Below are 72,089 nucleotides of genomic sequence, written 5' to 3'. Positions count from 1 at the left end.
GGGACGGTAGGCCATGTGTTGTTGGGGGCGTGTTTCGATGGGTGAGTCCAGCGAAATGTGCGGAAAAAGCGTTTTTTCCCCCACATTTCGGACTTTGCAGGGGTGTCTGGGTAAAAAAACCTGGGGCGATGTGCGCAAATCACACCTCTGCGGATTCCCATGGGTGTCCTCTTTTCGGAAATGCATGGGGCTCCCTGTTTTGCTCGGTGGCTTGGACACCCGAGGCCCATATCTGTATGTTGTGCCGGTCGGCAGAATGGCTGAGATTCCCCTCTGCAAACAGACTGGGGGTTGCTTGCGTTTTCGGCTTGCCCCTTGCCGGCCAGGTAGGTGCACCCACGCATGTGAGGTACCGTTTTCATCGGGACACCTGTGGGAACGCGGGACGGTAGGCCATGTGTTATTGGGGGCGTGTTTCGATGGGTGCGTCGAGCGAAATGTGCGGAAAAAGCATTTTTTCCCCCACATTTCGGAGTTTGCAGGGGTGTCTGGGTAAAAAAACCTGGGGCGATTTGCGCAAATCACACCTCTGCGGATTCCCACGGGTGTCCTCTTTTCGGAAATGCATGGGGCTCCCTGTTTTCCTCGGTGGCTTGGACACCCGAGGCCCATATCTGTATGTTGTGCCGGTCGGCAGAATGGCTGAGATTCCCCTCTGCAAACAGACTGGGGGTTGCTTGCGTTTTCGGCTTCCCCCTTGCCGGCCAGGTAGGTGCACCCACGCATGTGAGGTACCGTTTTCATCGGGATACCTGTGGGAACGCGGGACGGTAGGCCATGTGTTGTTGGGGGCGTGTTTCGATGGGTGCGTCGAGCGAAATGTGCGGAAAAAGCATTTTTCCCCCCACATTTCGGACTTTGCAGGGGTGTCTGGGTAAAAAAACCTGGGGCGATGTGCGCAAATCACACCTCTGCGGATTCCCACGGGTGTCCTCTTTTCGGAAATGCATGGGGCTCCCTGTTTTCCTCGGTGGCTTGGACACCCGAGGCCCATATCTGTATGTTGTGCCGGTCGGCAGAATGGCTGAGATTCCCCTCTGCAAACAGACTGGGGGTTGCTTGCGTTTTCGGCTTGCCCCTTGCCGGCCAGGTAGGTGCACCCACGCATGTGAGGTACCGTTTTCATCGGGACACCTGTGGGAACGCGGGACGGTAGGCCATGTGTTGTTGGGGGCGTGTTTCGATGGGTGCGTCGAGCGAAATGTGCGGAAAAAGCATTTTTTCCCCCACATTTCGGACTTTGCAGGGGTGTCTGGGTAAAAAAACCTGGGGCGATGTGCGCAAATCACACCTCTGCGGATTCCCACGGGTGTCCTCTTTTCGGAAATGCATGGGGCTCCCTGTTTTCCTCGGTGGCTTGGACACCCGAGGCCCATATCTGTATGTTGTGCCGGTCGGCAGAATGGCTGAGATTCCCCTCTGCAAACAGACCGGGGGTTGCTTGCGTTTTCGGCTTGCCCCTTGCCGGCTAGGTAGGTGCACCCACGCATGTGAGGTACCGTTTTCATCGGGACACCTGTGGGAACGCGGGACGGTAGGCCATGTGTTGTTGGGGGCGTGTTTCGATGGGTGCGTCGAGCGAAATGTGCGGACAAAGCGTTTTTTCCCCCACATTTCGGACTTTGCAGGGGTGTCTGGGTAAAAAAACCTGGGGCGATGTGCGCAAATCACACCTCTGCGGATTCCCACGGGTGTCCTCTTTTCGGAAATGCATGGGGCTCCCTGTTTTCCTCGGTGGCTTGGACACCCGAGGCCCATATCTGTATGCTGTGCCGGTCGGCAGAATGGCTGAGATTCCCCTCTGCAAACAGACTGGGGGTTGCTTGCGTTTTCGGCTTGCCCCTTGCCGGCCAGGTAGGTGCACCCACGCATGTGAGGTACCGTTTTCATCGGGACACCTTTGGGAACGCGGGACGGTAGGCCATGTGTTGTTGGGGGCGTGTTTCGATGGGTGCGTCGAGCGAAATGTGCGGAAAAAGTGTTTTTTCCCCCACATTTCGGACTTTGCAGGGGTGTCTGGGTAAAAAAACCTGGGGCGATGTGCGCAAATCACAAATCTGCGGATTCCCACGGGTGTCCTCTTTTCGGAAATGCATGGGGCTCCCTGTTTTCCTCGGTGGCTTGGACACCCGAGGCCCATATCTGTATGTTGTGCCGGTCGGCAGAATGGCTGAGATTCCCCTCTGCAAAAAGACTGGGGGTTGCTTGCGTTTTCGGCTTGCGCCTTGCCGGCCAGGTAGGTGCACCCACGCATGTGAGGTACCGTTTTCATCGGGACACATGTGGGAACGCGGGACGGTAGGCCATGTGTTGTTGGGGGCGTGTTTCGATGGGTGCGTCAAGCGAAATGTGCGGAAAAAGCGTTTTTTCCCCCACATTTCGGATTTTTGCAGGGGTGTCTGGGTAAAAAAACCTGGGGCGATGTGCGCAAATCACACCTCTGCGGATTCCCACGGGTGTCCTCTTTTCGGAAATGCATGGGTCTCCCTGTTTTCCTCGGTTGCTTGGACACCCGAGGCTGATATCTGTATGTTGTGCCGGTCGGCAGAATGGCTGAGATTCCCCTTTGCAAACAGACTGGGGGTTGCTTGCGTTTTCGCTTGCCCCTTGCCGGCCAGGTAGGTGCACCCACGCATGGGAGGTACCGTTTTCATCGGGACACCTGTGGGAACGCGGGACGGTAGGCCATGTGTTGTTGGGGGCGTGTTTCGATGTGTGCGTCGAGCGAAATGTGCGGAAAAAGCGTTTTTTCCCCCACATTTCGGACTTTGCAGGGGTGTCTGGGTAAAAAAACCTGGGGCGATGTGCGCAAATCACACCTCTGCGGATTCCCACGGGTGTCCTCTTTTCGGAAATGCATGGGGCTCCCTGTTTTCCTCGGTGGCTTGGACACCCGAGGCCCATATCTGTATGTTGTGCCGGTCGGCAGAATGGCTGAGATTCCCCTCTGCAAACAGACTGGGGGTTGCTTGCGTTTTCGGCTTGCCCCTTGCCGGCCAGGTAGGTGCACCCACGCATGTGAGGTACCGTTTTCATCGGGACACCTGTGGGAACGCGGGACGGTAGGCCATGTGTTGTTGGGGGCGTGTTTCGATGGGTGCGTCGAGCGAAATGTGCGGAAAAAGCGTTTTTTCCCCCACATTTCGGACTTTGCAGGGGTGTCTGGGTAAAAAAACCTGGGGCGATGTGCGCAAATCACACCTCTGCGGATTCCCACGGATGTCCTCTTTTCGGAAATGCATGGGGCTCCCTGTTTTCCTTGGTGGCTTGGACACCCGAGGCCCATATCTGTATGTTGTGCCGGTCGGCAGAATGGCTGAGATTCCCCTCTGCAAACAGACTGGGGGTTGCTTGCGTTTTCGGCTTGCCCCTTGCCGGCCAGGTAGGTGCACCCACGCATGTGAGGTACCGTTTTCATTGGGATACCTGTGGGAACGCGGGACGGTAGGCCATGTGTTGTTGGGGGCGTGTTTCGATGGGTGCGTCGAGCGAAATGTGCGGAAAAAGCGTTTTTTCCCCCACATTTCGGATTTTGCAGGGGTGTCTGGGTAAAAAAACCTGGGGCGATGTGCGCAAATCACACCTCTGCGGATTCCCACGGGTGTCCTCTTTTCGGAAATGCATGGGGCTCCCTGTTTTCCTCGGTGGCTTGGACACCCGAGGCCAATATCTGTATGTTGTGCCGGTCGGCAGAATGGCTGAGATTCCCCTCTGCAAACAGACTGGGGGTTGCTTGCGTTTTCGGCTTGCCCCTTGCCGGCCAGGTAGGTGCACCCACGCGTGTGAGGTACCGTTTTCATCGGGACACCTGTGGGAACGCGGGACGGTAGGCCATGTGTTGTTGGGGGCGTGTTTCGATGGGTGCGTCGAGCGAAATGTGCGGAAAAAGCACATTTTTCCCCCACATTTCGGACTTTGCAGGGGTGTCTGGGTAAAAAAACCTGGGGCGATGTGCGCAAATCACACCTCTGCGGATTCCCACGGGTGTCCTCTTTTCGGAAATGCATGGGGCTCCCTGTTTTCCTCGGTGGCTTGGACACCCGAGGCCCATATCTGTATGTTGTGCCGGTCGGCAGAATGGCTGAGATTCCCCTCTGCAAACAGACTGGGGGTTGCTTGCGTTTTTGGCTTGCCCCTTGCCGGCCAGGTAGGTGCACCCACGCATGTGAGGTACCGTTTTCATCGGGACACCTGTGGGAACGCGGGACGGTAGGCCATGTGTTGTTGGGGGCGTGTTTCATTGGGTGCGTCGAGCGAAATGTGCGGAAAAAGTGTTTTTTCCCCCACATTTCGGACTTTGCAGGGGTGTCTGGGTAAAAAAACCTGGGGCGATGTGCGCAAATCACACCTCTGCGGATTCCCACGGGTGTCCTCTTTTCGGAAATGCATGGGGCTCCCTGTTTTCCTCGGTGGCTTGGACACCCGAGGCCCATATCTGTATGTTGTGCCGGTCGGCAGAATGGCTGAGATTCCCCTCTGCAAACAGACTGGGGGTTGCTTGCGTTTTCGGCTTGCCCCTTGCCGGCCAGGTAGGTGCACCCACGCATGTGAGGTACCGTTTTCATCGGGACACCTGTGGGAACGCGGGACGGTAGGCCATGTGTTGTTGGGGGCATGTTTCGATGGGTGCGTCGAGCGAAATGTGCGGAAAAAGCGTTTTTTCCCCCACATTTCGGACTTTGCAGGGGTGTCTGGGTAAAAAAACCTGGGGCGATGTGCGCAAATCACACCTCTGTGGATTCCCACGGGTGTCCTCTTTTCGGAAATGCATGGGTCTCCCTGTTTTCCTCGGTGGCTTGGACACCCGAGGCCCATATCTGTATATTGTGCCGGTCGGCAGAATGGCTGAGATTCCCCACTGCAAACAGACTGGGGGTTGCTTGCGTTTTCGGCTTGCCCCTTGCGGGCCAGGTAGGTGCACCCACGCATGTGAGGTACCGTTTTCATTGGGACACCTGTGGGAACGCGGGACGGTAGGCCATGTGTTGTTGGGGGCGTGTTTCGATGGGTGCGTCGAGCGAAATATGCGGAAAAAGTGTTTTTTCCCCCACATTTCGGACTTTGCAGGGGTGTCTGGGTAATAAATTCTGGGGCGATTTGGGCATATCATACCTCTGCGGATTCCCACGGGTGTCCTCTTTTCGGAAATGCATGGGGTTCCCTGTTTTCCTCGGTGGCTTGGACACCCGAGGCCCATATCTGTATGATGTGAGAGTGTGACATTTCCGGTGTGAAAACAGAGTTGGGGTTACTTGTGTTTTAGGCTTTCCCCTTGGCGGCCAGGTAGGTGCAGCCACACATGTGAGGTACCGTTTTCATTGGGACACCTGTGGGAACGCGGGACGGTAGGCCATGTGTTGTTGGGGGCGTGTTTCGATGGGTGAGTCGAGCGAAATGTGAGGAAAATGCATATTTTTTCCCACATTTCGGACTTTGCGGGGGTGTCTGGGTAATAAATTCTGGGGAGATTTGGGCATATCATACCTCTGCGGATTCCCACGGGTGTCCTCTTTTCGGAAATGCATGGGGCTCCCTGTTTTCCTCGGTGGCTTGGACACCCGAGGCCCATATCTGTATGATGTGAGAGTGTGACATTTCCGGTGTGAAAACAGACTTGGGGTTACTTGTGTTTTAGGCTTTCCCCTTGGCGGCCAGGTAGGTGCACCCACACATGTGAGGTACCGTTTTCTTCGGGACACCTGTGGGAACGCGTGACGTAGGCCATGTGTTGTTGGGGGCGTGTTTCGATGGGTGAGCCGAGCGAAATGTGTGGAAATTGCGTATTTTTTCCCACATTTCGGACTTTGCGGGGGTGTCTGGGTAATAAAATCTGGGGCGATTTGGGCATATCATACCTTTGCAGATTCCCACGGGTGTCCTCTTTTCGGAAATGCATGGGGTTCCCTGTTTTCCTCGGTAGCTTGGACACCCGAGGCCCATATCTGTATGTTGTGCCGGTCGGCAGAATGGCTGAGATTCCCCTCTGCAAACAGACTGGGGGTTGCTTGTGAGAGTGTGACATTTCCGGTGTGAAAACAGACTTGGGGTTACTTGTGTTTTAGGCTTTCCCCTTGGCGGCCAGGTAGGTGCACCCACACATGTGAGGTACCGTTTTCATTGGGACACCTGTGGGAACGCGGGACGGTAGGCCATGTGTTGTGATTGTGTGGTTTTCATAACGTTTTCACCCATTTGCTGGAGCCCTTTGTCTCACAACCCTTTCTTTTCCCAAATGTGACCTACATTTAGTCGCTGCTTTAGCCACCATACACTTTTGTAACCTGCACAAGTCACCTACCCTTGAAAAGGTCTGCCTGTGCTCTTTCAAAAAATGTATGGCTGCCGTTCCTCACCACATTGGTTTTCCCAATTTACACATGCTAAGTGCGTCTGGTCAGGCCGTGAGCGTAAAACTCCTGTGTACCATGGCTCAGTGTTTGGCTTGTGGTATTGCTTGTTTTGTACAAACACTACAAAAATGGTATGCTCTCGTAACTGCAAGAGTCGGGGGAATGTAGCGGAGCATTGCTTTTCTCAAAATTCATAGAAGCCATTGCCGTACCAAGCCAACCATGTCCAACACATACCTTTTTTTTCAGTCATTTTCCCGCTTTTCCCCCATTCGATGGCAGTTTCCCCTACCTAGTTGTTGCCTGACCTATACAAATCACCCCTTCCTAAACTTGGAATTTTGTCTACTTTTCAGAAATATATGCCTTTCTGTCCTCCAATTTGGCTTTCCTGCCCTTTTCTTCCATTCCGTCCATGCATGTCCAATTGGCAAAAATGGCAAAAATCGCCTACCTCTCACAAAACGGTTGATATCCCCATCAACATAATTTTTTTCCATTTCCACTCAACCTGTTCCTGAAAGCCAACACATTGGGGAACTCAGCACAGCAAACCATTTGTTCCTAGCTCTTACAAGGAAAAAACCACAGGCTTCTTTGTACATCATTTTATTGGCATTTTTTGAAAAACCCCAAAATGTACGCACATTTTCCTTATTTTCTCTCACCCCCCTAAAGCAACATGGGATTCCTGGGTGGCGTTACGACCGCCTACATGTGGGAAAAAAAGGAGCCAAATTTGGCCGAGATATCTCATGTAACGAAAAAGTTACAAGCCATTGAATGGCCACATACCAAAATCACCAAAAAAGGCTCTGGCACTGGGGAGAAATACCCATGGCACTTAAAGGGTTAATAACGTTATATTAGATGGAGTGTTTGAAATTCTGCGATTGTGGAGAAATGTTTTTGACAGGGAGCAAGGTTTTTCTCTTTGGAAAAGGAATATTAATTCATCATCTGAAGAAAGAGCACAGACAAGTTTTTCAAAATGTTTTGAATCATCATAGAGGTGAAGAATTATTTCTTTGATTGAACATTGTGGTGATGTGTTGGTAGAAGAACCCAAAGGCTCTTTTAAGAGCCACCCAGATAACTTTTAAGTATATTGGAAAAGAAAAATGTCCATTTTTGAAATAGCCGAAACTACGGTAGCAGCCAATGAAATGTTGTGCCCTGTCAGGCATATTGCAGCCACGGTTACCAACCACAGGACGGGCTGCAGCCGCGAGTATGAGCAGGCAAATGGCACATTGTGTATTTTTGGCGGGTGCAGCCGAGGCTATAACTGTTGTGGCCTCGCCGTGGGTATGAACGCACCAATCGCATGTTGCAATCTTTGATAGCTGTGGATATGAGGGGCAAATGGCATGTTGTTTTTTTGGCGGGTGGAGCCTAAGCTATAACTATCGGGTCATAGCCACGGGTATGAACGCACCGATCGCATGTTGCAGTATTTGCTAGCCGTGGGTACGAGTGGGCAAATGGCATGTTGTGTATTTTTGGTGGGTGCAGCCAAGTCTATGGGCCTCATTACGACCTTGGTGGTAAGTACTGGTCATTACCGGCATGGCGCAATTACAGTGTCCGTGCTGGCAATAGACCGCTAAAAGTGGCCCATTACGAGTTCGCGGGCATGAGATTTGCGCAATGCCGGTAATGACCTCAGTGCCATGCCGTAAAACCCCCTAAAAAAAACCTTAGCGGCATCGACTGAAGTGGAAATATCTCCCCCGGCATCCAAGCCTTCGGCATTAGCGGTTACGGCTAATAGCGGTGACCGCTAATAAGTGGAACCAGAAGTAGCGTCATCTCACAGGAAAGGGAAAGAGCATGGCGGCCATCTTTAAAAACACAATCCATTGCCATCCACCACAACCAGAAGTCATCTGACCCCCGGAATTCTTACACACCTCCACCACTACATTTTGCATTTAACCATGCCAAAAGTTGTGAAGAAAATGGGAGATCGCCAGCGCAAGGAGCGCTTCTCCAGAGAGGAGCTGACAATGCTAGCTGAGACACTGCAGGAGCATGCAGATGAAGTCTTTGCAAAAGAGATGTCCCGTCCAGCACTGCAGCGGAAAAAGCAGATTTGGGCAGAGGTCAGCCAGAAAGTCAGCGCCGTTGGCACCACACCCTGCACACCAAAAGAATGCCGTAAGCGCTTGGATGACCTGCGTTTATGCGTGCGCAGCATACTCTCTGCAAACCGCAGCATGGGGATAGCGACAGGTGGAGGTGCGGAGTCCCCCAACAAATTACAACTGTGGGAGGAGCTATGTGCCACCACCATAGGGGCAGAGTCAATTCACAGAGTCGGGGACATGGAGCGAGGAGCACCGTCATCGGCCGATGCAGGTAGGTGTCCCAAATGATACAATGCTAATACCACCACGATGATGTCCACCTGGAACTGACAGTGCAATGATGTAGAGCAGGGTCCACCAGACACATGAGTACAAGATTGCCTACAGGCAGTGTAGAGCATCACCTTGTCCACATGCTGAAGGCACCCCATATGTGTAAGGCCACACTCCTCTATGCATCACCCAACCAAAAGGCCGGCAACCCGTATGTCACTCCCTCAATGTCAATCATCTGCCATTCCACATGGATGCAGCCACCCCAATGCATGTCCGATGCCTTTAGACCCATCATTAACCCTCTCCAACTATTGGTCCCCCACAGGCACGCAATCAGACAGTGGTGATGAGGACAGCATGGAGGAAGATGGAACACCACGTAAGAAGGCCAGGGCCGAGGAGGGACAACCCTGCCCTTAAACTTCAAGGGGCATAGGCCAACCGGCACCACATAGGAAGGCCAAGACAACACCACATGCCACAGCACCAATGTGCTCTACGGCCCCCACTGCAGCACCCACAACAGCCACCAGCACCCAAGTGGCAGCGGCAGAAGGGAGGGCATCGGCGGCAAGCAGCACACTGGGCGAGACAGCTGCCACAGCAGCAGTCTCTGATGATGAGGAAGAGGATCAGTTGCATGTTGCAACTCCCACCACAGGCCCCCTGCATTCCCCACAACTGTCACCATGCAGCATGGGCGACACCAGCATGCACGGGCAGTCTCCGGATCAATCATGGCCTGCAAGTCCCAGCACCACAACAACTGTGCCCGAGGAACATAGTGTATTTGAAACCCCTCAAAGATCCACCGCAGCCCCAACCACCCAAGAGGGGATCCAGGACATTCAGAGGCGCCAGCAGGAGCTCACTGGCCTGTTGACGCAGCACATAACTGAATGTGGGGTGTAAGGGATGACATCCGGGAATGTGCTGCATCTTTGAAATCAGCCATTGAGTCGTACTCTAAGGACATTTGTGCTGAATTGGCAGCGGTGCGGCACGTCCTCAGTGAGAAGGGGGCAGCGATGCAGGCCATGCGTCCAACACAGTCATCTGAACAACCGGGTACATCATCAACTGCTAGTTCAACCAGGACTAGCCCCGTGCGGAGGTCTGGCAGGAACCTGCAGAGATCGGACAGGGGGCACCTGGTGCTGGAAGAGGGGGAGGCCAGTAGGCACAGCCATGCGACCACTGGTGCAGCCTACTGCACACCATGGGGGGGGTTGAGGGGGAAGGGGGGAGAGGGTGTGTGAGGGAGTTGAGGGGGAGGGGGGAGATGGTGCGTGGGGGAGTTGAGGGGGGAGGGGGGAGAGGGTGTGTGGGGTGGAGGGCTTGTTCACTTTGTCATAAATCTTCAATACACATTTTGGTAACTCATAATTCACATGTGTGGGCATTGCTTATTGCGTATGTGTGCTTTATTGCTGAACAGTCTACAGTGTCCATGTCCCTGACATACTCAGTGCCCCGAGTGCCATCTCCATGTCACACTCCCCGTCCATGAGTGGTAGAAACATTGCCCGACGCATGTCACGTCCCTCCTGTGCATCGCTGCCTCCCTGAGGTGCTGCCCCATCCCCACCCTCCTCATCCTCATCATCAGGTGGTTGCAGTTCAGCGTCAGGGGGAAGGGGCACATTCCGTCTGATGCACATGTTGTGTAGCATGACACATGCCATGACGATCTTTGCCACCTTCTAATGGCGGTACAGGAGTGCCCCACCAGACCTGCTGAGGCAGCGAAACCGTGCCTTCAATAGGCCAAATGTCTGCTCAATCACCACACAGGTAGTGTATGTGCACAATTATAGTCCTCCCAGTGCCTATTCTGTGGGTTCCGGACTGGGGTAAGGAACCACCTCTTCAAGGGATAGCCTGCATCACCTGCATGTGGGCAACAATGTATATGTGTAAGTCATCACATCATATGGGACCTCATTAAGTGACACCATAGCATGCATTAATTTGTTAATTTTGACCCCATTTCCATGCATGAATGGAGACACACGATGTGACTGCCATGTGTGTATTCCTCTAATGGACTGGTGTACGTGCCATCAACTAGTGGGCACAGGGGGGGTCCAGTTCCTTGTGAGTGCTCATGCACTGTGTTAGTCCACTGTGGTTGTTTCTGTGATCTGGCAGATGTCCAGTAATTTGTATGCTTTCATCCTGGCACCGTTGATGTCAGCCTCATGATGGTCTCACTACGCACAACAAATGGTGTCATGCAATTCAGTTGGGCCTCTGTGTCAGTGTAGTGGGGTATTGATGTATTTGAACCTCATGTGACTCCTTTGTACACAGTAATGGGGGACTGTCCTTTCAGTTGATGGTGTTTGGTGCTATGTATTGGCTATAGTCATTGCTTGTAGCTGCATTGTGTTGAGGGGGATGCAATCTGATTTGGTACAGTGCACATGCAGATGGCTGTGGAATGGTTGTGACACTGCTTCATTTACATGGTAGGGCTGCTTACATCTTGCATTATGTGGTCAGGTGTCAGGTCCAGTCTGGGCTGCTTTGTGGTATGAGCATGGTCCATTCCCTCTGGCACTCGCAGCCAGTTGAAGTATGCATCTGCCCCCCCATCTCAGCCAGGTGAAGTATGCATCTCTCCCCCCCATGTCAGCCAGGTGAAGTATGCATCTATACCCCAATCACCTACCCACATCACATTTCCATGGGTCTCACATGCGACTCACCGAGAAGCCAGGATCTCTGCCCTGCATGTCGCTCCATGTAGCGTGGTATCGTGGAGTTCCGCAGGACCATTGAATCATGGGTTGATCCGGGGAATCGGGCACAACAATGTGTGATGCTCCTGTTTGAGTCACATACCATTTGCACGTTGATTGAGTGGTATAGCTTATGGTTGTAGTACGCTACCTCCATGGCATGTGGGACCACCAATTCCACATGTGTGCAGTCGATGGTGCCAATGCAACCAGGGATGCCGGCCAGTGAATGGAAACCTACTTTGGTATTTGAGATCCCCTTGGCAGACCATGGGTAGGAAATATGGTCGTCTGTGTGCTTGAGGAGGGCATGAAGCACTTGGTTCAGCGTACGTGAGAATAATGGTCGTGAAATGCCATGCATGTGCCCCACTGTGTGCTGGTAGGTGCTGTGGCCAGGAAGTGGAGCACAGACACTACCTTCAGTAGGGTTGGGATGGCGGTGCGTGTTTCAATCAGGCTGACAATGTCGTCATGTATAATGTCCACAATGGTGGTGATGGTGTCCCGGTCCAGATGGTACAGGGTGTGGATCTGCTCAGGGGTTAGGTTGAATGGACTGGCTCTGATGTGTGGGATTGGGGGCTGCCTGTGTGGTGCTACTGGCTGCACTGGTGGGGCATGCTGCCCTTGCCTTGCCCTCCTTCTCCTCCTGCATATCCTCTGTGCTGCCTGTTGTTGTTGTTGTTGTAGCACTTCCACTGCAATCAAGTCCTCCAGCCCCTGCATTGCTAGTAGTATTGGAATCATTGTGGAGTGTGACTGGGTGTGGGAAGGGGTGGGGTGTGCTCCTTTTGTGCTGGCCCAGTCTGTATTGCCTCCACCTGTGCTGATTGTGTGCACCTGTGGCAGTTGGGAACACTGTACATGGCCGTTTACAGGTGGTCCGCGATGCCAGCATTTGCACCATGGCGGTAAGGTACTTTACGGCCTTCACTAGGGCGTTAATTGCAAGTCCGCTTGGGTGGTCGTGTGCCCGCGCACTTGGCGCTTTTAGCGGCACCGTTAATTACGGTGCCGCTAATAGCGGTTTATCAGGTCATAATCGGCCAGAGCGTTAAGCGATGCCGGTAATCCTTTACCGGCATCGTTATTCACTTACCGCCCGGGTCGTAATGAGGCCCTATAACTGTTGCGCGTTAGCTGCGGGTATGACCAAACCAATCACATGTTGCGTTCTTTGATAGCTGTGGGTATCAACCACAGGATAGCCATGGGTGTGGCCAGGCCTTGGGTATGGCCAGGCAAATGGCATGCCGTGTATTTGTGGCGGGTGCAGCGGCAACTATCACTATCGCTTCGCTATGTCCGCGACTACAGTCGTTGTATTTTGGTGCAGTGATCATATTATATTATGGATGTTTTAGCTCAGGGTTATATATGTGTTTCTATTTGGATGTTGTCACCTGAAGGTTAATGTGAATTGATTTTTAAATGTTTCTGACATGTGTTTTTGAGTGTATTTGAAAAGTGTTTGATTTTCGTCGTGTAACCAGGGTTATAGCAGCAGTATGTTATAGGGAAACATTAGGAAGAAAATTAAAAACATGTTATGTAGTGTGCAAATATTGCATAAAGTATTCTTTGAAGAATTGTGTTAAGGTTTATTGATTGATATAGCTTGGAATAGAAATGTGTTCGCCATTTTACTTGTTGCTTTCTACAGTCCTCTTTTTGTGCTATTGAATTTTGAAAGCTATGAAAGTGACATTTGTGTGAACTTTTGACAGTATGATTTCAGAAATCAGAGTGTGCACATGTTCTGTGTTTGGCTCTGGTGAAGATCTATTCATTATTTGGAGCAGGTGAAGGTGAATGATAGTATGTTTTATATACTTTATGTACAGTTTGAATTATTGTATTTGTAAGATAGCTGAAATATTGTTGACAAAGTAGGGTTTTCTATATTTTACTTCAGTGCTTTTAGGAGAGTGATGCAGCAGTATGACATGGTATGCTATGCTTATGTCTGCAAGATAATATATTTCAAATAAAGGTTGTTTCTCAGTGACATTGGAAAATGTGATATGAATGAGGGTGCATAGGAAATCCTAGTGTGAACCAGGCAGTATAACTATACCCTTGAAAACTATTGTGGCTGTGTCTATGCTTTGTAGTTGGATATTAAGCTGTTTTTTGTGACCCTATATTGGTGATTTTCTACTGTGTTAGAATTGTGGAAGTGTAAAATTATGAAATGAAGAATGTGAAGTTATAGTGGCAAACTGGCTAGGGTTTCAAAGTATATGGTAATTTTTTTATACTGCAGAATTTTCACTGTCATGTAATTGTTGGTAGTAATTTAGAATAATGAACACTCATATTTGGCATTTTTCCAATTTGCGTGCAAACAGTGTGCTTTTGAAGTACAAGAATCTATTTGGGTTCCATGTTATGTAATGCAATATGTTGTTATGCAATGCACTGACATAGAGAGATGTGAAATGAATGGGGGTCCATTCTGGGTTGGGCTGGAAATAGTAGTACAGATGAGGTTTGCTAACATCGTTTTCTGGGTCTGCTTAGGTGACACAGCCATTGCAGTTTAGTGCAGTGGGGATGGGCAGTAAAGGGAGGACATACATGTTGATATGTTTTGTTGAGTAGTAGTATTAGTGATTAGTGTGTAGGTGAAATGTAGGATAGTTGGTCTGGCTATTGGCCCAATGATAGTTGAATAGATAGAAACAGGTGAGACATTTGACTTTACATGTTACTGGATGAGGATGACTAAGAAGGACTGATTACATGGGTGTTAGGAGGATGAAGGTTGTGATAGAGCACAGGTATGTGAGTAGCAGTACAGTGAATGCTGTCTACCTGCAATTGGCCTACAGTCTTTAAGTAGAGTGTTGTTAGGTGTGAAAAATGGAGCTGGGTGGAGTAACTCAGTGCTAGTGCATTATTTTGAAGCTTTTTTCTCTTGATATCTTTGTCATGAATGATTTATGAATATATTGCTTCTATTATGAATATGCTTTATTAAGAATTTCTATGTTATGTAGGAAATGGGTAGTATGGTGTATAAGATAAGCTCACTTTTTATTTAGATTTATCATTGAAAAGCACAGGTATATTAGAAGTTGGGAAAGTTAATGGCCAGATGCACCTCTGTTTCCATTCAGAGCATGGGGTAGTTGAAGGTCACTGCCCAATATGCACGTAATATCCAATAGGCCAAAATAAAGGCCACACCTTGCTAGGGAATGAGACCAGGAGAATAATTGCAAGTAGAGCAAATGTATACAAGATATGAAATGCAAGCAGAGAACTCTGCTGCCCGAGAGCGCTTTGCCAAACAATGACACGGGCAACACATAAAGAGGACACACATCATCAGTCGTGAGGTTTCAAAATAGGGTACAATTGTGGCACTGGATTGGGGGAAGGCCTATGATATATTGGATACCATAGGGGAGGTTGGATGCTAATTGAACGTTGCTCCCCTTCGCTCCGGCCACATATGAGTCTGCAGGGCTCATCTTCCGCGCTGTGAAGGTCAAGCATAGTTCAAGAAGAGTTACATTTATTGCTAATCTAAGCTAAACAATAAATATTGGCATAGAGAGAATACTGGTGGACATAAACCATTATATGGATGGGGGCCTTTGTAAAATATAGACAGATATATTGGCATTCTGACCCTTGCATTTATGATGCTATGGTGGCACTGGGCCCTCTCCCAGGTGCCTTATCTGTGGGGTTTGATCTGTAAAGTATGCTCCCTGGTGCCTCACGATTCAAACAAATATATGGACAGATGTTAGTTTTAGGGGAGAATATACTGCTACACAGGATTCAATATATGGTGGGTACTCTGGGGTGATTGTTGGGAGGGGTCCTGCAGGCAGTTACCTTCAAATAGAATGGAGGGCAGGGGGCCAGTGGACCTTGGCCTGGCAGGGAGGGGGTAGAGAGTAGTAGGTCAGCGGACATGGGTGGGCACAGGGTGTGGAGTTTGCCCTGGTCTCACACTCTGCAGTGAGCTCATTCTGTCAGCATTCAATACTAGCTAATTGCAATAATAAATGTCTGGACTTCTGTGAGAATGAGGCTCGCGCAGAGCTGAGAAGGGGTGGAGGCATCGTGGGTTGTCTGTGCACGGTACTGGGGAAGGGAGAGCCGACATCTCAGTGGAGTGACTTGGGCCTAGTGGAAGATTGCGGTTGCAGGACACAAAATGGAGTTTCTAAACACATGCACACATTAGGTTATTGGGCTACTGATCAATGTTATATTGTGTGAATATGTACAAAGGGGTGGAGGTGTCTCCCCCCTTTGCTTACACATGGTCTACATGCTGCGGGAATGCTAAAGGGGGGTGGGATGATGCCACCTTTCCTCCAACACAGTCATGCCCACATTCTTAGTGGTTGAGGTTATTTTGGTGGTTTAATGTTTTATATTTGGAATTGCAGGTAAACCAAATGGTTGATATTTCACCACCTGTTGTGTCAGGTTATCTGCATCCTGTTTTTTTCTAAATCCTTTTTTCTCTGTTATGACATGTATTGGGTTTGACATATCAGACCCTTTTTTCTGCATGTAGTGTGGCTGTCGAATTGTTATGGTATGTAAGAAATGGGTAATGTGGTGTATAATATGTCAAATTAATGGGGCTGCATAGTGGGTTGGGGGAAACAGTATTATTGATGAGGTTTCTTGAGAAGGTTTTCTGGGCTGGCTTGGGCATATCACCATTGAAACATTAGAATGTTGAGGATGGACAGTGCAGGGTGGACATACATGCTGATATCTTTTTGTTGATTAGCAGTAGTAGTTATTGGTTTGTAGGGGAAAGGCAGGGTAGTGCATTAGGCTATTGTGTTATTATGCTGAAATGGGTGGAATAAGGAGATATAGTTAATTGTGCATGTTTTTTATTGAGAATGGCTAAGGAGGAGAAATGAAATCGGTGCGGGGAGAAGCAACGGTGTGGTAGGGTTGGGTGCTGGGAGAAGCAACGGTGTGGTAGGATTTAGTTATGTGAACACTAATATACTTAATGCTGTGTAAATGAAGTTGTCGTTTAGCTGTTAACTAGAGGTTTGTGAGGCGTTTTATGGTGCTACTAGGGGACTTAGGCATTGAAACTGTAGTGATAATGGGGATGAGTAGTGGATGGGTAGTGGAGGGAGGGTGGACATGCTGATATGTTTTTTAGAGTAGTAGTAGTTATTTTATTTCAAAAGTTACTTTTTTAAATTATGGTGGTCAATTTGGAACAGTTTTTTTAAAATGTTTGTTGTCATCTGAAAAGGGAAAAAGTGTCTTTTTGATTTCAATCATGGTGGTATATATTTTTCTGGTGGGTGGTGTACACTTTAGTATATCTCTTTTCAGGAATTAAAAAAAAAGAACATTATCTGCATGCAGGAAAATTCCCACAGTGCGAATAACTATTATAATTGTGCTGATGGGCAGAAACAGACTTTTCTGTCCTGCAGCTTTGAGTGAGTGTCTTGTTTCGCTTGCCCTTACAAATCCTGGCTTTGGCGGGCCCTTAAAGTCCATCTCCACATGTTAGCCTGGGCTTGAAACTTACATTTTATATTAAAAATATTTAAAAAAACAATGGGCCTCGTTATAAGTTTGCCTGTCCGGGAACAAGGGTGCCGGTAAGATCACCAGCACCCTTGTTTCCGGACTGGCAAACTACAAGTCTGCCTGCCAGGGCTGCTGTGCCCGACAGGCCTGACCTTGCCGTGTGTAGCAGTCATGGTAGGCAGACGTTTCACGGGAGCACTACCATTGTTAGCAAGGGTGCCGGTGCTCCCGTGTCCCACAGGACTCTAAGGGAATGGGGATTAACAAATATCCTGGCACCTGACTTCCCGCCGCCGGAACCAGAATGAGCCAGTGGCACCGGGAGGTCAGGCACCGGGAAATTAGTCCAGCAGCAAAGTATTTATTTCAATTTCTTTTTATACAGCTTTTTTTGGAAGATGCCATTAAGAAAACAACAACGAGCTATAAGAAAGTGTTGTCTGCAGGGATGTAGAGTTAAACAGTATCATTTTTTTTAAAGCAGTGTTTTTAAATCTGTAGATACAAATCCTGTAGATGATGCAACCATTTCTAGTGATGAGGATAGTTTTAGAAAAGTTATGATTAAAATAAAAGATATGCCATCAGGAAGTTGTGCTGGAACCGATAATGATTCAAATGTGTTACGAGCTAGTAAAAAAAGAAAGATTTTCAGAAAAAAAGGTAGCAAATGTGTTATCAATTTAAAACAGAGGATTAGGATATATATAGGAGAATGTATCACTCCCGAGATTTTATCAATCTTTGGAGAAGCAAGAAATCAAAATCTAGATATGAGGTAAAAATAAAATTCCAAAAGAAAAAAGTAAAGTAATCATTAAGAAAGCTTTTGATATGAAAAGAAAATTGTTAATTCTTGTATTAAATAAACTGATTAAGGTGATTACACCATTTTATACAAATATACAAACAGTTCATGTGCTTACACTTGACAACTTTTGTGACATCTTTGGTGGAGAGTGGAAACACACTTCTCATACTGAAAGATGTTTTAATGAGGAGAGTTACATTCAAGGAAAGAATGTTCCACTAGCCATTGATGCGAGTGGTTGTAGAATTGAAGTCTGAAATGGTGTGATTTCTAAAAAAGAAGAAATCATACAGTGTAATAATATGAAAATGGATCCTCTAGGTCAGTCAAAAATTAAATGAAAGAGGGATTGTGAGGTATGGATTTGCAATTTATTGTGCAATATTGATAGGTTTTCTGTAAAGTTTTAAAGAGATTTTTGCAAGTATTGCACAAAAATGATAATGTTCAAAGACAAATCAAGATGCTACAAAGAATAGATGACTGTGAAGTTCGTTAAAAAACAGGACTTTTGGGTCACTCTCTAGCTTGTCTTGATAAAAGTAGATCTAAGAGTCACTTTCATCATATTGGTGCTGGCTGCACATCATGCTAAAATGAGATACCTTCTAATTAAACTGTAGGAGTGCAAAACACCAGGTATATCTCTTGCAGTTTTAAATCAATTACTTTTGACTGGAACTGTGGAAAGTTTAGTTTCTACAATGTAAATGATAAATATGATGCATTTAAAAGAGTATGTGTACGTAGATGAAAAACATACAGGAAGTGGAAAAAATGATCTCATGCTTTCAAAGAATCAGATTTTTCAAAAGTATAAACAAGGTATTGCAATGTTTGAGTTGCTGTCTACTGAAAGACCTGACATTGTTTATCTTGTCGACGCACTTTTTATAAGTCTCAAGTGCAAATAGTGTATGTTGAGAACAAAATTAAACACACTGTAGAAGATGTTTGGAAATAACTTTATCTGTATTTGTTTATAGAAGAAAGATTTGACACAAGTGAGGCACTTTATGTTTGTAGACACTGGGCCTAATTATAGGTTTGCCGGTCCGGAAACAACGGTACTGGTAAGCTTGCTGTGAGCGGGTGCCTTTCAGCACACCAAGTCTGGCCTGGTGGGCGGAACACACCCGCTCACAGACCTTGACGGATGCACCAGCACCATTTATGAATGGTGCCGGTGCATTCGTCCTCCCCATTGAGGGAATGAGGAGTAATATTTTCCAGCACCCGGGAATGGGAAATTACCGGGTCCGCCGGGGCTGTAATGCCCCATTGATTGCCCATTCCCGGGTCAGTTCGGCAATGTAAATCCAAAATGTAGTAGCTGTTGCAAGTGGAAATGAACAATTTTCTCAAAATACACAGGATAGTTAAGAATTTTTAATGAATGTCTTTGAGAAATTAATGAAAGAAACTGTTAATGTAGAGAAGTATGTTGGAATTAGTCACGAGTGGAAGCATATGTGTTCAAAATGTAAGAAAGGGTATTCTACTCCAGATCTTTGCGAAAGATTTGTGTATCTGCATGCGTCTGATTAGAAAAGTGTAAAATGTTCTGACATTGTAACTAAAGCATTCCATGACATGCAATGCAGTGACTGTAGTTGTAATTTACAATCAACACTGCAAAATCTAGTTTTTAATAAGTATGTATTGATTATGTTTCAAAGATACAATGTAGATGGTAGGAAAATTAACATGTCAATAATGAATTTTGTGAATAGTAAAGTTTCTGTCAGTAAGAAACCTTTTAAAAATTGTGCAATTATTTTTCATGAGAGGGCATCCATTGACTCTGGACATTTCATGACATGGGTGCATACAAATGTAGATTGGCTTGTTTGTAATGACTCTATAGTCACATACCAAGCTAGATTGCCAAAGGGGTTAAATAATTGTTACTTAATGTTGTTAGAAGCAAATATATGTGTAATATTCTTTGTGAATATAAACATGCAAAATAAACATTTGAAATAAAAAAATAGGCTAATACGTGGTTTATGTAAAGTAGGACATGGTTTGCTACTAGGAGTTTTTTTTAAAATAGCACTAAATACATGTAGAGGTAGCATTGTGAAGATGTTATAATTTAGAAGAGAAAATTACATTCTGCATTCTTCTACTTCTGTTTTATTATGTAAAACACTGTGGGCCTCATTACACGGACGGCGGTAAGGGTTTACCGCAACCGGTAAGGGCACCGGTACCGGTAAACCCTTACCGCCTTACTACAAGGTCCCTTTGCGTGTAGGTACTTTAACGCCTGCTGTTTAGCAGGCGTTAAAAACCAACCCGCAAAGGGACCAGGGTGCTAATTACGGTACCGCAATTTGCGGCACCGTAATTAGCGCCTTCCCCATTCCCATAGAGCCCTATGGGGAAAAAATGGGAATGGGGAAGTGCAATGGGGGAAGGGGGAATTACTGCCCCGCCAACCTTGGAATAGGGCGGTAATTTCCCTTTCCACCAAGGCGGTGCCGGTATTTTACCGGCATGGACCAAGGTGCTAATAGCACCTTGGTCCTCCGACTACCGTGTAATGAGGCCCTGTATATTTTAATATATACAAGTATTCCCTATAAGTGCTAGGTTACATAACTGGTTCCATGTACATTATTTTGGGTGTGAGGGAGTGTAGAAGACGAAGACTGTTTACATATGAAACAAGTTAACAATGGGCCTCATTCCGAGTATGGCGTTAAGGGATAGCGGCCACCGGTAACGAGACCGGTGGCTGTGATCCCTTACCGCCATACTCCGAGTTCCCTTTGCGCCCTCGCCCTTAACGCCTGCTTTAAGCAGGTGTTAAAGTCGAGGGCGCAAAGGGGCCTCCAAGCCAATAACGGTGACCGTAATGAACGGTCACCGTTATTTGCATCTTCCCCATTCCCATTGAGCCCTATGGGGGCTCATTTGGGAATGGGGAAGAGCCTTGGTGAATGGGGAATTACCGCCCTGCCAACCTTGGAATGGGGCGGTAATTCCGCCATCCACCAAGGCACTGCCGGTCCGGGTACGGCGTCAACCAAGGCGTTAATAGCGCCATTGGTTAGCGCCGTACTCGGAATGAGGCCCAATATGTTGTAGATACAAAAATATATAGTGCAATTGAAATACAAAATCAAAAAAACTGACTGAAAAGGTAGCTTTGTTAATTGTATAAATACGTTTTATGTACAGTGTGGAGCTTTTAGAAAAGTCAGACAATCTATTCAGTCATTAAACTGTCATTTTCTTTCATTTTGTATGGCAAGTTTAAGATAATTTTGATTAGCTTCTAAGGTATGCAGGTGGCCAGAAAAAGGAGGTACACAAAATTATGAAAGACGTTCTGAAGTTACAATGTAGATATCATTTTTATAATTTAGAATGCATTTGATATAGAAAAAATAGGTATTTCACACTGTGTAGCAGTATCAGTGTTAAGAGAAGTTTAGGTAACAATTAGTAGTTTTAAGTTTTAAAAATATATGATGTGTATGATATGAAATATCATTATGAACTTCTCATGTGTATAGGTGGGCAACCAAAGGACACACACAAGTATGGACATGACATTTGTTATGTTATTAGTGTAGTCTTTGATAAGTGTTAATATGTTTATTCACAACATTTTTATTCATTATATATGTATGGCTATAATTTAAAAAAGATCAATAGTTATGTTATATGTCTTGGTTTCCTGGTGAAGTTTGCATAAAGTAATCTGTAAACTAGTCATCATGTAGCATAAAGTAATCTTTGTAGAGTATTGTGACATCTGTGCATTGTAGTGAAATGCATTTATTGGTGTACGAACTATGGATGTTGTAGGCAATTCTTTTTCGAATTTGCTGATGCAAAAAGTAGTTTGCAAGTTTTTTTTTAAATAACAGAAGAGAGGGTTGTTTTCTCTATTGAGAGGTTTTTTTCCTCTATAGCATGATTAATTAACACAACTTGGCAATGGTTGTATATTTGGAATACAATCAGTATTGTTTTAATAATTTTGTATTTATTTTGTTATGATGAACACCACAGAACCAATGCAGTGGTGATAGTGCATGGCATAAATGGCCTTTACTATTAATATTTCGTAAAAACATTTTTTTTGAGTTCATATATGGATGCAAGAAGCAAGACCATAGGTATTTGGAAAGACTTTTGATAACTATATACATGTAATGTATACATGCAAATACAAAGAATTGTTTATTTTTTTATAATATTCTTTTTAGCCGCTGTTATAGTACAAAGCAATGAATAGCAGGATAGTTTTTGTGTGGCTAAGGTGAGCAACGGCTGGGGAGCTTTTACTTGTGGTTCTGATAGTTGCAACTACAGGCAATAATTGGCAATTTTCAGTACTGAAACTGCATAAAATAAATTACAATAGATATTGTAATCTATTTTTGCAGTCTGTTTTAATTTTATCTATTTTTGTAACACAAAAGGTGGCCTTTAAAAGGGCTGTTTTGGAGGTTCAAAAGAGGTGGGTGGAATAGGGGAGGAAAATGCATAAGGATGAAACATTTAACAAAGGGAATACAAATAAAATGCAACATATAATTATTTATTATTTAGAAAAAAGGGGGGAATCACCCTTGACTAACAATTTGCAGCATCCTTTGCACATGACTTGCATCCTTGAACGGTTGGTTGTTGGCTACAGATGAGTCAGTGTAGTGGATACCACTGCTGATGTAGACTCTTCATTTGCACTTGGCGTTGTTGCTGTACTGGTGGATGGAAGTTCTACAGGTGGTGCTGATCTTCATCTATTCAAAGGACCACTGTCCTTGACTGAAGGCCATGCCTAGTACCCATTCATGTGTTAAAATATATTTGGCCATACACTCTGACCATGGCTGAAGGTCATGCTTAAGACCAGTTATTGTTGTAATTTAATTAGTGTTGTCACCAGTGATGTGATTTCTAATGCCATCAGTGTTTTCATGCAACATGTAATTAGTGATGTCATCAGTTCTGTGATGTGTGATGTCATCATTGTGGTCATAGGCTGCGCAACAGGAGGCACAAAGTTAAGGTGGCTTGAGCTGAATTTCATGGGTTTTGTTGCATTACATTGTCACCTTAATGTCCCTGCAACTAGTTATTTTCCTTGTATATGAATTATATGAATATATATATATATATATATATATATATATATATATATATATATATATATATATATATATATAGTAAACTCTAAGTAATACTGGGCACTCTAATTACACTGCTATCATATGTCGATCTACATCTCTTACAATGCTTAACTTCACAAAAGCCTCTCCACATAAGGTATAAAAGCATATTTTCTAAATGTACCAAAATACAGTTGTTATTTTCCGTTCCACAATGACACCCATATTTTACAGAATCAAAACACTGTTTGAAAATGCACAGCTTCTGAAATAAATGTGCTGCATGAACTTCCAAACATATGTATGCAATTTACACCACGCTTAAAATAATTTTCATCTGCAGATTTTGTATCAGTAAGTAACTCTACACAATTAAAGTTCCCTGTATCGGACCTGGGAGAGTGTTCAGATTACTTCATATAGATCGATGCACCCCTGCCCTTTCACTTCACAAATTAATCTACATATGCATTTTATAATAATGGGGTTCCACAGGATTCACATTAGGCACTATGAACTGTGAATAGAATGAATTCTCTAAACTACCTTTCATCCATAAACCATTTTATGAATACATCTCCCACTGGCAGCAATTATAAATAATATTCTGTCAGGTGATGGAGCTTCATGACTGCCCCGTGGCCTAAAACATCCATTATGCCAAAAGAAACACACAGATTCTATTTTAAATGGGCTCTATTTTACAAAAACAAAACTATGTTCAAGTAGCAGGAAATTGCTGTCAATTTTACATTGCACTCTAAATACAAAATGCAATAGGTGTTATAGAAAGCAAATTCCCAACTTACACCTAACTTTAAAGGAAAAACATAGTACCTTTTTATTTTACACTGCACCAGTGTCCCTTCAAAATGAGCATCCCTTTGTGATCCTACACCTCCCTTACACCATAGACAGTACTATAAAACAATATGAATTTGTTTTGTTATTCAGTACTTACATTGAAATGTTGGAAATCACCCTTATTTTGATTTGATCTGATTTTGAATGTATGTTGTGCAGATCAATATGGAGTCAAGCAGAAACCTGCATCTAGCAGATGTTCTGTTCACAGAGCACAACCCAAAACTATGAAGAACAGAAACTATGGAAACAATTGAGTTTTCAGCTTTTTGCAGATGCAAATTAAAACAGTTTTTTTGAATTCATATATGGATGCAAAAAGCAAGAACATAGGTATTTGGAAAGACTTTTGATAACTATATACATGTAATGTATACATGCAAATACAAAGAATTGTTTATTTTTTTATAATATTCTTTTTAGCCGCTGTTATAGTACAAAGCAATGAATAGCAGGATAGTTTTTGTGTGGCTAAGGTGAGCAACGGCTGGGGAGCTTTATCTTGTGGTTCTGATAGTTGCAACTACAGGCAATAATTGGCAATTATCAGTACTAAAACTGCATGAAATAAATTACAATAGATATTGTGATCTATTTTTGCAGTCTGTTTTAATTTTATCTATTTTTGTAACACAAAAGGTGGCTTTTAAAAGGGCTGTTTTGGGGGTTCAAAAGAGGTGGGTGGAATAGGGGAGGAAAATGCATAAGGATGAAACATTTAACAAAGGGAATACAAATAAAATGCAACATATATTTATTTATTATTTAGAAAAAAGGGGGGAATCACCCTTGACTAACAATTTGCAGCATCCTTTGCACATGACTTGCATCCTTGAACGGTTGGGTGTTGGCTACAGATGAGTCAGTGTAGTGGATACCACTGCTGATGTAGACTCTTCATTTGCACTTGGCGTTGTTGCTGTACTGGTGGATGGAAGTTCTACAGGTGGTGCTGATCTTCATCTATTCAAAGGACCACTGTCCTTAACTGAAGGCCATGCCTAGTACCCATTCATGTGTTAAAATATATTGGGCCATACACTCTGACCATGGCTGAAGGTCATGCTTAAGACCAGTTATTGTTGTAATGTAATTAGTGTTGTCACCAGTGATGTGATTTCTAATGCCATCAGTGTTTTCATGCAACATGTAATTAGTGATGTCATCAGTTCTGTGATGTGTGATGTCATCATTGTGGTCATAGGCTGCGCAACAGGAGGCACAAAGTTAAGGTGGCTTGAGCTGAATTTCATGGGTTTTGTTGCATTACATTGTCACCTTAATGTCCCTGCAACTAACGTTTTTGCCTTGAATTTCAAGGGTTTTGTTACAATGTATTGCTCACCTTAACTTCCCTGCAACTAATTATTTTCCTTGTATATGTATATATATATGTATATATGTATATATTTATATATATAGTAAACTCTAAGTAATACTGGGCACTCTAATTACACTGCTATCATATGTCGATCTACATCTCTTACAATGCTTAACTTCACAAAAGCCTCTCCACATAAGGTATAAAAGCATATTTTCTAAATGAAGCAAAATACAGTTGTTATTTTCCGTTCCACAATGACACCCATATTTTACAGAATCAAAACACTGTTTGAAAATGCACAGCTTCTGAAATAAATGTGCTGCATGAACTTCCAAACATATGTATGCAATTTACACCACGCTTAAAATAATTTTCATCTGCAGATTTTGTATCAGTAAGTAACTCTACACAATTAAAGTTCCCTGTATCCAACCTGGGAGAGTGTTCAGATTACTTCATATAGATCGATGCACCCCTGCCCTTTCACTTCACAAATTAATCTACATATGCATTTTATAATAATGGGGTTCCACAGGATTCACATTAGGCACTATGAACTGTGAATAGAATGAATTCTCTAAACTACCTTTCATCCATAAACCATTTCATGAATACATCTCCCACTGGCAGCAATTATAAATAATATTCTGTCAGGTGATGGAGCTTCATGACTGCCCCGTGGCCTAAAACATCTATTATGCCAAAAGAAACACACAGATTCTATTTTAAATGGGCTCTATTTTACAAAAACAAAACTATGTTCAAGTAGCAGGAAATTGCTGTCAATTTTACATTGCACTCTAAATACAAAATGCAATAGGTGTTATAGAAAGCAAATTCCCAACTTACACCTAACTTTAAAGGAAAAACATAGTACCTTTTTATTTTACACTGCACCAGTGTCCCTTCAAAATGAGCATCCCTTTGTGATCCTACACCTCCCTTACACCATAGACAGTACTATAAAACAATATGGATTTGTTTTGTTGTTCAGTACTACTTACATTGAAATGTTGGAAATCACCCTTATTTTGATTTGATCTGATTTTGAATGTATGTTGTGCAGATCAATATGGAGTCAAGCAGAAAACTGCATCTAGCAGATGTTCTGTTCGCAGAGCACCACCCAAAACTATGAAGAACAGAAACTATGGAAACAATTGAGTTTTCAGCTTTTTGCAGAAGCAAATTAAAGAAGTTATCTTCTGCAATTCAGCAGGCAGTGCGTTCCAGACGCAAGGACCTCTGATTGAAAAATATTGGTCTCCCCAAAACACAAAATGCGAGGACAGAATAGTCAACATATTTTTAGCATTCAATAGGAGAGAGCATGAAGGGTGATAGAGGCTGATTATAGAGGCCAGATAACTGGGCGCTGTGACATTAATGCATTTAAATGCCAGGCATAATGTCCTGAACTCGATTCGCTTTTGGACCAGCAGCCAGTGTTGTTTCCTGAAATTCAGGGAAATAGATATGGTTCTAGGAAGTCAATGTATATGTCTAATTGCTACATTCTGGGCCACTTCTACCTGATTAACTGGAGCACCTAAGAGAAGAGTGCCACAGTAGTCAAGTCTAGAATTGACCATTGTCTCCACAACTACAGAACAATCTGATTCAGCAATAACTGACAAGACAGGGTTCAACAAACTTAGTTGATAATAAATAGATCAGACAAGTTCAGTAACATGAGCATTACAACTGAAGGATGGATGCCATATACAACCTATGTTTTTTACCATAAGAGAAAAGGAGGTTGGAAAGCCAAAAATGTCAGGGCACGAGGTTGTAGAATGGAAGCCTGTTAACAGGTTTTTTGGACCAAAAAATAATAACATTGGTTTTTGAGGGATTAAGTTAAGCTTATTTTCAAGCATCCAACTTTTTATTGCCTTAGCACAAACCAGTATCTGTTTAGACTATTAGAGTCTTACATACATTTCTGTATCATCAGCATAGGAATGCTAATTCAGATCAAACCTAGTGAAGATATCCATCAAGTGGCTGTTAAGATGGATTTCTGAACTCTGTCCTGGAGGGGCAGAGATTCAGAAGGCCAGCCTAGTTTCTTGGAACAGGGTAACCTCTGGACAAGCCAGACTAAACAGGGTAGCGATGGCGGTGGTCAAGACTAGGTCTCAAGAGGGGTGAGGGTGACTGAAAGCCTGCAATGAGCACACAAAGCAAGGATGCTTACAAATTACTCCAGACAGGTGTTATATTAAGAATATAGACACATTTATTACAAGGTCTTTGTAACATCGACCATAGTAAAGAATCACGGTAAAACTCCAGTAAACCAACACATCACAATCAATACAATTATATATACAAGACCGAGGGGTCTAATGAGTTAGAAGCACGAAATATGCAGACCACCTAGATAGGAAGGAAAACAGGCAGTGCAAGTAATCGTTAGACCCAGTTCGACATCAGAGGCCACCTAACTAGAAGGAAGTCCGAGCCCTACGAACAGTGGAGCCTTGTGCTCAAAGGTACCTGCACACGCGGGTGCCAACGGGCAAAGGAGAGTCTCTTCAGGGTAATCAGGCAGTTCAGAAAGGTGGACGAAAAGATGGTGAACAAATCCCTGTGACTCGGGCAAGGACTCCACTTGGGGGCAGAAGGAGGGCGTCAGTGCGGGAAAGGTTTTGCTGTTTACAATAGCGATGGAAAGCCACAGGCTCCTGCGGGAGGGCGACCGGTTAGGGTATTGACTACTCACCGGTCCCCGATGCAGGCAGACCCAGGCTTCTCTGGTTCAGTTTCGGTACTGGCAGGTTCAGATGCGATCAGCAGGATGTCTCGACACCGTGTAGATTCCGCGACAACAGGAGTCAAGGTCGAGGGTGTCCCAAATGCAGCGAACATCCACAGAACATCCACAGATTGTTACCACAGCAGGGAAACTCGGCAACCGCGTGTATTCCGGTCCCAAAGCACATGTCCAACTTCAGAATTGGGAAAGCCAAGTGTACGAATCGTGTGAGAGTGCCGAGGACGCAGCAGCCAGATGGCAAAAAGGGGTTCAAAACACAAAGAAACGATAGCTGCCACCAGTCCCGTCCGTGACACACTTGCACATTTCATGATAAATCCAGCGAGAGTTTCTAGGGCCTTTGGAATGACTAGAGACCCAAGAGTGTGGTAATGTAAGTTACGGTGCACTCTTGTTTCATGTTGCTCAAAAGCTGCAACATGAGGAAAGGACTAAGGGAAACAAAGTCTCCAATTACTGACTGTCTTAAGGGCATGTCAGTTTCCCCGTAAGAATTTAGCGAAAGCCCAGAGGAGTGCGGTGGAAGGCTGCGCTTCTCTGGCAAAGTCTAGATCAGGGTGTAAAACAACAGCAAAAAGTTTGGGGGTTGCCACATGAAAGGAAAATTACCTACAATTATGAAATCTTTCCTAACAGGGGCGAATGTAAATGTTAAACAACATAGGGGAAATGGACAACCCTTGAGCCACCCTGCATAAAACGGGAAGGTTGTCACTATAATAGGTTCCCATTTTAACAACTTGACCCAATCTGATAGAAAGGATGAAAACCACCTCATTGAATCCTCTGAGACACATGCTACCTTCAGTGATTCTAGAAAGAACTGTTTGAAATCGACTGTATCAAATGCTGATGACAGGTTGAGCATGACTAACATGCTCATGTCTCCCTCGTCAGTGGCCCTAAGAGCATAATCCCAAACAGCCACAAAAGCTTTCTCGGTACTATGTCCAAGTCTGAACACAAATTGAAAAATATCAAGAATGTGATTCTCCCAATAAAGGTTCTGCAACTGTGTAGTTACAACTTTTTCCAGATCTTTGATGACCAAACCATGCCAGCAATGGGGCCATAATTAGAAAGAACTTGATGGTCTAGAGAGGATTTATTTAGTAAAGCAGTCAAAAAGGATGTATTAATATCTTGAGACACACTTGCCTGGGTCAGTAAAGCATTCACAAAGGCAGCAAGAAAGTCTTTAAGTTGTGAAGGTTGCTGTCTTGCAAGATAGGCTGGTATCAAATCATAATCATGATTTCTGGGTTTACAATTCTTAATCAGTACTTTAATGTGTTCCCTTTTCACTGCAATAAATGTAAAATTAGGAAGTGCTAAAGGAGGCAAGGTCAGAGATTCCGAATTTTGTACAGGGGTTTTGAAATTTAGCAATTGAGCTTGTACCCTCTCAGTCTGGATTTCTCAAACAGCAAGATCTGCAAGCTAGTCTGTCCCCATGTTTCAATATGCACTGCTCATCTCCTTTAGGCTAGGTACCATTGTTTAAGCAGGCTTTACAGATTCCCAGGTCTTCTGTTGGTATCACTACTCCTGCCAGCCATATACTTTGGTTAATATTAATAACAATAATTATAAAAATAAACTTCTCTCTCCAAGTGCATTCTCGTTTATATAAAAAACCTGCCTGTGGCATATTTCCCCATCCTTGTGACCTAATAGGTGGGGGTCATCCACTCCTATTCTTGTGACTTGAGAGATGAGAGGTGGGAGCTATCCACTCCTAGCCTTGTAGGTCACAGTTCGATTCTGTCCCCATAACTTTTGACATGAATGTGGTAATTTAATAAAACAACATCCAATTGCATCCATGCAGTGACCTGCACACAGCGACATATTACACACCTCTGTGGCATATTTCTTTGAGTTGATATTTATTTTACATAATTCCACATACCTTTTAAAACTAAAAAAAACTGAATTATATATCTTCTAAAACAAATATTGGTATTTCCAAATCACAATGGATTTCAAGGTCCTAGCATTTAAACTATAAAGTTATTGATTTGTAATTGTATAAATAATGTGGTTACTGGGTAAGACATGAAGATGTTTGCTCATGTTGACTTGAATGCATTTAAATAAAATACCATTTCCGAGAACAAGATGTCCTCTGAGTTTCATTACAAACAAGCCATTTTCCTTCAGTTGAAAGCAGGTAAGATATTATTTTAGAATTTGCAGGTCACAACTCTATGAAAACATTTCAACTTGTATCGAATCACACTATGATTTATTCAAGTCTTTTCAATTTTCCAGTTCATTTGTTGAAGCACAGGCTGTGTTACTTCATTCTCTAAATATCTTCCTCTTCTAAGTGGGCCTTGGTTCATTTTAATGCAAAATGGGCTTTCTTTTCCGTTGTTCGAATTAAAATTGATTACAAATCCCATTCTTTTTGGGCTTTCTACATGAAGGTTCCTGTTGAATGTGAATCTCCAACAGTTTGTGGGGTGTCTCCCATTTCTCTTCAGGAACTTTTCATTACTTAAGGCAAAACCCTTTTTTGTATTCAAAGTACTTTCCTTTTAGTTTCCAATATGCTCCACATTAAAAAAGCACCGTTTTTTCAGCATCAGAAATGTTGCTTTAGTGAGATAGTCTTAATGTACCATTTATTTCCAAAAGAGATGGAGGACCCTAATTTACAAAATGATAAAAGATTGGATAAAACTGTTCACAGTTAACAATTTCTAGAGCGTATATTCAACCTGCCCTCCTTTTCAAGGACCTTATAGTTTTAATAATTCTCATATTGAATCACTATAGCTGAAGAATGTGTGCGCTGATTCTGGTAGTATCTACTGATAAAGGAGGCAATCCGATTCCCTCTCTGAATATTCCCAATATAGCACACATGTAACATGTATAAGTCACATGTTTAATGGTAAATGATTCTGATTATTGGTTGGAACACTGAACTGAATGACGTCTACTCAATCTAAGTTTGAAAATATGATGCAATAAGGAACAATGATTGGCTCTTGAGCACACCATTTGTTCAAGTAGAAAACCATGATTTGTGAACAGATGCCCTTGTTTCCAGGTCTCCAATTTACCAAGTAGACCGCATTGTCTGCTTTTCTAGCTTTGCATTAACTAACTAATATTTCTGGGCTGTTTTCTTTCATTAGAAGAATCAGTAGCTTGTGCTTATTAAAGTATATGTGTAAAGCTCCAAACCACATGCTAAACCAAAGTGAAAAGAAAGAAAGAAATGATTAAAAAGTGTTGGATAAAAGAAGCATGATGTATTCTTTCCGTACAATGTTTGCTAACAATCTTTTCATTTATTAGCAGTGAAATTAACAAATATTAATAGTATCGAAATAATAGTACACGATTTATCAACACTGTAAAAAAGTGAGTCGGCTCTTTGAATTGAAACCTATGACAGTCTGCAAATTCAACACTTTTGCAAGCAACAAGTGCTTAACTCCCAGAGTTGTCTCCATCTCTTTCTACATAGTGAATGAAAAGAGGGTAATTTTAAGTGTATAAAAATAAAGCTGCATAAGAGATCTCGTGGGGTGCTAGTTTTCACTGAACAAGCAGTTCTAATTTTGAAAAATATATATGAGATTGTGCACATTACAACTGTCTAAACCAAAGTTTTTTTTTCAAACAGTGTTTTTTCACTGAGTGATTTATCACTCAGTAGGTGTCCAATTGTGAAGGGTAATGGGCCTTGGGTTGCAAGAGCGATGCCAGACGGACCAACAGGAATGCCAGGGGTAGCAGCTGCTTCGACTGACTAACCCAAATGACATCCATGCCTACCACGAGAAGTCCTTGCAAAACGATGTAGGCATGTGACCTTTATTGGACAGATCTTAATTTGATAGTTCCCTACAATATATTTTGTTTAATTGAAAGGTATGTAAATGTCATAAGTATGTGGGAAACATATATTTACATATCGCAAAGACTGTCATCCCTCCGTATACTTGTGAATCTTTTTAATAAAGTGCCAGTGATTCATGAAGCAAAGCACACATTTCTTTTTCCATATATTCTTCTTTTTATAGTACATTCTATTTATTTATCAACTTATTTATAGAACTTTTGTTCTCAGACTTTTCATTCCCATTCACATGCCAGTATCTGTTCTTCCGGTGTGTGAGGAGGGTGTAATGTCTCTGAAAGTGAAAAGAAATGAAACATAAAAAGTCTGTCACAACATCAATTGTAACATCCTGTGACCCTGGCTTTGGGCCACTACAGTACAGGCACTACATCTGGCCACCAAGAAAAGAGGAATTTCACCTACTGCGTAAAACAGTAGACAAACACTGGAGGAGTTTAAATCTACTCTTCATTAAAAATATTGACAGTGTGACCAAACAGAGGGACAACCTCCCACTGAAAAACAACAAAAGAAAGGTGAAACCTGCTACATTTAAACAACCATACATAAGAGTCTGTGCCATGTAAATTGTTTATCTCCATGTCTCAAAACAGGCTAAAATGCTATCTCTAAACATAAAGGGATCTAACATTCCTTTAAAAAGAAGGAAGATATTGGGTCACCTCAAATCTTTTACAAATGACATAGCCCTATCACAGAAAATAAACAACAGAGGAAGAGGCACACTGGTATTACACAGAATGCCAAAACTGATATTAAGCTTAATCAAGAAAACTTATCAACACATTGAGCAGAAAGATCACTTCACAAATAATTGCTGAACACAAAGAGCTGTATGCAGATAGCAACATGTCAAATTTTAGGTCTACAAACATCTGTTCAGATTTATTATAGTGCAGTAGTTGCCGAACTACAGGTAGGGTACGTAGCTAGTTCCATATAAAAGAAGGAAAAATTGAGCTGCTAATAACTTTTGGCATACAGGATGGATTTAGCCGATATTTTGCAAACAAAATGTTTCTGATGCCCATCACCCAGACTCGAAAATTTCGGGAAAGATTTGTTAAAAAATTAAAAGGTTATTACAAAAGCAAAAAAAAAAACACTGTTTTTGGCTTATTATAGCAATCCTCTTCTCCCTGTTCTCTTGCCCTTGCACTGTTAGTAGTATGAATGCTCAAAGAACTGTAAATGACCTTACCTGTGTTCCCTCTGCCTTGTCTTTTTTATATTTCTTCATAAATTAAATTAGTACACGGCGAGGGCGCAATCAGAATGAAAGAGCCATTCTGATTGGCCCTCGCCGAGTCAATACCAAGCCGGGAATCCCTCCATCGGGATTCCACAGCCTTTGTCCCTGGCGGGGGGCGTGGCACCCCCTCAGCCAATGAGGAGGCTCAAAGCAGGGCCATCCCCGCTCCGAGACTCCCCGCAGCTGAGAGGCTGCCTTCGCCCCCCGCTGGGGACTCGGGTAAGTCTTTTTTTTTTGTATTCCCTTCTCTACCTTCCACCTGCACCCCCAACTTACCTTCTTGTTCCTGCATTACCGGCAGGGGACGAGGGAAGCCTGCAGCCATGTGGAGACTCGGAGCAGGGCCATCCCAGCTCCGCGCCTCCACACAGCTGGAGGCTTCCATCGTCCCTCGCCAGGGAGGCATGTACTTTTTTTTTTTCTTCTCCCATCCCACTCCTGCCCTCCCAACCCCACTTACCCCACTTGTGTTCCCAGCGCGTCCGCTCCCGATGGCCGCCATGGAAAGGGAAAACGGATTCCGTTTTCTCTTTCCATGGCGGCAGCCATTTTCTTTGTCATCTTTTTTGAGAGACAAAAAAAAAGCTTTTAGTGTCCCGGTCATTCAGTTTTTGCGCCCCGGGGTTCTAATAGCTATATGCCTCTCGCTTCACTCTGAGCCTATAACTATGGCCCCAGGGCATTACCTGAGTCGGTAATTCACCCACCGCTCGGGGCATATTGCTTAAATAATAGATATTAACACATTAAATAATTATGTTTGCGTATTTGCTAGTATATCCCAACATTACCATATATTTACAACATTCAATAAATATGTTGCCAGAATATTATCATTCCAATAATTAACAAAATGTATTTTCTAGCTAGACATGGCTTCCAAAAGTAATCCGTTTTCAGTGTATCCAAATCTATACAAATGTATTAAAATACTTCTGTTGTAGGTGCTCCAATTTAGTACAATATAAAGATAAATGTTTTAGGAGTTCAATCTCCCCTGTTTTTGAGCATATCCTACATATTCTCTGGTCTCTAGCTGCCCCCTTTCTGGGTCCTAAAACTTCCAATGTAGGTAACTAATTAAGTCAACACAACATAACTAATCTTCAGATATTTCTGTCAGAGAACTTAAGGATATAAATCTGAGGATTCAAAAATATTAATGTATTAGTGATACAAACTTGTAAAATCTTTTTACTCTTTAAATATTACAGATTATAAAACCAATTCCTTTCACAGGTCTTCAATTTGAAGTGTTTTACCTGCATCTCTATTTCCAAAGAATCATCCACCATCCAATAAAGAGTATCATAATATTGCTCTATGTTCCCTGATAATTTTCTCAATATTTTATTATTGTTCTTTATGATACTCTTCTTTATAAAATGGATCATTGTATCATTCATTGATTTATTCATGCACAAATATAAAGTCCCACAGCATGACATAGCTTGTGAAAACAATGAAACAAGCCATAGTTCCACTGTTATGCTCTTGGAAGTTATCCCTCGGGGAAGGCCTAGAGTGCTTCTTCATAAGCAACCTTTCACTTGATTTAACCAGTTGCGATCTACTATTGGTTTGGAACCATATTATAGGATTAGAGTAAATTTCTATATATACATCATGATCAATCCTTAAAGGCTAAAGCCTCCAAAATTATTAACAAAGCCATGAATTGATACGATTAATGGTTTTGCTTTTAAAATGTTACTTTTAACTATCAATGCCTCTCCTACTGAGTTTGTAAACGATGTACCTAAGTAATTAAATCTAGAGATATCATTTCATGGTACTATTATATGGTTTGGGAAAAACATAACTTTTGTCTTTGCAATATTAATTTTTAAATAATTGCGTGTAGATTAACCATTAATGGCCATTAATGGCATTAATAGCCCTGACTTGTGCCACCGACTAAATAGTCTGCATAGTCCAACTACTGTATATGTATAGTACCTTAAGAGGAGTAGTCATCATGTTACTTTGTGAAGAATATGTTAAATAGGAGCGGGGAAAGCACATAGTCTTTTTTTTAAATTCATAGGTAGTAGTGCATGTTCTTGGAAATCTCTGCTATCAAATCTAACAAAGAATGTTGTGCAACTGTGGATCTGTGCTATTAAATAGACCTCAATCGATTCCCCAGTTGAACAATTTATCCAGATTAATTTCCTATCCTCGCAATCATACTCAGCTTTTTAATCTAAAAATACCCACATACAATGAGGAATTATCCAATGCCTTAGATGACCATGGAAGAGTTTTTATCAATAAATATATTATAAATGGTCTAAAGTCCCTGGGGGAATAAACACGTTTGCCCATTTTATAATTTGCACAGTAACATTTATATAAAAATCTTACTACATAGATCAGGCATTGCTAACAATACATAATTTAGGGTATTTTCTTTCTACCCCTTTTTATCAAGGATTGTCCATATGAAATCCTTCAAGAATCAGGAATTGTATTTCTTCATAATATTGTAATTTACAATTTATGCATTACCTTTGACTAAAATGAAGGATGTTTCATCAGCATCACATTGGCAACGGCATAAGGTCTGAGAGCTCTTGAATTTTCTATTTGTTTAACATAATTATACATATAGTTCTAACTAAATCAATTTAAAATGAGTTATTTTTAACTAACTCATTTGAAAAACCCTCCTGATTGGGCACTGAATGAATTACCTCACTATATGTTCCCCCGATTTATTGGGTTAATCTGATCATTCCTAAAATGAGTTCTAAAATTATTTAACATATTTAAAAATGTTTGTGTATTATTACTCATCAATACACGAAGCATGAATTGTCATTTAGATGTACTCATTGAATATTTATTTTTGATCAATAAGTCTTGGAATTTCTTATCCCATGATCCAATATCCCTATTCAATCTTCATTTCTGTATCTGCCTCCAGAAATCATGTATTTCTTTACAATAAGAGAGTCATACTAAAGGCACATTTGTTATCTCCATATGTGCGACACTAGTGTTAGAATCCAAGTTTCATATAGTTCATCCTATATGAGTCTCAAAGCGGGTCATCTCCGACTCCACTCCTTCTTGTATGACATTGCAGACATCTCTAAAAAAATCCCGCTACCAACTGCACAATCTCAGTGGTATTTTCCTTTTCTCACCTTCCCCCCGAGGCTCACCCTCTCCAGAGCCCTGGTCCTCTTTAGTCTGGACTATTGCAACAGCCTCTTTCTCAACCTGCCCCCTTCTACTCTCCTCCCTCTTCAACTCATCCAGAACAGAACCGCAAGATGTATCCTTGGCTCAAGCTCAGGGACCGCATCTCTCCAGCGCTGAAATCCCTTCACTGTCCCCCCGTGGCTCAAAGGATTAAGTTTAAGACCCTTTGCATTGTCCACAAGACTTTCTGGGGCCTGGGCCCACTCTATCTGTAATGCACTCTTCCTAAATACTCACCTTCCTGAGCCCTGCGCTCATCTTCCTCCAACTCTCTGTGGGTGAGTTGCTTCTCCAAGCAGAGACTTAGAGGGAGATCTCTATCCACTCCAGGTGCCTCCTTCTGGAACAGCCTCCCTGTCTCACTTCATCTAGAGCCGGATCTCCTTAAGTTTCAGAAACTCCTCAAGACTTTGCTCTGTCACCTCTAATTCTGCTCAATTTCGCTGACTGGCTGCAAGGTGTACCTTCAGAGCATCACAGGTCCCAAGCTCTCCTTGCTGGTCTCCTGCACTTGCCCAAGGGCCCTGCACTTGCTACTGCACTACTGCACTTTTGTTTCGACCCATGAGAGTAGTATCTCTCAGCCATTATGTGGCGTGAGACTAAAAGCCGTGAACACCCTGGCCTAATATTGAGTTATGTTGTTTAAACACCTGGTCATTGAAACCCCTCCAAGGAAAGACACGTCTAAGATGAAATATATTTCTTGTAATCCAGTCACGGCAACCATATACTCCAGCCCCCCTTTTCAATATTAAACAAGAAGCCACAACCCAGTGTTTGAATGTGTTTGAACATGAAAATGATATCCTTGGTAGAAGCATATAATTGATGTACAGTAATGGAGAATCGTGCCTTGTTTTTACATGTGCAATCTACTGCCCTTGCAGCCGGATGAAATGATCAAATGTATGAATGGATGGGAGTGTGTGGCTACAAGGGCAAATCCAATAGAAACAGGATATTGATGTATCAACCCATTGGATGTCGGACAGATGAGCCCAGCCGAACATTTGACCCCACTCATCACATCGTGATGTCAACGCACCACGTGCACATGGACCAATCAGCTATCACTGACAATATAGCACCCATAGGTGCCTGCTCTTAGCAACCAATCCCAATCATTCATGTTCCCCCTAGGCCTTCCCACAGCTGATGATGATTTTCTTGTATATAACTGAATTGTAACATGTTTCCTGCAGAGCGCTCTCGGCGTGAGCAGAGTAGATTCTGTTTGCCCTAACTTTAGATAAAAAGCCTTTAACCACACTCCCACTTGGTCTTGGTCTTATTCCCTCTCGGGATGTACCTTTATTGACTCTTTTGGTAATTCACTGACAGGCCTGTGGGGGCCTCTCACCTTCTCGAAATAAATAAGTAAGAACCACCCTAGAAATGTCATCACTGGGTAACACCATAGGTAGATCCAAACAGGAACTCAGTGCAAAATGAATCTGGGTACTGCACCTTCTTCCAATTGCTGTAACCATGATCAGAATCTGGCATAATCCTCTTTTTATCAAGGCTTAAAAATGCCTCGGTCCAATGTTTTTCAACAAGATTCTCTGTGGCTTAAGAACAAAGATTTTTTCATCAACCCTGTAATGACTGCACAGAGTATTCGAAACAAGCCACAGTCCATTGAACTATTTTTCTTTAGTTGACAACTTCTGCATCCTTCTTCCTCATCACAGATCTTGTCTGCACGTGCTGTGGTTCTTCCCCAATGCTTGTACTTGCTTCCTGTAGGGATGTGGGCAGAGGGGTTTCTCTAGAAAAGATCTTTACATCACCTAGGAATGTCCAAGCACGCCTGCCCTGCACTTTGACAACAGACGGCGTGACATCCTCCACTATCAACAGACCGTTGAAACAGGGTTCGTCCCACTGTTTCCCTGTATGATTGCAGACTAGGACCCCATCTCAGCAGAAAAGTTGGGGAACACGTAATTTGTGAGATTCACTTGTTGAAGCATCTCCTTCTGTGTTCTTTACTGCCCTACACCTTTGTTGTTGTAGCTGCCCTGAAATGTCAGAGATACTTGAAGTCATACAATCCAAATAGTCAAACAATTCCATTCCTAACAAATCTGCAGTTGGCTGAGCATCACTTCTAACTCTTGATGGAGGCATTAGGGGTGTCCTCATTCGTCTCCCCATCACTATCTTGTGAGGCATGAGATGGTGGTCTGAACTCCGTTGGTTCCTTGTAGCATATAATGCCAGTGGTAGGCAATGCAACCATCCTGTCTTCAAGGTAAGCTTCAATTTGGCTATTCTTTCCTTGAGCAGGCCATTGAGCCTCTCACAGATTCCATTACCTAGTGGATGATAAGCTGAAGAAAACGTGTGCTCTATACTAAGCAACAAGCTTATCTGTTCAAATGTTTGATTCACAAACTGTGGGCCATTGTCTGACCTCATTACTTCACATACTCCCCATCTAGGAAAATCTTCCTGCACTAAGAATTTTGCTGCACAGGTGGAATCTGGGTGTGTACAGGGACCTGCTTCAATCCACCTTGAAAAGAGACACACTACTATAATCAGGTATTTATATCCATTACATACTTGCATCATGTCGACATAGTCGATATGCAAAGGCCGAAAAGGGCCATTAGGTCTCAGAATAACTCCCCTAACGGTGCGCAGTGTATGCCTAGCCGTGAATTTTTGGCACACAACACAATTCACTACATAAAATGCAACATGCTCTAATAGATTTGGTACAAACCAATCCTCAGCAATAGTTGCACAGAGATTCTCCCTCAATGTGTGCGCAGAGTGGTGTTGCTGTTCTAGCGCCACCCTTAATAAGGCTAACGGCATCACCAGTTTACCAGTGCTGTCCTGTCACCACAGTGCTTCAGAGGGGTTCAAAGAACACCCTCTTTGTGTCCACAAATTCTTTTCCTCATGAGGTGCTTCCACTTGGACCTCTACCAACTGCATTTTTGACAAGTTATTATAACTTTCAGATACAGTCATCATAACAACCATTTTTTCATTTATATTAGGGGTTTCAACAGTCATCATTTGTTTACCTGTATTTGCTACGTGTTTGGCCTCAACATCTGCTGCTTGATTTCCATGTGAAATAAAGTCTGCCCTTTCATTTTGAGCTGCGCACTTGACAACTGCGATGCTAACTGGGAGTTGTAATGCTTTAATATGCCTGTCCAATAAGGCGGCATGCTGTACTGGCGTGCCGTCGCCTCGTAGGTAGCCCCTCCTTTTCCAATGTGCTATCCTTGCATGCACCATCAATGTCACATAGGCGGAGTCACTGTACACTGTTACTTCGTTGGCTGCGTGATCCGCGAGCGCGAGTATCAATGCCAATAATTCTGCAGCCAGTGCAGAATAATGAGACAGCAATAAGGTACTTTTAAACACCCAAAATTCACCATTAGCCGTGTGCTTTATCACAGCGGCACCTGTATATCTCTGTCCATCATTTGATCGATCCTGGAAGAACTATCAATGAAAACAATTTCTCCTCCTGCTAATGCTTTGTCTTTTATTCTTGGGATTTCATCATAGAACTCTTCATAGTTTGTACAATCGTGTTCAGACTCTCCTTCTGTCATTGGCTCATCTATAAACATGCCAGGATTCACAATCTTACATCAGACTATTTTTATCGCTGGATTTGATCCGGCTACCTCATAGGCAGAATCCCATTCAGATGCCAATGTGCCCTTAGGTTTCTCTAAAATAGCAAATAGTGGGTGCTTTAAGAATACGTCATGGAACATCCCATCACTATGCTTGCAGCTTTCTCTATGGCGAACCCGGTGGCTGCTAAACTTTGTTCACACCGAAAATTACCTCTCATTGCTTGGTCTAAGTTTCCACTGTAATATGCAAGGGGCTTGTACCCCAACATGGTTCTCTGCGTGAGTACTGCTGTCATAACAGTGCCATCTGTATGTGAGAACAAAAATAATTCCTCAGTATAATTAGGAATCCCTAAAACTGGAGCTGTGCAATTTCTTCTTCCATTTCCTCAGTCCACACAATATTTTCTTGTGTTGCCTCTGCTTTCTTTAGGGTCTGCAACAAAGGTCTTATATACGAGCTGTAGTCAAAGACCCATGCCCTGACGTAATTACATAATCCCAAAAATCTCTGCATGTGTTTTATTGTGTGTGGCTTTGCAGTATTCAAAATAGTTTCAGCTCTTTCTGGGGTAACCTTCTTACCTTTGTGCAAAATCAGTTGGCCTATGTATAGCACTTCTTGTTGACAGTATTGCAACTTTTCTTTGTCAACTTTATATCCTTTGTCCGCAAGAATAATCATCAGCTGAACAGAATCTCATCTGCATTCTTCCTCTGAGGTGCTGCAAACTAAAAGTTTGTCTACGTATTGCAACACAACACTTTCTAAAGTGATATTGCTTAAGTCCATCTGCAGGACTCTATTGAAAATCGATGGAGATTCACACTACCCCTGGGGTAAACGAGTGCTTTTCAGGCGAGTCTGTCTGAACGTAAATGACATCAGATCCTGTTAGTTTTTATGCAACAGGATTGAGAAAAATGCATTTTTCAAAACAATCACAGTGAAATATCGTGCTCCAACAGGTATATTACATACGATTGTAGATGGGTTAGGAGCTAGAGGGAACTTGGCTTCTACAATCTGGTTTATCGGCCTAAGATCCTGAATTAAATGCCACAACCCCACCTTAGATTTTTTGGTAGGGTACACTGCAGTATTACATGGTGGCTCTGACGTCACTAAGATGCCCTGATCCATCATGGCGGAAATCGTCTTAAAAATAACTTCATCTGCCTCTCGAGACATAGGATACTGAGGTAAAATTGCTTGAGGTAAAATTACTCCTGATTTCAATTTAATCTTCACTTCTCTTACCCCCTTCAGTAGGCCAATGTCATAGGCGCCGGTGGTCCATAATGAAACTGGTACTCATGGCATGTCTTCATCAAAATACTTAGGACGCTTTTGTGCTATCATCATCTTCTGGGGAACTTCTCTTTTAATTGCTCTCACCCAATACTTGATGTCTATGTTATATATTACTTCGTCATCAGATGGATGATCTTCAATCAGATGTTCATCAGTGACGTCAGTCAATCTATAACCCTCCCCAATGGCGAATACTGCGCACCATTGTTTGCCTTCATCATCATTTTCATCAAGCAAAACCATTTCTCCTCACACTATGGCTTCTTGTAGCATTAAGGGAAAGACTCATCCCACCTCTTCAAGCATAGGTGTTCCTGGTCTGAACAGAAATTCATCGTGTGTTCTCATTGCTTTGCCTGCTAGGCCTGGTAGCCATGACAACATAATGCGTACTCCATAATGAAAAACCTCTGGTTCTAACGGTATGGCTCTCACAGCTATCTGTCCTGAAAAAGCCATAACAATTTCACATACATTTAAATAATGCATTCCTGGTGTTGAACACACTATGCCTTCATCAGTAAATGAAATGGTCATATTCAACTTTGTCATTAAATCTCATCCCAATATATTAACAGGTGTTTCCCTCGAATATAGCAATGGCACCGTCATGTCACATTCGCCCATAGAGACTGGTAGTTCTTCAGTGAAAGGATCTCTGCTTGTAGCTCCTGTGAATCATTAGTATTCATGATATTGTCAGACATTGAACATTTTCCCTCTCGTATACATGAGCGTGTTGCACCTGTGTCTACTAAAAATGAAAAATATTTGCCCCCTATACTGATGTCTACCCTTGGTTCCTTGTGAGGATTCGGTGTCACGGATAGTATTGAACACATCAGGTCTCCCAGTGAGCTGTCCTATTGCGTGTACAGACTCTGTTACCTGTAAAAGGATTCCCTCCATTGATAACCCTACTTTAGGAGTTATTAACTGTGTTGTGCTTGTGTTTTGCTCAAGCTACATAGCTGACTGCTGCGACTGTCCTTGCTGTGGTGGTTTAACTGCTACATTCTGTGGTTGCAAGCCTTGCTGCACTCTCGGCGCTTGCTGCTGCATCGTTTGATTCTGAGCAAATCTGTCTCCATTCTTCTGCGAATATGCAGGTGGATTTGACATCCCCCCTCTCAAAAACGGACCATTTTGCACTAACCCTTGACTTCTACACGTGCGAGTAAAGTGCCCTTTCATTCCACAAGTCCAACATATAGGCGGTGGTCTCTCAACCTACCCATCCTGTATATTCTGAAACGCACCTTGGTTATTCTTAAAGTTTTTTGATTCTTCTGAAAATTCCATTGATTACATTGCCAAACTCGTCCTCGGAATCCTCTTCCCTGTGGAGTGAATCCACTATTGTTTTGATTGAACTGCCTTTGATTATTCACCTGCGGCATGTTCACTGTTTGCTGTGAATTCAATCCATCTACACTCATCAACATTGCCCCTTCAATGGCGTACTTGCATGATTATTTCTGCACTAGCTTTGCCTCGTCTTTTCTCACAACATCTTTTTTGCAATTCTTTTCCTGCAGGAGCCTGCAGTAATGCGCAAGGGTGAGCTGAATTTCCAACCACGGTTTTGCTTCTATACCCACTAATTTCTTGAGTTGCTTTTGTACAGGCTCTGGCAGCTCTTGGCATAATATATGATAAAATACTGGTATAGATTTTCCCCAATATTCGTGTGTTTCCAAACTCCATGCCTCCTGAAAATGTTGAATGTAAACAAGCGGGTCATCCCAGTCCTTCATCTTTTTCGTCATTATAGCTCCCATATTGGACGTGTCCAGATACAGTACACTAAGCGCTTTCCAGACTGCCGCCCTACAGTTATTGACTGGTGTTCCATCGTGCACAATGTTGACTGTAGTCACACCAGGGTACCCTGCCCTTGTCCACACGTCATCAGCTCTCTCACCAAGTATGGCGATTAGGAGACTCTTAATGTTCCCTATATCCAACAAGTTTCCTCCTGTCCTTTTTTTATCTCATGTGTCCATTTCCCAGCACCAGAAGTTAAGCTCGGGTGTTTACACCTTAGATTATCTCTATCCATTTGACTCTGTGGTATATACTGTGGTCTTGTTCCTCCTTTCTCTAGCAAGGGAAACTGTGAAGCACCAAACTCATTCCCATCTCTATTCATTTGTCTGTCCACCACAGGGACGATATTCCCACATCACCTTCTACCTGGCAATGATCCTAATCTGCCTACATAAGGCAGCTACTCCCCCCTCTCACCATGGAGTCGCCCTTAAGGTCTGTCTGACTGTGTCAATGGTTCTGATGCCCTAGGTATAGTTGTGTTTAAATCCGACCATCTTACTTCCTTATCCATAGGAAAACATCCCTCAGAACCGCATGTGTCATCTCTCTTTTGCCCACGGAAGGTTTCCCTGTCTTCTTCTGACATATCTTGAGCCCAACACATGCAACTTCTCTCTTCATCATCTCTATTTAGACTTAGTCTATCTAGAGACAGATCCTTATGCTTTGTACTACATGAGGCTTCCTCTGTGTCATATAACTCAGTGCTCTCAAGTCAATCATTTTTTCCCTTCCCCTTTGACTCTTTCTGAGCTCTCATTTCATGGTATACTTTATCGACCGCTTCCCCAATGCTCCTAGAGTCAAACTCGTCTTCTAGATTTGCTCTGGTAATGACTCGTATTCTGGAAAGAATTCCTCTATATCCTACCATGCTACTTGTGGATTAGGATCTCTTACTTCCTTTTCCATTTATGTATTTATTTATTCAGATTTGTCGGGTGCACAGCAGCCCGAGGGCATCGTGGCACTTGTTACAGTGAGAGAGTAATACTTAGGTACATGTAGATACAGACATACTTATTGTACATTTTGAATGTAATATTTTGCAGTTTGAATAGATCAATTTACACTTTACATTATCCATTTACATTTTACATTTTGCATTTGCAGGCAAGGTGAAGCTTTGAAAACTACGAGAGGGTGGGGGAGTAGATAAGGGAAAAAGTTAGTTGAATAGGGAGGTTTTCAGATTTTTACAGAAAGCAATGAGAGACTTTTCTGCTCTAAGAGCAACAGGCAGTGCCTTCCAAAGCGTGGGTGCTAGGAGTGGGAAGCCTATCCCTCCTCCTTTAACCCTGTTGTAGTGTGGGACGGTGAGTTGATTGGTGTAGCATGTTCTGGTGGGCCTGGCTATGCTGGATCTCGATATTGTGTCTTGGAGGTACGAAGGTGCAGTAAGGTTAAGGCATTTGTGCGTGGTGGTGAGGATTTTAAAAGTGATGCCGTCATTGACTGGGAGCCAGAGAGATGCTTGCCTAGCATGCAAGATGTGATCTCTTCTTGGAATACTTAAGGCTGCTCTTAGAGAGTATTTTTGGGTGACCTGGAGTCTGTTTATGTTTCTATAGATGTGCCAGCTAGGAGCATGTTGCAATAGTCAAGCTTAGCTCCTATGGTTGCTCTGGCTATTGAAAGACAATTGACCTTAGTTAGGAAAGGTTTCATGGCATTTCTGACTTTGGTGCTTAGGACTGAGGCTGAGACAATAGCGCCGACTTGCTTATTCATGGACAGAGTGGCATCAATGTGAACCCCTAGTGTCTTGACGGAAGATAGTACTGGGATGATGCAGTTGTCAATGCTGAAATTGGAGTAGAGACAGTCTAATTTAGCTAGAGTAGTCTTTTGTCCAAGAATAAGAATCTCTGTCTTGTCCCCATTAAGGGATAGGCCATTTGTGGCCATCCAAGCTTAGATGGTGGAGTACATTTGACGTAACGCTTCTGCGTCTTCATCGTAAGTGCCTGTTAGTGGGAGGAGCACCTGGGTATCGTCAGCATAGTTTGTGTATGCGATCCCAAGTGCATCGGGTTTATCGAACAAGGGCTTGGTAAAAAGATTGTAAAGAATAGGGGCAGTAAAAGATCCCTGTGGGACTATGCAATGAATGATAGTGGGAGCTGCATTTGCTATGTTAGTGAACACTTTTATTGCTCTGCCTTCAAGGAATGTGGTGATCCAGGAAGCGGATTGGTCTGAAAAGTGTGCTGCTTGCGTTAGGTTTGCGGTGAGGGTCTTGTGGTCCACAAGATCGAAAGCCGCAGAGAGGTCTAAAAGGAGGAGAAGGACGGGCTTGTCCTTGTCCAGGATTTTAGTGATTTGGTTTTTTAAATCCAGCAGGGCAGTTTCTGTGCCGTGCCCTTTACGGAACCGGACTGTCTTCTTCCTAGGATGGAGTTAGTTTCAAGATATAGTTGAATTTCACTGTGGGCAGCCTTGTCTAATATTTGTAGAAGAAACGCAACATTGGTTATGGATCGGTAGTTATTGGGCTGAGAGGGATCGAGCATTGGCTTTTTTAAGAGGGGGCACACCCAGGCCTCTTTAAGGCTGTCCGGGATGATGCCACATTTAAATGATGCATTGATGAAGGCGGTTAGAAGTGGAACAAGGGACTCGGCATATTCCTTAATGATCATCAGGGCGCATATATCGCCCTTGCATTGCGATGGTTTAAGGCATTTAAGAATGTCCTTAACTTCAGGTTCTGACATGTCTCTGAACGTGAATTTAGGGAAGTTGGTGGATTTGTGGTTGGGCAGTGCTTGTGTAGGTTGGTTTTGTTTTAGTAGGGCTTTATAATGGTCTTGAAATTTGCTTTGAAAGAGTTCTATTTTTTTTAGCATAACTGTTTGTATGCTTGTGCACCATGCTTCATCTTTAACAATTTTGTCGGTGCAGATAGGAGGAGCTATGAGTTCATTAAAGATTGTGAAAAGCTCTTTAGATTGGGATTTGGCGTGGGATATCCCACGATTATAGGCTTCGGATTTGGCTGTGAATATGATATCTTTGTAGAATGTGGCAGCTGTTTTGAAATTAGCTTTAGTGGCATCATAAAGGGTTGGCCTGCCAACTTTTAAGAGCCTGGCATTTGGTAGTACGCATTATATGGAGCTCTTCTGTGAACCAGGAGTTTGTTTAGAGTGACTTTTTTTCTTTCTTGGACTCTAAAGGGGCTACAGAATTTACTACGCTGGTTAGTGTGTCCTTAAATATAGAAGCTAGGATATTGGGGTCTTGTGAGAATGGGGGTGCTAGGCAAGGGAGGTCCAGGTAGGGTCAGAGGTTATCCACAGTAAGGTTTTGTTGTGCTTCTTGCTAGTGTGGCAGGGGCAGGTGTGGTAGTTTTGGTGCTGTGGGCTGTGGGAAGAGTAAATTGAATGCAGTTGTGGTCCGTCCATGTGTATGCAGTGTTAGATGTGATAGTGGTGGCACAGTTGTGATCAACTAACCAATCAAGGGTCTAGCCTTTAGAGTGGGTAGGGCTCTGAACTTTATGGGTGAAACCTAGATCTGTGAGGTCCTAAGTGAGTGAAATGTCAGTTTTATCATTGGGGTCATTGAGTCTTTGATTTAGGTCATCTAAGAGTAGGGTTTTGGTGGACGTTTGATATTTTCGCTAAGTAGGTGAGAGATGTGTCCCTGGAAATCTGTAGGGAGTCCGGGGGGCCTATAAATAACATGAATATTTATAGTGTTTTTAGGTGATAGCAAAGGTTTGGAATGTCTGCGTTACTCTCCCAACGGTGAGGAATGTGTCTGAAGGCTAGTGTGTCTTTGAAGATTAGTGCTACCCCTCCTCCTATTTTGGAAGGTCTATCCTGTCTAAGGATGGAGTAGCCTGTGGGTAAGGCTAATGTGATGGCTGGGCCAGATGCCTCATGAAGCCATGTTTCAGTGATGGCTAATATGTCAAGGTCTTGACTAAGTATAAGGTCATTTACTTTGAGAGCATGGGCTGTGAGAGAGCAAACATTAAGCATAGCGCATTTGTAGAGTAGTGATTGGATGTTTCTAACTGATAGCGGTGGTTTAGTGCCTTTAAGTGAGTGGTTAGATGGTTTAATAGAGTGTTTGTGCGCAGGCATAGTATTAAGTGGCAATGTGGCACTGATATGAGGGATAAGTCTGCCAGAGTGGTGGGCAGTGCGAGTACCTAATCAAAGGTTTCTGTGTGATATGGGCGTGGGAAGGGCCCAGTTATACATAGGATGGGTGCGTATTCTGAGTCTTGAACGTCTGTTGTGACAACTAGGTGTATTAGTGGGTGCACTTGTCATGTCATAAGTGGTGGGGAAGGGCATCTGTGTGTGCGTCATAGTGTGATTAGTTAGGCTGAGAAGGTCTTGATAATTGAGACGAGAATACCTAACATAAATCAGATAAATGCTCAAGAAGAGTAGATTGTTTGGAGCTTTGAAGTAGTGGTGCGTGGTGAACATGCTGAGAGAGATCAAGACATAGGCTATATATGCTAGAGGAGGCAACTGGCAGGGCAGGAGTGGTCTAGTGCAGTACCAAGGTATGTGAGAAAGGGCAGATGTCTTGGCCAAGTAGCCTATTTCCACTTAGGTAAGCATGGTGGTGAGATCAAGATCACATGCTCTCTACCTTCTTTTGCGTTCCATTACATCGTCAAATTCTCTTCGCTTTATCGCTTCACTCTGTCTTCCTCTTTTTTCTTCATATCCCTTCTCTCATTTGCCCTTCATATCTCCTCATCCCTTCATCTCTGTATTCTTTTAACTCTTATCCTTTGCTCTTCCTCTTCTATTCTTTCTAGTCTTTCCTGCTCATCAATTGTTCTTTGTCTATTGTCGTGTTTCTTTTCCTCCCCCACTCGCTCCTGTAATAGCTCCATGGCTGCCGCCAAACTCGTAATGAGGCCCAATATCTATTCAATACTTAAACACTCTTTTTCTCATGTTATGTTTATCCTGCATCCCTCCGTTACTCTCTTTTTCCCTTATCACTTCCCTTTACTACACATGCATCAATTTGCCACTCTCCTCAGTTTCTACTCACCATTCGCATGTTCGTCTTCTGATTCTCGGAATCGCAACCTCTTTTAAAACCTCTTCAAACTGTCGTCCGATCAGCTTCACATAGATGTGGGTGGGGATTCTATGGAAACTAGGGGACCCGTCACACCCACCTTGCAAGGTCTTGATAATTACACTAACGACTATGTACGGGGAGCTTCACGTCTTGTCAGCTGAATGGCAAGAGTCGTGCAATATTTCCCGGACTCTAAAGTTTACTTATGTCGATGGATTTTTTAATAAACCATCCTTTCTCTGCTACCAAGTGAACTGGATATCCCAGCCCCTTTGATGAGTAGCAATTACTGTTGAGATGGATGGGGATGCAAATGTCATTCCTACATCAATAATCGAAACGACTCAGGTAGTTTGGCAAAAGGAAATCTGTTTTAATATCCCAAACAGGGAGTACAACGAACATCAACACTCGCCCAATCCTCTTACTCAATGAATCTTACAAAAAACGGAGGTTATATTAGCCATAATCATCATCAGTGACGTGTTGACCTGCGTCATTACCAACGTCATACTACGTGGCAAACTACAAAAACCTATTAGGCTAAGTGATAGGCTCTAAGTGAATATCTAAGTATATGTTCCATGGAATCGAGCCCTTTAGTGTATTAAAATAGTATTTTATAACAGTCCTCTTATGTTTTTTGTTTTGCTCAAGCCTTCTGGACAGGAGTTTCTGTTCCTTCCCACGAATTGTATCCAATGTCAGTTCATTCCAGATTGATAAGACCTTGGCTTCTTTGACTCATCCAACTCCTTTTGCTGAGATTCATTTTGTTATTCAATTTGCTTTTAACTGCGACACACTGAACTGAGACCTTCTTGCTACTGTCCTGCACTGCTTGTAATGCGTAGTGCAAACAATCATCCTTTACTCGTCCATATGCATATATATATATATATATATATATATATATATATATATATATATATATATTGGCGCTCGCCGCAAACTATTCACCATAAAGCTAGCCTCAAGATTACTTTGTCTGCTTGCGTTTCTTTTGCATCTGTACACGTTCAAACTAACTTAATGTCTTCATCTGTTTCTGTGGCATACGTTTCTTCACCTTGATCCCAAGATGTCACTTATCCTTGATAGTTTCTTGATGCCTTATAGAATATCTGCATTTTCTGGTCTCTTCATCTCTTCTACAGATGGCAGCTCGATGCTGTGTGATGTCACCATTCATCTTTGCAATTTATCTGCTATGCTTTTTCAGGAATCTCATGCAAATGGCCATCATATTTTCTTGTATGCAGGTATGGTTTTCTCAATGGGTACCTTGCCTCCCAGATCTTCTTAGGTATTGGTACTATCACTGGCACTGCACAGAGTCCATACTCTGCTCTTTGTCTGTTCAACTGCTCTGTGTATGTCTCATACTCTGCTTTCCAACAGACAGGTAACAGGCGGTTGGAGTAGGCGTACTTGGCTCCACCTCTACACATGCATTTAAACTAAAACCACCACTTGTATTATTTACACATTCAAACATGCTTTCTGCCTACATAGCAATCTTGTTCATAGGTGTGATGTTATGTTATATCTCCTTTTGCTCTAGCTTGTTTAAAGAGAATAATTACCCTCAGAATATAGGGTGTCATATTAAATGCATTAAAATGATAACTCCTGTGTCTGTATATGTTAAGTCATGTTGATGAGCACAAGAACCATAGGCACTCCTGTCTTTTAGCGCTGAGACATAGCCTACAGTGATTTTTGACATGAGTCACTGATGACCAGGGGTCTGTTTTCACAGCCTCAAACTAGGTGGAGATAAGAGACTTGTGGTCATGCCTAATCATAGGCAATCAAGACCGGTGGTGCCCCAGATATATGGGACTTCTTAGATATGACTGTAGCATTGCTAATATTAACCTAATGCCCCAGTCACGATAAATGGACCAGGCACAAATATTCTTTCTAAAACGCAATTTTAATCAAGAGAGGTTAGGGGAAGGACATGAAAGTTGTGAAAAAACACACTGCAGCCTGCATGTTTTACAGAATGCAGAGTCCACGCAGTCATCAAATCATTCCCAAGACAAATCGGCACACTGACTGGATAGAGGTCCTGTTAGACTGTGGGTCTGATATCTTCATAATCGAATGCAGCCACAAGGCACTGTTGGAGCATACAAAGGCACAAAAGAATGCTAACAAGGATAGCAAGCCAGACAAGGAAACACACCAGGAAGGGAAACCCTCAAAAGGAAGGGGATCATTTCAAGGTAAAAAGGTTGGTAGAACACCCAGACAACAGCGTACACCAATAAAGGAAGAAAAATGCCCAGAGCATGAACCAAAGAATGTGGAAACTACAGGAGACAGGGATGCCCCACAGTGGCAAGACACTCACAGATCTAAATGATCTTGGAGTAAACCTAGGGCACAGTTCCGGTTTAGACCAACAGATTATGATTTCAGAAACAGAAGACAAATGAAGAGTCTGGCATTGATGAGAGTTCATCTCATCCTCACAGGCAAAGACACCAGACCATTCTAAAACTGAGGGGAAGGATGTGAACGGTAATGCACCTTGTGTTGCCACTATGCCTCATGTACCTAGTGCTGTGCCTCATGTACCTTGTGTTGCCACTATGCCTCATGAACCTAGTGCTGTGCCTCATGCACCTTGTGTTGCCACTACGCATCATGTACCTTGTGTTGCCACTATGCCTCATGTACCTAGTGCTGTGCCTCATGCACCTTGTGTTGCCACTATGCCTCATGTACCTAGTGTTGTTCCTCATGCACTTTGTGTTGGTACTATGCCTAATGCTGCTGCCCTTACGGCCATTGCCTTGCCTGTGCCCCAGTCACCCTGGGCTGCTACCATGCCTGCTGCCCCCATGCCAATAGCCACTGGCGCCTCAGCCCCCCCCGAGCCCCTAAGCCTGCACATCCCACTGCAGAACCCACCTCTCTGAAATGTGGTTTTGTCAATGCCAGATCTATCCCAGCCCATGCCCTGGATATCCACGGCCTCATTCTCAAGAACAAGTTAGACCTCCTCATCATCACTGAATCCTGGCTCAATGAAACTTCTGGCCCAGCCCTCACCCTGGCCATCCCAGATGGATACACCATCCACAGACAAGATCGACCCCTCACCAGGGGTGGCGGAGTAGCCCTCATTGCCAAAGAAAGCCATACTGTCAGAAGAATAGAAGGCGAACTTGGCCTCAGCTGTGACTACCTCCCACTCAAAATCAACCTCTCTCCTAACATGACTCTGGCTCTCCACATCGTCTACCGCCCCCCTGGGCCTACCACAGACTTCCATGACTCCCTCATCCATTCCCTCTCCGCCAATCTGAAAAAGACTTCCAAAGGCTTACTCACTGGTGACCTCAATCTCGGCCTCAATGACCCTAACAACGCTCACGCAGCCACCTTAGATAAAGCCCTATCCACCTTAGGATTCGCGCAAGCCATCGCCCACCCCACACACTCCAAAGGACGCTCACTGGACTGGGTCTCCCACAACTGCCCAGTACACATTACTGAGAACTCTCCCATCCCGTGGTCTGCCCAGCACTACATCCAATTTGACCTTGACACATCCAAAGAGTCCCCCCTCCCACAACTCCCCTCCCTCCAGGCCTCTCCAGAAGTTCCCGCCAGCTCACGGCTGAAAACATTACTCCTTTCCTTAAAGTACCTGCACTCCAGGCTCCTTTCTCGCAGGACCCTGATACCCTCGCCAGCTCCTTCAAGCTAGCCATTACCCAAGCGGTTGACTCTATTGCTCCCCTCACTCTCAGGAAAGCCATGAAAGCCAAGCACACCAATGCCTGGTTCTCCCAGGATTTGCTCCAAGTGCGTGCTAAAAAATGTGCCGCCCTAGCAACCTGGAAAGCCAAACCTAATGATACTACCAAACTAGCCTTCTCCAAAGACTACAAATCTGCCATAACCAAAGCTAAAGCTAACTCCTTCAACACAAGGATAGCCAACGCCAAATTTGGCACTGAGGAAATCTTTGCCATCTTTAGGGAGCTAGAATCACCATTCTCCCCGCCACACATCCTCTTGAAGGATGAAAAATGGTGTAATGACATCCAATCCGCCATGCTCAACAAACTCAATACACTGCAAATGAAAATCCTAGCTCACCAAAAAGCCCTAACCCTCCTGATTGCTTCCCAAAATAGTCATCAGAACAAGGAGACTATAACTAACTCCTCTCCAGTATTCAACTTCAAGGACGTCACCGAATCCGAAGTCATCTCCCTCCTAAATACTATTAAACCATCCAACTGCAAGGGCGACGCCTGTCCCACTCAGCTAATTAAGGACTGCAGTACCACCCTCGCCCCCTTCCTGACAGCCTTTATCAATGCCTCCTTCCAATCAGGCCTTTTCCCGTCCGACCTCAAAGAGGCCTGGGCTCGACCACTCCTCAAAAAACCATCCCTTGACCCTTCAGTACCAGGTAACTACAGGCCTATTACCACGGTCCCCTTCCTGCTTAAAATTCTGGACAAAGCAGCTTACCTGCAAGTCCAAAAATTCCTTGAGGACCACCGCCTTCTGAGCCTTCGGCAGTCTGGTTTCAGGCGACGACATGGGACCGAAACGGCCTTACTGGACCTGAAAAATCAAATGGACGATATCAGAGATGCAGGGAAACCTGTGCTCCTTCTGCTCCTTGACCTATCCGCTGCATTCGACCTTGTTGACCACAATACACTCTGGCACCACCTCTCCATTGCAGCCAACTTCTCCCCTAAAGCGTGTGCGTGGATCACGTCATTTCTGCAGGAACGGGCCATGAAAGTCTTTTCCGACTCGGCGTGTGCCTCTCCCAGCAACATTAAATGTGGAGTACCCCAGGGGTCCTGCATCGCTCCCACCCTCTACAATTTATTTACGAGGCCTCTCTTCAACCTTCTCGACACCTTGGGCATCTCATACACCAACTACGCTGATGACACGCAGGTGCTCATCCCTCTCACAGGTGACTACGAGGCAGACAGGATCACCCTTAACTCCATTTACTGCACCATCCAAGCCTGGATGGCAGAAAATTGGCTGTGCCTCAACCGCGACAAAACCGAGCTCCTACTCATTGGGTCACCAACCATCCTGGGTAACCTTGACAAGAAATATCGCTCCTTCACCATCGATAACATACCCATCGAATTGTCCCGCACAGTCAAAACTCTCGGAGTCTACCTTGACTCAAACCTCACCATGAACAGGTAGGTCAACGCCATTGCATCCTCATTGGCCTACTACTCTAAACTGCTCAACGCAGTAAGACCCTTCCTAACCACGCAGAACTGCCTTACTATTGCCAGGGCCACCATTGGTTCAAGAATGGACTATTGTAATGCTCTCCTCGGAGGCACATCCAGCAAAAACATTGCCAAACTCCAGCTTGTCCAAAATAATGCACTTAGGGCCGTCACTGGACTTCCGAAAAAGGATCACATATCGGACCTTAGGAGACAGGTGCACTGGCTTCCCGTTAAACAGAGAGTTATCTTCAAAATCCTCTCCATTACCCACAAATGCCTCCACGATCTAGCGCCCCCCTACCACTCCCAGTGCGTCTCCATGCCCACCTCCACCAGGCCGCCTAGGCTAGCACACACCAACCTGATTACCAAGCCGAAAACATGCAGAGTGCATGCTGGAGGCTCTAGTTTTCCAGCAATCGCTGCCGACCACTGGAACGCACTCCCCACTCACATCAGGGCTATCAACTCCCACTTGGTGTTCCGCAAAGCCATCAAAACCAGTCTGTTCGTTTGAAATGTTCGTGCCTAGTATTTGCTTGGTACTCAACTGAAATCTATGTCTGCTTAATGTACTTGCAACTGACCGCCTTATGATGTAACTAAGTAATCGCATGTTCCAAAGTCGTATTCTTGCCTACTTATACCTTCTTGAAAAAGCGCCTCAATGCCATTGGGCTGTAGTGCGCTATACAAATGTAAAAAATAAATAAAAAAATAAAAATAAAGAAACAACACACGGCAGCCTGCAAGTTTTAGAGTCCATGCACTCATTGAATCATTCAAAAGCATAGCTCATCGTGAGGATACCTTCTTAGGGTTCAATCTTACAGATGAGGGCAGAGGCTTGTCAGCAGATTTTATTGAGAAATGTGCGAGGATACCACCACCAAACACACTTAGGCAATTGCTAGCAAAACCATTTATGCTTTGATAAAGCCACATTTCAAAGCAGCTCATTGGTAGCTATAACACACTCACACTCTGCACCATGCATACTTGTTAATGACTCAAACCAGTCCTTTGCAATACAGAAATACAGAAAAAGATTTAGAAATAAACCTGTTGATGGGAAATAATACTTTCACATACACAGTTTGCAATCTAAGGGAGACTAAACCAATTCCATATATGTCACATGTGTATTCCACACCTGAATTAAGATTTACATCTAAGGAAAAGATTATTTCTTCAGTTCACATGATAATTCAGAAAGAAAGGCTGTTGGTGGCAAATCTAACTATACACATAAATACACATTTAGCTCAACTTGAGGTTGCCACAAAAGCTAGCATGCCCAATGCAAAGGCTCTACTTACTAGATGGATTCAATGGTCAGCATCTCAACTTGCTCCAGATTTAAGGTATCATTATAAAACAGAATTGCAAAGAATGAGTGGATTGACATGGACAATGGATACAGAATCAGTCAACTCACTGCCTGATATGCCATTGTTTGATTTTTTTTCCAAATAATATACTGTGATGGCTCTGCTGTACCAGCTATTTGAACACATTCAAAATATGCTGCTGCATGTGCAACAGTGGTAGGACATTTTACACAAGAAGATGCATCTATACATACTGATACTGCAACAAAGCATCTTGGAGACATGTCAGCCCAGACTGCAGAATTGCATTGATTGCTGCTTGCATTGTGCCAAGCAGACTCAGAGAAGGCCACACTAGTAGTCTCAGATTCAGATTATATTGTCAGGGTTTATAACACTGATTTTCATTGTTGGATTCAAAATGACTTTAGAAACATTAGACATACAACTATTGCTTCCAGGCATCTCTGGAAACAAGTTTGGGACCTTAAACAGACTTACCCTTTGCTATGGGTGATGCACACAAGCGCACATACTAAAGGGCACATTCATAGCATTGGCAGTGCATAAGCAGATACATATGCCATAGAGCACACAGTGAGAAAAATGATTGCAGCCATAACTCGATCAGCAACTGCAATGGATTAGGATATAAAATGAGTGTGTTTGGGTATTATACCCAGGCCGAAAGGTTTCCCAAGTAATTACATTTATGACATTGAGAATAATAAAGCAGTAGTCACAATTCCTATGAAAAAGGGGATCCTATTAAAAGATGAATCCCTAATAGATCAGACAGGCTGGAGTTGCATCTACCCATTTTGAGGTTACTGCAACTGCAGAGCTGCTCCTTGACAGATATTGGTGGCCAGGATTAAGGCAACAGGTTAAAGTGTACATAGCAAACTGTGACACATGTCTGAAGACAACTGTGGACCACAGCAAAACACCTAAAGAGGCTCCTTTAAGGAAGGCTACCTCACCTTTTGAGATTCAGTATCTGGATCACATAGGCCCACTACCAGCAATAAATATGTACGAATACATTCTAGTGATAGTGGATTCTTGCACTAGGTTTACCTGACCTGGAAGATTCCTCAAAAGAGAGCAGATTGCAAATCAGTCATACAGGCTCTTGAGGTGTAGTAGCCGTGACAGCAACTCAAACGCTCCATGGTCAGGTTGGGCCCAGAGGAAGGGATTAGAGGCTAGGGGATAAGAGCTGCACTTTTCTAAACCTGTATTATCCAGAGATGAAATGGGCTTACAGAAAGAGCAAACCGCTCAATAATGTTGAGCCTGACTCAATGCATCCTTTCGATGGGGGGTAACTGGGTAGACCATGTGCATCTAGTTAGCAGAAGTTTAAATGATTTACCATGCCAGTCTCTATGCAACGGTAAAACTCCATCTGAACTCTTGTTTGGGAGAAAGATGTTTATGTTTGATCTGCACACTCTCCCCACACCCCTCTCGAGGCAAGAGCAATTGCTGGCAACAACGCTGCTGAGGGAATCCCTCCAGGTGGAAGCTGCTGAGGCCAGTCCTGAGACCACTCTCAAAGCAGGAGATTGGGTCCTGGACATAATAAGTCTCACAAGGCCCATCCTATAGACCAGCAGTACAAGTAATCAGATTGAAAGGTTCCAGAACTGCTGTCCTGCCCGCAATACCACCCAAGAGAGGCACCAGACAAGTTTCCGTGGATCACCTAAAACCTGCTGCAGATGGTTAACGCAATGTTTCCATGCAATCATCCTTTTCCAGTTGAGGAGCCCACAGTAGAAGAAGAGATGGAGATCAGACAAATGATGATAATTGGTGTGCAAGATGAGGATGAATATGCCACTCTTGACTACAACTCGACAATTCAGGGAAGTACTGCAGGTCTGCCAATTTGGAAACAGAACACCATTCTGGTTGCTAAAGTAATGAAAGAAATATTTTGGACAGACTTTCTGAAACGGTGTCATATAATGGTGACAGTATACTTCCTTATACTGTGGCTGAGCATCATTATGTTTCTCATCTCACTGACTTCGAGGCATATTTTGAGCAAGGTTTCCACTCCACCTGCAAGCAAGGTAGCTGTCATAAAGCCTTTTAGTTCTTCACACATGCTAGAGAAAAGAGAGCTACAAGAGCCAGGAACTTCAGCCTCAATACAAATGTTTCTTCTAACCATGGGTCATGTGTGGAAGCCATAATTTAAGACGTTTAATGGCCCAGTCAAGCAGCTGCAAGTTCACATGTTTTCATTGATTGATGCGTCCAGACTGTTCGCCCCCAGTAATCCTATGTCCAGAACATATAGAGAACTGTTAAGAACTGGGCTTCAGGCATTTGCGCAAACTGCGTTGTTTGATGCATTTGATGATGTTGAGGATCTCCATGAAATGAGGTCCCATGTGTGTTATGTGTGATATTACCCTTCCTTTTTACTTATCAAGTGTGAGCCCATCCTGTGGCCCAAATACACTTTCTGGGAACACTGTGCAGTACCTTTCCAAACCGATAGTCCTGAATTCCAAGAACGGTTCCCATATATTTCACTGAGACCATACCAAGCAGGGGATTACATGTTTGAAAATCAATATAAACTCCCTCCAGAACCAAATGATGCACAGCACATGTATGTTGCAGATTCAGTCATTTTTCAGAGAATATACTTTTCAAACATGACTGAACAAACATGTTGGGAAACTGTACCTCAGTGGTCTACTTGGGGTCAGCAGATGTGGCAAATCAAAGGTGTTCACACGTTAGACATGGCAAGGCTTCCCACATTTCATGTATTTTTTAAATTATACACAGTTCCAGACCACTTGCAGTAATAGGAACTTGAGCTTCTACCCTGAGTGGAAGAGGGAAGAAGGTGAGCCCTGGAGTGTGTCCTATAGAGAAGAAAAAGAATGCAATGGTACCAAGTATATTACCTACCCATCAGGGAGTCTTGTATTATGGGTGGTTCAAGCTAATTAATGCAATCAAAGAAGAGCAGGAACCAGTGTGGGCCCAAATAGGGCATGGAATTCTCATAACACCTTCCTGACACAAGCTATATCCATATATAAGCTGTGCCAAGGAATGCTGAGCGAGGTGATACAATCTCTAGATAATGTCATAAAAAGAAGAGAATTTGACAGCTATCATGCAGCCAGCTGCTGTCCTGAGGTGCACACAGAGTGGGTGTAGGAGATCAGCTACCTGCACCACCTCTGACACTAGAGTACCTTGTGAGGTGGGACAAGCATCAATAACAGGTAAAACTTACACTTGGTCACAGGCATTAATGCAAATTATGCAGACTGAAAGTGAGGCAGTGTGACTAGAATTTCATACATCAGATTCTAATGATCAGGGGCTAGAGCAGGGCTTCCATGCACTAAGGGATGTCATTACAGATGTAGTAGAATTGGTTGGAGTGACCTATCTATGATTAGAAGCGAACAAGAAGCTGCAGTAAGTCTTTATGTGGTAACAGATGTTCTGGACACTATTAGCAGAGGAGTCCCAGATTGGAATCTAAGTTCATGGCCAGAACAGATAAATGCACTTAACCTGCCCAAGGTTGCAATACCTCAGGCAATGTCAGGCTCTAAATGTGTTATTCTTAGTGTACTTAAAATATGTTTTGCAGCATCATCTGCATGGGTACGAGGATTGACTAATTGGATCTTGCATGGTGTGTAAATATTCCCCTTCAGGGGACACCTTCCATGGGATGTCAGGAACTGCATTCCTGGGGTAATGTGCACTTGGTTAATGACTCTTGGATCAAGGAAGACTATGTAGTGCCTTATTCACATGCATTTGTGTCAACTTCAAGTCCTGAAATAACACTGTACTCATTACGTCAATACAAAGGGTCTACTTGCAGGGTCTGCGTGCTTGAAGAGCAAGTGAATTCCGGTGACAGTAACACTAAATGCACACTATATGTTACACCAATAGTATTTTTTCACAGTCAAGTACACAGCTTATCTAATGGCTCATATCTGGGGCAATTCAATGTGTCCTGTTGTCATGTTGCAATTGGGGTTCCAACCTTGGTTAATGTGAGTGCACAAGTTAAGTGCTGTGGGTTTATTCTGAATCTACCCAGGCCATCACAATTCAAATTCCTACACTGGCTGAGTCTCAAGTTAAGACTGTCGAACGGGAAAACATATCATACCCTCTAGATCATATAAATATATATTGGCCTAGGCCAAGTCGCTCTGCGAGGAAATCCGCGTTGCAAGGTCCTGACCTTAGATATGTGTAAGCAGCCATTTTAGGTTCATCCGCCATTTTAGATTCTCTCTCTAAAGTCACCCTGTGTTCTTAGATGGTGGACAGTGTCGTTTTGAATGTAACATGGCCGTCTTGACCTTTGTGTGCAAGTTAATGTCTAAACTGCCTGCAGGCCAAATGTTAGGGTCATGTACTGAGACCTTGTCCCTCGTTGATCTGTGTATAAAGGATTACCTGTACCAATGAGACTAATCCATGAACGTATATCGTGCACAATACTGTTTTAGCATCTTATGTGAACACTTGTTTTACTATATTGTATAAAGTTATGTGCAGAGGCTCAACGCGAAATCCAAAGACACACTGTTGCTATTGTAACATGTTTGAGAATATGTTAAGGATAACCACCAAATGTAAAGCTGCATAAATTAGGGAACAAACTCGGGACGAACCCAAAATCCTAGATTCATTAACCTGCAAGTGGGTTGAACATCATGTTTTGGGGTGTATAAAAGGTGCGACTATTCTGATGTACAGTCCCACTCACTTCCCACACCGAACGGCCTGGTATTCGCTGTGGTGAACTGAGAGCTTGATAGCTATTTGATACTCTGTTTCTTTGAAAACTGTTCAGTTACTTTGAATAAAGATCTGTGTATCTTTATAACCTGCGTTTGGTGTATTTCCTTTTGAAGGTACTCAGCCTCGATATCTTCTTTTGCTTTCACAAGACCGTTACAATTTCAAAAATTGAGCTTGCATATGGCACGCCTGAAAAACATGCATCTAACAGAGTGCAGCAATGAAGAGTGTGATCTTTAAGCATACTCCACAGTGGTCAAAAAGATTGCATCTCTGCTAACCTATGAAGATACAATTTAAGAGGCCATGCACTCTTTAATTGACAGATCACAGTTAACTGACATGAATACTGTTTTTTCTGTGGTTACGATGATTGCAACAAAAGCTTTTTGAAAAGGGCTGACCATGCTGGACACATTCATTAAAACACTGACTTATTTGGCAAGTGCTTCATTGTGTGCTAATAATTGGATTTTCTCTTTTATGCTGCTGTAGACACTGAATTATGAATGTTCGCAAAATGAAGCGCCTCACAGCAACTTTTTTTGGTTCAGAGCTGAGCTATGCACACGCCTTGGGTACCAGCAATGTGCTCAATTTCAAAAACATTTGATTTTCTCATTGATCAGGAAGAAGTCAATGGTCTCAGCTATTTGCAGATGCTTGGTGTGCGCCAAGGAATCGCTTCTTGCCAAGAGCGTGGGGGTCAGAGTCTCATCATCCAGACTTGCATTGTGACATACTCAACTTGCCAAAACTTTGTCCATACAGACACGTGTGTGGCATCCAGAGTTTCTTCCCTCAAGTGTTCAACTGTGATTTCCTCCAAATCCCTCCAGAAGCCACAGCTCGCCATAGGAGCATGTCAAGGAAAAGGAATTTCTCAGAGAATGGCGAAAGTGACGACTATGTCCCGATGTCTCCTGTGAGACAAACACACAGGCAAGTGAAACAGATGAGCATCCAGTCGCAAAGCCTAGTTCAAGCCAGACACAAGATGACACATGCCCAATCTCAAACCCTGGGCCCCAGGGACCTTCCACAGTCGAGACAGGTGATGGATACCTCTGGTTCCCGGAGTGCATGGCAGAATAAGCCAATGCCAATGTCCTTGCAGAAACCTGACATGAACATTTTGTTTCCTTCACCACTTTGCTTTCTAACGCACCTCAAAAGAGGATTAGTAGCAAACCCTGAGTTCAGAAAGCCTAACATTTTGCAGAATCTGCCACTACTGGCATCACAATCAGGGACCACAGAACTGAACATATACTGCATTATACCTCAATGTACACGTTTGTGCACACAGTGTACATATGTATTGGATGACCTCCACTTGCAAATCACTGTGGGAAACAGGCACTCACATATTGGTCTACCTCAAGGAGCACCAATTTAAACTGTGGACGGTTTACACATGTGGTCATAAGCTCACAATCACACATTCTAAAGTGCATTGAGTCAGAAAGTCAGGAGCCAGGTTATGTGGGTTGATAATTTCTAATGGGTTCTCAAAGAAGCCTGTGTCTTACCTTGAAATTATTGCCAGTAAGGAGGTTGAATTAACCTAAATACCTCACATTAAATACATGCATTCATTTATGTATTCTTAGCTATTTCCTGTAACAGAATTTTGGACTTATCCTGAATATCTCACTGTTAAATTCATGTATTCACGTATGCTTGTGTTAGCCATAACCGCTAACTGTTTCAAAGTGTGATGCATGTATTCATTTGATTTTTTCTAGCAGCTACAACAAGTTTCTAGGCACTTATGTATTAACCAAGCAACACATGTTTTTGTGCATGCAGCAATCATTACTCACCATTGCTAGGATGCGTATGCTTTATTTTGACACCGACATAGGTGGCCTGTCTTGCAAATATAGCTCCTTGAAGTTTTTAATGATGGCTTCACACAGCTACGGACAGCTTTTCATAGCTTAGCTTATACGACCTGTAGCCATGAAAAGTGTTCTTTAAACATACACCACACTTTTAACATAGAAATGTAATGATGCATATACTGTGTGTGACACTTGAGGAACAAGTGTTCATAAGCTCTGCAACTGTACAAAGAAATCTATTCATATATTTCCATTCACAAAGATAGAATCACCATCGTCTCTGATTAATGTTTTTTACAGTTATGGAGTTAAAAAAAATATATCCGTATGAATGTCTAATGAATATTGACGGGAATGTAGTTGTATGTGAATTTAAAAGTAGGTTCAAAGAGCATGATGATTCTACAAGGGCCATGCATTCATATTTAATATTAAGCCTAATGCAGTGAAGGAAATAAATACTATTCAAAATGTGAGGCGAAATAGAGAAAAGGAACTTTGCAAATAAAAATGCATTTACTCACATGTTTGTATTCTGCTGTCCTAACAGATTATTTAGAAATATGCTTACACGCCAAAAAATATATTAAGTCAAACAAATATAGTTTCATCAAGTGAATGTAGACGAGCAAAATGCTTAATTGTATTAGAGATAAACATCTGCATTGGACATCTCCTAAAGACTGGAAAAGGACCTTTGCAGTCTGAGTGTGCCTGTCTCTACCGAGTCAGAGATTGTTTTAATTGGGGAAGACTGACATCCTCCATATTAATGTCATGAAATTGTCCACTCACCCTAGTGATGGCAATGCACTGAAAAGCTATTAAGACCAGTTGATGAAGGGGTGGGGTAACGTCATTCTTATGTAATTCATTCTGCAGTGTTGCTATTAAATATTTTACGAATCAACCTCATCTGGGATTTGAGTGCCAAACAATTGTCCATTGCAGGGTCTTAAGAGAGATTTTGCATACCTAATAATGTTGCCATGTTTTTCACATGTTTGGCCCATGGAAGGGAACAGCCACGAACTGCATCTATTACAACCATCAAGGCATAAGATGGAAACCAATATAATAGTTTTATGTGTTCCAAGATGGAAACCAATATAATAGCAGTTTTAAGTGTGCCAAATGCATGTTGCTTACAACAGTAATTCAAAGTCAGATGGCATGTTTGGTGTTCTTCTTGGAATGGCAAAGACCTTCTACAAAACATGTGTATTAAAATACCCATAGTTTAGCAATTTGGCTACAACCACATACCTTTGCATCATACAGGGCAGTGTGTGTATTTGTACACCTCCATTGTTTCTTTAATAGCCTTATTGACAAACAAATGTGAAGAACCTACAATGGCCTAACTAGCGCAGTCCAGAGCCACAATCCTTTTCTCAATTTGGTCAATCCAGTATCCACTGATGCGAAGACCCAGGTATTTAAACTGATTGACTCTGTCAATGTTTAGGTTTTACATCAGAGATCTCTTATTACTAAGAGTGCAGACCATAGGTTTGTATTTAGTGCAGTTGATCTCCATATCTTTGTTGCAGCTAAATTCCTGAAATGTGTTAGAGGCCAGAAGGTATTTTTGAAGGTACACAGCATCATGAACATGCCTTCCTACCACTCACTATGTCTACCTCTCTCTACCTCTCTTGCTCGCTGTCTAGTTCTCTCTCACATTTTCTCTCTAGCTCTCTCTCATTTGCTCTCTCTCTCTTTCTCGCTCAACTATATAAAGTGTATGCACTTTGTGATAAGTATCATGGAATGACAGATGTAGGGAGCGGGTTGCCTGGGAACTCACTAATTGCTTTAAATACACTGCTGTGGGTTCTGGAAGGCATGAACTTTTTGTTGCAGAATTGAGCTCTCTGGAAAAAAGGACAATGGGCCTCATTACGACCCTGGCGTTAAGGGTTTAACGGTGCCGTAAAAGGTGTCAGCGCCGTTAAACCCTTAACGCCTCATTACGAGTTCCCTTTGCGGGACCCGACCTTAACGCCTGCTTTTAGCAGGCGTTAAAGTAGGGTGCCTCAAAGGGACCTTGGTGCTAAGAACGGTGCCACAATTTGCGGCACCGTACCTAGCGCCTTCCCCATTCCCATTGAGCCCTATGGCTCAAGTGTTTAATATATCTTTGTGAAACAATAGGGTTTGGGCCAGCATCCCTGAACATTTGCTTGAAAAATCTGCAGCAGTGCCTTCAGCAGTAGGAAGCTTCAAAGTGCGGAACACCAAGGGTTTCTGCTAAAACCCCACTCTGTGTTCAAGTGGGCTTTGATAGGAGGGATAGAATGTTTGCTGAACTTAGAGCTATGATTAGAGATATCAAGAGTGGGAGAGTGTGTTCTGAATTATACATGTTGTCTGTTGTGGTTAAACAACCTCTCTCGAACACATGTCCATGCAAACAACCACAGACCCAAAGGGAAACTCCATCTTTCCCTTGTATCCCTCTCACCTGGTGTTGAGTGCTCTCCTTGTGTTCAGTCATAATGGACCTGCATTCAGTTTGTGTTGAACAGGCCACATTTTCAGACATGCACCAAAAAATAGATACAAAGCATTTCCACAGACGAAATAGGCATTGTGCAGGAAACAAAGACATGTATTAAATGCCCCGACCCCCATTGCAGCTGTGAGAAGCCATTTGGAAGTGGCCCTGCTCTGGGATGACTGAAAAAATTCTCAACTCTGCCTTCACTTGGAGCAACCTTTATCAACATAAACCACAGAATAAAATAAAATACATTTGCTGTATTTTGGGCAGGTCAAACACATTGATTGGTGCAAGCATCCATAGTGTCTATACATTGGTGAGAATCTATTGGGTAACATTCTCTGGCACTAAAATCCATACCACCCCTTTCTGACACCAGACCCTGAAATCTCCCTCCCATTATTACATCATTACATTACATTATTACATCACCATTTGCTTGACCGGAAGATTAGCTGCAGGTTTTAGCTAGATCTTCTTTGCTTGGAAACAAAAGGAAATAGTGCACAGCAATCAAGGTCAAAATAAACTGGGCCATTGTCTCCATGTGCTCTGATTGGCACTCTCTTCACTCCGTATCTGTTCCCTTATGGTGTACAAAGTTTAGTTATACAAAAAAAACTTCCACAAGATACTGCTTAAACTGTATTTTCTACCATTTAATTCTATTTTGCATTATGTTGTACTGGCAAAGTCTGCACCTGGTGTTCTGGGCAAAATCCCTGCCTAAATTCTCAGTAACCATGGCTTCAGCTGCATACTATTGTCTGAGTTCTGGACAGATCTGTATTTGATTAATTATGCATGTTGTGCTCTCTGAAAGCCTTAAGACATGTATGTATTACCAATGCTGGCTGTGTCTTTCATTTTAGACAAGATGGCTGCCCATTACTCCCATATTTTCAGGGTTAATAAGCTATGCTTGCGTATAGTTAGTGTTCCATTCAGCTTATACATTGCTTACATTATGTTCTTCAGTATGCAAATATAATATCCTTCATGTATAAATGCATCTTTGACCTAGTGTCTGTGTTTCTTCCTGGTGAGTGCATATGTATGTTTCTATCATCTGTCTGGTCATTCTCGTCATCTTCAGCCCACATTCATATTCATCATTTGCTGCACCTGTTTAGAATATGGGCGATATGGCTGCCTCAGCGAGTGATGTTTCTCACCTTTACCATATTGGACCGGGAGAGGGGCAAGAGCCATAGGTCACAGTCACATGTTCAACTGTTCATCAACAGGGGGAGCAGAAATAGCTACATATGACATATTCATCTGCACCTCAAAATGTGTGTGAGGTGGCAGTAGAGCTGTGGACTCAAAGAGACAAACAAATAAGGGTCTGGGGTTTTGGGGGACAAGGTGACAGACAGGTTGTTGAAGCTATCAGGTGTGTGGGTTGACTGCCAACATAGTTGTCTTTGTTACGATAAAACAGTAAATGGGCCTTACATGATCTGAATGTAATACATACATACAAAGCCAGAACTCGGTTACTCTTAATCACCGGTATAGGAATGATTGGAGGTGTCAATATGACGATGTCGGTATGGCTGATCCAGGATTGTTGGAGATGACCACTGAGCTAGACAAACAGATAGCTAGAGATAGCTAAGTAGCTAGACATAGAGACAGAGATAGATAAATAGATGTACAGACAGATAGGATTGCAGCTAGAGAGATGGATAGAGACAGTTAGAAACAGATTGGCAGATGGATTGATAGATACAGCCTTGTTGATAGATAAGCAGACATACAGACTCACAATTACATGATTCCAGATGTACAGATAGGGAGCTAGCTGGATAGATGCAGGATTTGTGTGTCCCCCACCCCTCTGGACCTGGTGCAGGGTCCCGCCAGAGGAGTGTGCCCCACAGTTGTAGGAAAAATGGTATGCAGACAGATAGATAAGCAGATATATATATATTTGAATATATATTTGAATAGATATGCAAAGAGATAACAGATACAGATTATTAGATTGATTGATTAAAGATATACAAATGGATAGATGCAAACAGAATGGTAGATGTACAGAAATATTCTGAGATGGGATTTAGTCAGCAAGATATATAAATAGATGACAGGCAAACCTCTCTTCACTTCACACTCCTCCCTGTGGACTCTGCAGACAGACTTCTTTTTCATTCTCTGTTTTCCAGCATCCTTCTTTCTCTCCAATTCTCACTTTCTTCCTCTCTCAGCAAGATACATTACACGGTGTGTGATATGGATCAGGAAATGATAGGCATGGGGGCTGCCTGGAAACATCCCTCATTTCCCTAAGTATTGTGTAAAGGGTTCTTGGAGGCATGAACTTTTTGATTGAGAGAAAAAACTCATGGAGATATGAAAACAGTAGGCCAGGAATGCTCCTTTTTTGGTTCTCAGGAAAGAGGCTCAATACATCACCGTATCTTTCAGAGGTGCTGTGCCAGTAGGATGTACTTTTCCAGCGTTTGTCAAGGATTCAGGCCCTGGACCAGAATCTCTAGTAAATTTCCCCCAATACCCCCTTCAGGTTTGTGTTAAAAATGCCCTCTATCATTGAGTGGATGGCCATGGCATTCTAGAGCATTTTCCGAACTTTGCCCTCTGTTGTGCCCTCTTGCATTAAAGAACTGACATATCTCATGAGGTTGTTTGTACTGTTGTATATACACAATACAATATTAAATTATGTAATCTCTCTGTGCTATGCAGCATGGGAGCTATGGGCCAAACATCTGCTCCCTCTGTGGTCCTGTCTTGTCTCTGCCACACCCACCGGACCCTTCATGGCTTGTGCTGCTTCTTCTCGTGAGATCTCTCTAAGCACTACGCTTCACACCATCCTATTGTAGTTACAAAGAGTGGAAGAGTATTGGCTTATGCACATGTATTGCCAGCTGCATCCAAAACAACGCCATCTTGCTCCGGTAGTACAATCTGCAAAAGCATGTGGTTAACATTACCTCCACGCCCTCCTCTTCCTCATCCCAGTCCTACCATCACATTGTAAGGAATGTGACTAGCAGAGCAGGACTAGGCATAATGAAGATTACCAGTAAGTAGCCTCTGCATTTCCTCCATGTCCATCCCCTCCGTGTCACAGTTCTTTCAATCTGATGCTTTGACTGTGGCCATGAAGCGCACAACTAAGCATAATGACAATTACAGATACTAATAACATGCCTGAAGAGGGAAGAGGGAGTGCTATTGGTGAGCGTAAATACGTGTGTAGTCCAAAATGTATTAATGTCCTGTATGGAATTTGGTAAAGTGCAAAGAAATGAAAGTTGCTGTTGTGGGTGCTCTGTAAATAATGCAATTATTTCATTTCACGGTGCAACTAAAATGAGTGGACATGGTTTGCTGGTGTAATAGGTTTTGCCAGCCAGTTTTTCTTAATGTGATGGAGGCTTCTACAGGTTGGCCTAGATGATTGACATGTTGGCTAGTGAATTCGGCCGGATCTGATGAACAAGGGGCTCATTTTGCCCTGTATGCGGTTGATTCCCTTCATGACTGATTGGCGTCAATTTGTAGGGAGGAGAGGACGGTCGGAACGTGATTTACGCTTCCACCAATCCCTTCCTCTCGGCCATATAAAAATACTCCAGCATTTGCGCCAGAAGGGAAGTTCATGCTGGCGGAAATCCTGGTATCCCTATGGATCCATAAGAATCCTTTGCAAATGCTGCCTGCCGTGTCTATGGCAGGTGGAGTGAACTCAATTTGCCCAGCGGAGAGTGCACGCTGTACGCTGTCTTTTGCCCCCCCTTTTGGCACTACAGCGTGCAAATGATGATCATTTCGCAGAGGGGACGCGAGTACAGGTCCCCACCGCCAAATTGCACAGAACTCTAAAATTAGCTCCTAACTGTTCGTTATACAACACCGAATGACAGAAACCCCAGTGTCATTTGTGGAGGACATAAAAACAAAACCCGTGGATCCAAGCAATCCCTCTCGATGCATATTTCAAGGATGCATAGGCCTTTTTTAATTTTTTCCAATAGTCGCAACACAGCCCGCAATGAGATAAACATTGTCTATCTATACTTTCTCAATCGACAAAGTTCCTGAGTAATGCTATTCTGTGTCATATCGGAGGTTTGCGAGCCATTGGCAGTACCTGGGTAACCTCGGGTTCGCAACTCCTCTGACTGTTCTTGCAGGCGCTTCACTGTAGCTCCTCTTCTCATTCAGGAATCCGCCTCTCATCTCATGTTCTCAGTCATACTCAAGCAGGCAGTTCACTGGTTTGCCTGCTAACAATTGCTTCAAATTCTGCAAAAATGAAAATAAATGTCTGGAAATCCCAAGAACTAAATAGACACTGCCACCTAGTGTACACATGACAAAAATGCACCTTATTTGAATTGAGGACATTAAACTCAGAATTCGTGAAAAGCACTCAACTATCCTCCACGTCTTTATAGCACTGCCTCCCACTACGCATATTAACGTAGACCTCTAACTGCAGCTTTGGCGCAGTGTTATTACATCATAAATCAGAGGACATTGTTTTCTTTCATGATCAAAAAGATCACAACTCAGGATTGTATGGATGGGGTTTGTGTCTACATTTGTAAAATACAGTTCCTTCTTCCGCAAGTCATATTTTTAGAACACATGTTAAAAATAGTCTATTTTATTCCCCTCCATGGAGCTAAAACAAACCTATTATTCACTTGGCTGGTTGATAAGGTCCACAGCAAAAACGTAGTATTGTTGTCCCACTTGTTATTTAAATTGTCGGATTATTTTTAAGCGCATATATGTGTACAAATGGTGTATTGTGAAAAGTGTGCTCTTTATGAGTGTTATATTTTTGATATTCTGACTTTTCTTAATAGTAGATGATAATAAAAGAACATTAATAATAACAATGTTGAGTAATTATTGTGTGGATGGCAAGCCATAGGGATATCTGCAATGTCTTCACCCTATGGGGAGGATAGCTCAGGGAGAACCTGCTTGCCTTGGAAGCAAGACGACACGGAGCAACGAAGTGTCATCTTGGTCCGCGCTTAGAAAACTCTGGGTATTAAGCACGTTATCATAGGGTTGTAAAGCACGCCGAAGCTCAGTCGTGCTCAATAAATATCATATTGCTAATAATAAGAGATGGCGTATCCGTTTGACATTTTACCGATATGAATCCCCAAAGGAACAGTGTATTGCGGTTAGAGTTGACTATCTCAGTATGCAGCACAATAGAAATGCACTAGGCCCATTTTGCTTCTAAACAATATCGTGCCATTCTAAAGTGCTCCCCCATCCACATTGTTTTCAATGGATCATATCCTACCTTATATTCGACATCCCCCTTGAGTTACTAATACCTACCTGCTCCTGTTATGCAGAATCATATGCAGTACCCTTTGGGAACACCACACAAAATTAAGACTACAAGTGGCAGTACACATTCACCTTTAGTACAAGCCTGCACTACACAGTAAAGTGGTAGTGATGGCTGAGCACCAGACTTATCTCAAGAGCAAGTGAGCAGTATCAATAGTTACACAAAGGACAGCAATTACTATGATTCAAACAAACACTGACTCAAGTTTTCTGAGTAAAAGAATATACATTTATTTACACCATCAGTTTTAAAACAGTTCACTAATATAAAACAGCAGAAAATAACAATCTTAATATACTACAATAACACCCAATCAATTCTGGACAAGTTAAGCTCAAGATGAAGTGTGAGCAAAATGGCACTCCAGCAATTTAAAAGGGAGAAAAGACAAGGTTGTTCAAAATCAAGAACACCAACAAGTGATAGGCAGGGCAATCTAGAAAAGGCTTACTACAACTAGGATTCAAATCAATAGGCTTGGGCCAATGTTAATGGTTTAGAGTCTTTGCAGAGGATCACACAGTTCAGAGTAGTTCGCGGTTAAGTCTTTGCCAAGAGTTCAAAACGAAGTTGGTCAGAGGAAAAGTTATTCAAAAGAGAAGAGAAGGACATGCCTTTGAAGTGGTGAAAGATTTCACTTTCACCGTTGTCGGACGGAACGAACGACTGGATTTGAACAGTACCTTAAATGAAGAATGCTGTAGCTGAGGTGGTTGTTCCTGACAGTTTCGGCAGGCTCACGGTTCCTGAAGCGACTGTTGTGGTGACAAGAAGGAGGAAGACTGGAGGTTCCTGCACTGCCCAGGAAAGAAGCCAGCAGCAGAGCAAAGCGTCGAATAAAAGGTGTGCACCTTAACAGCAAAAATTGGCTCTCTCTCACTGGCTATCCGGTTTCCTGTAGCACAGCAAATTTGACCAGGCTGAAGAAGAAGTCCAGGGGCTTTGTGAGCTGGTTGGTACCACCAGGCTCAAGGGGAGAAGACTCCTTGCGGACCTCCCTTGTCGTGCAGCAGGGCTTCACTGGGTGTCCAGCAGTTGCAGCAGTCATCTTCCTTCAGCTTCCCGTTGGCTCTCTCGATCCAGTGGCGACTCTGTCTTCCAAGTCCCAGAGACCTGCTTTTAAGCAGTTTTCCCCCATTCACACAGCCTGGCTGTCAATCACACAGCAGGGTGGCTGTCCTGGCAGCACAGTCACCTAGCCAATCAAACTACAGTGTGACTAGGGTCTCCAAGGAGACCCTGTGCAGTGGGCCTCAAACCCCTCCCTCACATCCTGTCCACCCAGACACTCAGGCATTTTAGGAGGGCATCTGTGCTGAAGCCCGCCAAAGGACAGTGACCAAAGGAACCAAACTTGGTTTGGCGCGCAGAGTAAAATACGAGAAAGACCTTTACAAAAAGTAATGGCGTAGACCCGACCGGAACCAAATAAAATTAAATGGTGTCCAGCAGGTTAGAGTTTGAGGCTACCACCATAGCCTCTAACAGTACCGAGGCAATTTTCATAGCTCACGGTAGAATAAAAATGGTAGATACCACTGCCACCAGCCAAATCTTAGAGAAAGGAGAATGAAATAATGTTCCATGAGAAACAGACAAAAAGGGATAACAATTAACCATTCCAGTACTCTATGGAAGATAGTTTGTACTGGGTCTGTAAATTTAAAAAGACTGGTAACGTCAACGGCAACTTTACATGTTCTGGGAGACAGTAGTCAGTCCCAGAATATGGAGTTTTAGAGTGGGAAGTCTAAAAAGACAACCATGTGTCACTGCACTAAAGGTGCTGTGTGACACACAGTAAAAAGATGATGCCTATGGAGTAGGTGAGACTCCATAGTCCATGAGCACAAAATGTACAACACACAGCAAAAACACATGTAAGAGTGGGAAAAAAGGCTTACACTCTTACCAGGTGAAAACAAAAATCCTAGAAATCCAGCAAAGCTGCTGAGGGATTCAACAGGACGGACTGCGTTATAACCGGATCTTCTTTTTTGCTGGCGTGCTTTAAAGCGAGAAGATTGGGACTTCGTTTTGGAATTTATACACCGTGACTCACAACTTGGCAATGGGTGCCTAGTTGTACATTTTCAAAATGTTTGTCATCTATACATGAGATAACCAAATCTGCGCTGGAAAACAGGGTACATCTGTAACTTAGGCCCAGCCTTGAAAAGGACCGAGAACGGTCGAAACACGTGTTGCCTTTTTATGGGCCATTCTGTTCAATAAATATTGGAGTTTGGCTTTCCATGGGCCATCCTGTTTATCAAACATTGGAGTGATTCAACTGTGGTTATTTATGGGTTGCACATGATTCAATAGGACAGCGCACCACCTGCAGGCAGCTCGCATTTAAAACACCAGTGTTTTGATCTGTTTATGAAAAATGGCTAAAACATGGATGGCCCGTAGATGGTAAGGGAGGGCATTCCACAACGACGGAGCCAGCACAGAGAAGGATCTTCCCTCCGAACAAGCACGTTGAAAAGGGGGACAGACAACAAAAACTGATTAGCTGAGCAAAGAGATCTCTTAAATTGATAGAGAGAAAGCTTTGATTGGAGAAATTCAACCCCAGCAGGATGGATAGCACGATGAACAATACACAAAATGTTAAAATTCACCTGACTTTTAACAGGCAGCCAGTGAAGGTGCTGAAGATGATCACAAGAGTGAGACATTCTGGGAGCATTAAGGGCAAGCCTAGCTGCATTCTGCAGAATATGAAGGTGCTGGACTAGAGCCACTGGCTGATCAAGATAGACTCCAATGCAGTAGTCTATTGACTCCTTGATCGAGGCAGTTACATTTTTTGCTCTGGCTTCGCTGGGAAGACACGCACCTTCTTCAGAACTTTCAAAAGCCAGTTT

General features: G+C 43.3%; 1 long non-coding RNA gene across 1 annotated transcript; it reads right to left on the bottom strand.

Annotated features, from left to right (window-relative positions):
• Nucleotides 1-29,923: 29,923 nt before the first annotated feature.
• LOC138527823 (uncharacterized) lies at nt 29,924-68,083 on the bottom strand. The gene is made up of 3 exons (XR_011284055.1): nt 67,981-68,083; nt 52,607-52,702; nt 29,924-32,077 (listed from the first exon to the last, which is right to left on the bottom strand). It is a non-coding gene; the product is annotated as an uncharacterized lncRNA (long non-coding RNA).
• Between the last annotated feature and the right edge of the window lie 4,006 nt (nt 68,084-72,089).

Source organism: Ambystoma mexicanum, chromosome 7q (genome assembly GCF_040938575.1).
Source record: "Ambystoma mexicanum isolate Mex_15411 chromosome 7q, UKY_AmexF1_1, whole genome shotgun sequence".
In the NCBI taxonomy this organism is placed as follows: domain Eukaryota; kingdom Metazoa; phylum Chordata; class Amphibia; order Caudata; family Ambystomatidae; genus Ambystoma; species Ambystoma mexicanum.
This window is presented reverse-complemented; position numbering and strand designations above follow the sequence as displayed.